The 72,089-nt window shown below is 32.1% G+C and overlaps 3 protein-coding genes across 4 annotated transcripts; 2 read left to right on the plus strand and 1 right to left on the minus strand.

Annotated features, from left to right (window-relative positions):
- Positions 1–300: 300 nt before the first annotated feature.
- LOC109804796 (caffeoylshikimate esterase) lies at positions 301–6,754 on the plus strand. Its single transcript, XM_020366654.3, has 9 exons — positions 301–745; positions 922–1,124; positions 2,769–2,798; positions 2,954–3,077; positions 3,178–3,324; positions 4,473–4,603; positions 4,674–4,811; positions 4,958–5,056; positions 6,204–6,754. The coding sequence occupies exons 1-9, from the start codon at positions 685–687 to the stop codon at positions 6,447–6,449; spliced, it is 1,179 nt and encodes a 392-aa protein (XP_020222243.1). The 5' UTR covers positions 301–684; the 3' UTR covers positions 6,450–6,754.
- Positions 6,755–23,898: 17,144 nt separating this feature from the next.
- LOC109805216 (protein ABA DEFICIENT 4, chloroplastic) lies at positions 23,899–27,855 on the plus strand. Its single transcript, XM_020367231.3, has 6 exons — positions 23,899–24,058; positions 24,725–24,962; positions 26,232–26,332; positions 26,807–26,935; positions 27,020–27,108; positions 27,545–27,855. The coding sequence occupies exons 1-6, from the start codon at positions 24,023–24,025 to the stop codon at positions 27,690–27,692; spliced, it is 741 nt and encodes a 246-aa protein (XP_020222820.2). The 5' UTR covers positions 23,899–24,022; the 3' UTR covers positions 27,693–27,855.
- Positions 27,856–29,375: 1,520 nt separating this feature from the next.
- Positions 29,376–38,256, minus strand: LOC109804730 (zinc transporter). Of its 2 annotated transcripts, none has more exons than XM_083067967.1 (11): positions 38,002–38,256; positions 36,509–36,701; positions 36,276–36,361; positions 35,898–35,982; positions 34,620–34,698; positions 34,331–34,467; positions 34,155–34,241; positions 33,887–34,005; positions 33,337–33,467; positions 31,952–32,065; positions 29,376–29,750 (listed from the first exon to the last, which is right to left on the minus strand). In XM_083067967.1, exons 1-10 carry the CDS (start codon positions 38,055–38,057, stop codon positions 31,953–31,955), a joined length of 1,086 nt encoding a protein of 361 aa, XP_082924093.1. In that variant the 5' UTR covers positions 38,058–38,256; the 3' UTR covers positions 29,376–29,750; position 31,952. The 2 variants fall into 2 exon arrangements, with proteins under 2 accessions (XP_082924093.1, XP_020222152.1); XM_020366563.2 differs by having other exon boundaries at positions 29,376–29,756; positions 38,002–38,253.
- Positions 38,257–72,089: the final 33,833 nt, after the last annotated feature.

Below are 72,089 nucleotides of genomic sequence, written 5' to 3' on the forward strand. Positions count from 1 at the left end.
AAAAATATAAAACTAAAGAAAGTTTATAGAAATCAAAATAAAAAATAATTCATTTTGAAGGATTTTTTTTAGTCTTGAAAAAAGATTAAAACATATTTAAGTTTATTTTAATAAAAAAAAATTATTTAATAATATAAAACATTAAAAAAAAAAAAGTTACAAGTATATTTTAAAATGTTTAATTAAAAAATTCTCTCATAATTTATCTCTCTGCCGACGTAATCTCATACGTCAACCATCATCTTCTTTCTTCGTCCTTTGGAGTTTGGACAGAACCTTCCGCTTTCCACTTCAAACCTCATCCCAACCTTAACATAACGTGTTAAATTCAAAATCATATCATATCATATAAACAAAGGAACCATAATTATTATTTTTTAACTTCACTCAAATCCTAGCTTCCATATACAAAGGGAAACAAATACTTTTCTTCTCTCTCTCTCTTCTTCATTTTTTAAACAAAGAAATTTCCAACTTTAGACAAATTCCACTTTCCATAATCAACTTTTCATATCAGAAAATGAAAAGCCAAAATTAAATACTTTGATTCCCATTTTTTTACTCAATTTTTTTTTTAATTTTTGCTTAGCAATTAATTTCTTCACCACATATCCTCATCCTTTATATCCTGAGTCATATTTTCCTTATTATGCGGATCCTATTCACGTTAGTTTTAATAAAATAATGATTAAATCGATATTTGCTCAGAGACCCACAAAGCTTTATCAGTGCCACCCTTTGAATGGTTGGTATTTGAATAAAAAAAACCAAAAGTGAAAAAAAAAAAGTTTTCATTTTGATTTTAATATTCTATACCCATTACCATTTTCTTTAATGGGTTTGTGTCAGAGTCTGTTTTCTATGATTCTGTTTCTGGCTCTTTAGATCAGACTGAATCCAAGTGTGTTGGGGGTGGTGTAGGATTCAGAGCAGCATTTTGTGTCAAGAGGAAGAGGAGTAAGAGGAGAGAATTGAAAAAGGTGTCATCAAACATGAGGATTCCAGGTGTTAGTGCAGAATTGCAGAAGATTTTGAGTGCTAAGATGGATGAAGTGGATGCTAGAAGGCGTGCACGTGAGGCCTTCAAGGATGTTCAACTTGGGATTGATCATATATTGTTTAAGGTTTGGTTTTGTTCCTTTTCTTTTGGTGGAATTGATGATGTAATGAATCTGATTAATCTACACTTTGTTTTTGTTTTAATTAGTTTGGTTTTGTCTTGTGAGTAAATTTTTATTATTTTTTGATTCTGGGGGAGACTGCAATTGCATCAAGTTGATATGTCGCAAAAGATTTGGTTATGGCCTTTTTTACTATTATGCTCTGAGGATATTAATTGGTAAAGTACATGGTTGGTGAAACTGTTTCAACATGGTTACGTGGATTTGGAACTTTGACTTTGAGATTTCTAGTTGGCAATTACGTTGAAGAGAGGGAGAGAGTCTGTTCTGATTTTCTCTTTGTTAGTAAAGCCAAAGAGGGGGAGAGGGGTTGTTATGTTCTGTTATAGCTATTAAATGTAAGTTGAATTCCTATTCAAAATACTTAGTTTTTCTTTTTTCTTTTTAAAAGATGGGAGAGGGGGTTGTTATGTTCTGTTGTAACTTTGGATTTGGTTTAGGCTGGGTTACCAGGATGAAAATGTCTTGACGCTAATTTTTAAAATCTAAATCCAATAAAATTAAGTGAAATTAATTTCAAATTTCTACTAGAAGTGACTAATTATGCTTTTTCACAAAAATTTGCCATGATAAAGAAAATAAGAACAAGTTGGATTAGTGAGACGGAATAAGTCATGAATACTCTAGTCTAATTTATCTCCTTATTGGTAAAGTTTTGAAGTTGGATCAGTGACATGAGAGTCTTCTTTATCTCCTTATTGGCAAAGTGACAAAGAGGGTTTTTTTTTTCTTTTGTTGGGGGAGGGGGGGTGTTCTTAAATGCAAAGGGGCTAGTCATCAATGCAACTATAGTGTTTATATATATGCAATTCTTTAGAGATTGTTAGGTAATCTTTCAAAAGTCCATTTCTAGAGTAATTGTTGCATAACTGTAGTGGTTATATACACAATGAATCAAAAGTTTAAGATATATTAGAATAATAATTAGGGCAATTCTTACATGACAGTTAAGGTAGTACAACTGCTAAATCTATCGTAATATTTTTCTAGGTTTTTTTGATTGTTTGTGAACGCTGTACTTATGCAAAAATTTGCTCCAATTTCTTGTGAAAATGTGTAACATGACCCGATAAAAAATGTGTTATAGAGAGACGTTCATAAATGCTATTGTAGCATTTCTCTTTTATTTTATTGACTGCTCAAGAACCTGTAGGGACTCACGATATTAAGATAGCTGACTGAATTGTTTGGTGGTTATTATTCCTTCTTATTCATTTTATTATTACTTTTTGGACTCTAGTATTGTGGCTTCCTTATTCCTTCTTATTCAATTTGCTTCACACACCTATCATATGCAACAAGATTTGTACAGTTGTTTTACTTTTCTCAATGCTGTTTCAAATCCATCAATTTTATATAGTCTTAAGTTCAACCTTGTTATCCTCATTGTAATTTTTACTGATAAAAGAAAAAAGATAGACATTTCCATAGTCCTGGCTTTTGGAATTAGCATTTTGGTACAGGGATCATTTTTTGGGTTACATGTTGCAGTGATTGTTTTACCTGATGTGCTATGTCACTCTAATTTAGTAAAATTTTGTTCCCTTTAAATGCTGAAATCAACTCTTATATTTTTCTGTTTTGCAGACTCCATGTGAAGGAATAAAAATGGAAGAGGTAAGTACGAAGTTTAGTCTAAAACAGTTTCATGAAATTCATGTTTCTTCTAAGTAGTTACCTAAAAAGAAGTTGATATCATCAATGCCAACTTGTCATTGTCCTGTTTTTCTGTTAACATGTGATGATCACTTAATTTGTGTGCTATGCAACAGTCATATGAGAAGAACTCAAAGGGCATAGAAATCTTCCACAAAAGTTGGCTTCCATTATCAAGGCCCAAAGCAGCAGTGTTTTTCTGTCATGGTTATGGAGACACATGCACTTTTTTCTTTGAAGGCATGTAGCTGGTATTAAGAAACTAGTAGCAGCTATAAGTAACTAAATTCTGTTACCTTGAGGATCAGCAACTCAATAGTATCATGGATTTTTTATGCAGGAATTGCTAGAATGCTAGCATCACATGGATATGCAGTTTTTGCCATGGATTATCCAGGATTTGGTCTTTCAGAAGGTCTCCATTGTTATATTCCTAGTTTTGATGGACTTGTTGATACTGTCATTGAGCAGTACACAAAAATCAGAGGTACTTGTACATACTCCCATCAACCCCCTGGTCATGAATTTCAGTCATCATGAAAATCAATACTAGGTTGTGTCCTGAGATCTGTGATTAACTGATCATATTTACCTGAGGCAGAGTTAAGATATCTTGAATTCTCACCTAGTTGGATAATTCTTTGTTGTTGTTGTTTGGTTTGTTGAGTACTAGAAAAGTTTTCCTTCTAAAAGTAGTCTATACTATGAAGTAATGCTCCAAATAGACAAGCGCATGGTGAATATCAGAAAAAATGAGAGTCAATTAATGAGTTGTATCTGTCAATAGTATTGAGCAGGAGTGGAAGCTAGAATTAACCATAAGAGGGTCAAAGCAAAAATGTTTTTGAGTGATTTTAGGAAAATAAGACTTGAAAGCTAAGGGGAACATCAAATTCTGTTTATTTTGAGGTTTAGAAAGGGGAATGAGTTTCACACCTGTGGGAAAAGAGAAAATATTAGGCTTTATAAAATGAAATTCATAAGGTTGAACTTTTTCATCTCATTTTTATTCATATATCTTCTAATTTAGGCAGTAGCTAAAGAACATGTTTGGATACAAGTTTGGAAGTGTTTTTAAGAGCTTCTCTACTAAAAAATACTATTTATTTTCAGTAGAAAAGCTCTCAAAACTCAAAAATGCATCTACTCTGTATCCAAATATGCTCAAGGTGCATCTGTCAAATAGATGTTCTACAAATAGAATTAAAGTTTGTTTATATACAAGTTTAGAATCACTTTAGAAAGTTCCTCTATCGAAAATAAAGAGCTTTTTCAAGTAAAAAAATTCTCAAAAACACTTCTAGCTTATTAGAATTATTGGTGAATTCTTCTCTGATGAATTGCAAAGCTTTGAGTTACGTTTCTGGTGAAGGAAATATCTAGATGTCACCTATGAGTGTCATTATGTGTTAAAAAAAAAGGCATGTACCTTAGTTGTTAATGTTTGCCTAATGTTCTTCCTTACCTGGAAAAAAGAAGTGTGGCTTTGACATGGAAACATTGGAAGTACATCCTTTGCATAATTGTGAATGTTACGTCTGTTTTCATTTCACATGGGAAACAAGTTAAAATAACTTAATAGCAAGGAACATTTTTATTATTGTATTCATTCAAAAGGTTTGGTTTATGTGGCAGAAAATCCGCCATTCCATTCTCTTCCCAGTTTTTTATTTGGAGAGTCCATGGGTGGAGCTGTTGCATTAAAGATACACATGAAACAGCCTAAGGCATGGGATGGCGCCATTCTCGTTGCACCCATGTGTAAAGTATTTTTCTTGAAACACAATCATGTTTGGAGTTCTGATGGACTTTGCTTTGACCTGAAAATCTGTGTAGATTGCAGATGACATGGTTCCACCAATGGTGGTCACTCAGATCCTGATTGGTGTAGCCAGTGTTTTCCCAAAGCACAAGTTAGTTCCACAAAAGGATTTAGCAGAGGCTGCATTCAGAGATTTGAAGAAGAGGGAGCAGGTTTGTATTTTGTAATGTGGTCCAACACAATGTTACTTTTGGTCTAATCTAAATCAAAAGATCCATCTTTTCTCCATTGTTTTTATGCATTTCTTTTTGGTAATATGTGTGTTTGTAAGAGATTGACTTTTCTAATGTCTTTGCAGACGGTTTATAATGTTATTTCTTACAAGGATAAACCACGCTTGCGGACTGCTGTAGAAATGCTTAGAACTACTCAAGAAATAGATCGACGAATGAAGGAAGTATGTTCTGATTTTCTGGCTTATCTAAACTAGGTGGTTGTAGTTGGTGTGAAATTTGGTAAATGTAATAGGTTCAAAACGATCATAAGTTTATGGAGGGAAAGATGCTAGCTTAGGAATATATTTCATCTAAAACTAGTTCAATAGTTGAAACTAATGCATGTAAATTTTAAAACGAGCTAAAAAAACCCTGAAAACGTGTCTAGAAAAGATCCGTAGAATTTTTAGGAGTTTTAGAATCAATAATAGGTCATGTCTTGAGGTCACGGTAGAATTAATGTCGGAGATCTTACGTTGACTAATGATATAATAAAAAATAAAGTATACAAGTGATGGATAATCTTTACCTAAAAAACTAACTTTGAAAATTGAGTTAGGCCTAAACTCAAATTTTATGATGAAATTAGAACCTATCCTAGCAATCATGGTTTTAAATTGTGGTGTTTAACTGGAATTACTGTAATGTAAAGGTTTTTTTGACTTGATCGCAATTGCAGCCACATCAACCATGCTAGTGATTGATATTAAACCTTTTGGATTACCCGTTATTGAACTACTCACAAATGTTCAGGACGTGTGTCGAAGATTTTATATCAAATTGTGATGTCACCAAAATAAAGTATATGAGTGGTGGGAAAACCCTTATCTCTCGAATTAACTTTTGGTGTTGAATTAAGTCTAAACCTGAATTTTAAGAAATAATGATCCGTTTAAGACAACCTTTTTTGCACTGTCTTCTTAAGACACCAGTCCACTGCATATATAGGGCATTTCCATTGATCTTTCTCTCTTAATTATAATATGCATAAATTGATCTAAATTCTTAGTTAAGAAGGCAATAAATATATCTGCATGCTTCTTACAACTGACCAATCTACTTTGAATAATTCATCTCACTATACAAGCTAACTGTAGTTCTTTACACGTATCAATATACTACTATCCTCAAGTGTGGAAAACTTATGAAATTACTATACCATGCCCATACCCTATAACTAACAACACTAAAAATGATGTCATTGTCAGCATGGTAGCATATCTTGGACCTTTTGTAGTTGTCACCATAGAAAGAGTGTGCTTTTGGGTTTGAGCATTCATTAGTGTAACAAAATTTATTCATCTCCACATGCAATGGTTGTGATTACAGGTTTCTCTACCCCTATTAATACTTCATGGTGAGGCTGACACTGTGACTGATCCATCAGTGAGCAAAACCTTGTATGAGAATGCAAGCTCTTCAGACAAGAAGCTCAAGCTTTACAAGGAGGCCTACCATGCCCTTCTTGAGGGTGAGCCTGATGAAATAATAACCCAAGTTTTTGGTGACATCATTTCTTGGCTTGATGAACGCAAAATCAAACCTAATCAATCTTCCACCTCCTTCATTTTCTGAAGACAATCACCCTCTCTATGCTGATTACTTTTGCCATCTCTTGATTTAAGTGAAGAATATTCATTCAGATTGTTCTCAGCGTAGGAAAATAGAAAGATGCTGTTGTTTCTGTACAAGTAACTAGAAAGGCTTTGCTACATATTTATTCTGTTACTAGACCATAACCTTGTTTTATGTAAATACCATATAATGTTTATATCTTTACATAATAAAGAGAAGAAAAAAAAAAGTGGAAACACACACTTGATGGCCCTTGTAAAGAAATTTATCCAAATAGTTAAAATATTTAAATATATTTTTAGTCCTACAAAATTAGCATGTTTTGATTTTAGTTCTTGTAATTTTTTTTTTCATCCTTTTTAAATTGAAACCATAGTTTTTAGTTCCTATTTTTTATGTAATTATTTTTAACTATTTTTATTTATGAAAAGATTAAATGACCATTCTAAGTGTTATCTCACAATTAGTTGTGATATTATGTCAGTAATTGACATTTCTAAAAAATTTAATAGATCCTTAAAATAAATGTTATTTATTTATTTTAAAATGATGTTAGTGACTAAAAATACTAACTTTAGATTTTAGATGATGAAAATAATATATATATATATATATATATATATATATATATATGTATATTTTTTTTTTACAAGGATCAAAATAAAGATTTACAAATTTCACAAGAATCATAAAGAATGTTTATAAATTTTTAGAAGAATGAAAAATAAAGAAATTTTTTTACAGGATCAAAATTAAAAATTAATTTTATAGGAATTAAAATTAGATTTAAACCTAGTTAGAATTTCTGAACTAGAATCAGTTTCTGAGCTCGTAAGAAAATCACATTGCAAAGCAACTAAAAATCTTGACCTGTTCTGCCTGCATCAGATTATACAGCAACCAAGATTAAAATTGAAATCCAAATTCCTTATATATTGGAATGTTTGAGATGTCGTTTTAGTTAATTTTTTATTTAGTTAACTAAAAAGTTTCTTAGATTAAAGTAAGAATGTTTGGTGAATAATTTGACCCTCGAGCATTGTAATAAAATTTCTTTCAGTCTACACTGCTAACGTTTATTCGATGTTTTAGTCAATTATTTAATCTTTAAATAAAGTACGATATAATTTTTTTTTTTTACACTAAAAAGGGATACGAATTAAAAAACATTATTATAATTATTTGATATTAAATTTTTATCTACTTAATTATACTTTAGGTGATTACAATTTTTGGATATTATTGGTCAAATCGAAGGAATATTGCATGCTACTGTCGTTGCGGCTATGAATTAGAGCTGTTGTGAAATAAATCACAAAGCACAAATGCAATTCAATCGTGTAAACCTTAAATTGATTTATTAATCTTATCCAAGTTTCTTGTAATATGTACAATAATTAGAATATGTTATCTAATAAAAATCTTCTTTGGAAACAATTTTTGTAATTTCATTAAATTAATATTAAATTAGTAATATTCACAAATTCAATTTAGCATAAAATCTTACATTGATTCATAATCATATCCAAATTTCTTGTAATATGATGTCAAGAATATTCTATCTAATAATAAAGACATTTTGTGTATATTGATAATAAAAGGAATAATTATTTAACTTTTCTTATATTGAAATATAAAAATTTGGAAGATCAATAATTTGGGGAAAATTTGGAAACACTGTTTATACGTAATTTGGTGGCATCGATATAAAATTATAGTAATAATCCTATCTTTTATTATTATAATAATAATAATAATAATAATTTATAGTAATAATAATAATAATACATCATATATATATAACCCTTTCTGCGAGCATATCTCAGAAAAAAAAAAAATTAAGTTCTCCAACCACAGTTATGCCTTTTGACACATATCAGCAGTTTTTAAATTTGAATAATAAATTCAAAATAAGTGTTATCCAGTATAAAAATATACTCTGAAATTACAAATTACAGTCTGTACTAATTTCTGACAACATAAAACTCACATTTCCCATAAATACCACTTTCAAGAAAACAACACATGTTAAACTAATAACAAGAACATTACAATCCAAAACACCAAGTTAGCTATTCAAAAATCTGTTTGGAATCTAAGAAGTGATGATGGCGGTTAGGCATGAAAAACTCTTTCTCTTTATTGTGCATTTTGAGATTGAAGAGAAATATTCTTAAAGAAAGATTCTTCAAATTGACTAGCCCAATCATCTTGTAGATTATAGAACAATCCTCAGGTTCATTGAACCACTTTTCAAAATCAGCAAGTTCATTAGTCCAAATCACAGAATCACCAACTCGATTAGTTGAATCCCTTAACCCATCAACTTGATTACTAAAATCTATTGTAACTCATTAGAAATTAGTCAATACATATGATTTTTTAATTAGGGTAATTTCTTTAATTTAATCGAGATTTTTTCTTGAAACAAATATTTACATTCATTGATATAAAAGTAATTTTAAAAACTTTATGTATATTGATCGATTTCTTATCATCAATGAACTAGTTAATTATTATTGATATATATGATGATGTTCTTTCTATCTATTGTATTTATTATTTTTGTCTCTTTTTACAATATCATATTATTACATCTAATGAATTTTATTTCTTCTATTTCCTATTTTATCAATTTCTTATCTTCTTATCAAATCATGTCATTTAATTAATTTTCTCAATTATATTTTTTACTCTCTCTCCATCTAAACACTTAATCATATCAATATTTTGGAAGCCGTATAAATTTATTTATTTATTTGAGTGTAATAAAATTTAGAATAAATTATTTATTATTTTTTATTGATATACTTCATCCTTCTTGCAATTCACTTTTTAATGTAATGTTATTTTTTTCTTTAAATTGATAATTCACAAATTATTCAACCTTGACAATTAAAATCAATATATTTATTGAAATAGTGAACAATTTTAGAAATATTAAATATATAAAAGTGATAAAAAAAATTATTGTCATCTTTAATTTGTATGTGAAAATTTTAAAATGTAATTATTGTGATTATTAATTTATGCTCTATCAATAGCATTGTTATTTCATGTATGTTTTTATTGTTTATTGAGTGATATCAATTGTTCTGTTACGAAAGTTTAGGTGGATCAAGTTACAGTTGATATGTAGCGCTTAAACTACTACAATTAAGTAAAAAGAGTTGTATCCTAACTAATAACTATAATTTTTAACCTAATGATAAGCATTAAATCCAATAATTGATATCAAAGTCAAGGTTGTATGATCAATTGTTAAGGAGAAAATTGTTTGTCGAGTGACATCAATTGTCTCATGACAAAAGCCTAGGTAAATCAAGTCACAGTCGACATGTGACGCTTAGACTATTACGGTTAAGTAAAAAAAGTTTCATCTTAACTAATAATTATAACTTTTAACCTAGTGATAAACGATCAATTTAGCAATTGGTATCAATGCCAAGATCGTATGATCAATTTTTGAGAGGAAGATTGTTTGTTAAGTGACATCGATTGTCTCGTAACAAAAACTTAGATAGGTCAAACCAAGGTTGACACATGGTGCTTTATATACTCACATCTCAATTTTTTAAAATAATTATATCTTTTTTACATTTTAATATACTAATCAAGGTAAAAATCTCTAAAATTATTTCAATCAAATAATATATATTTGTAAAAAAAAAATTTGAGTAATAGTTTTAATTATTTCTTATTTTGATTAATTCTTTAATTATAAAAATTAAATTGTATTTAAAAATTCAATTGTGAAAAATTTATTTAATTTTTTATGAATTAAAAAAAATATTTGAATAAAAAAGACAAAGTAAAGATAAAAATTATAGACTTATTAATAATTTGTAATTGTAAGCGCATACTAATACTAACTAATAAATGTCATTAAATACGTATTAAATGACATGTTAATTGAATACGAGTCCTATTAGAGCATCTACAATGGGAGTTGCTTATAAGCAACTCCCAACCACTTTAAATGGGTCCCACTGTGCCACGTCACTCATAAGCAACTCATACTACATTTTTACAATTTTTGCTCCAATGGGAATTGCTTATAAACACTCTTACTTTTTACAACTCATACTACACTTTTTTGACACCTCACACTACACTTTATGATAAACTTTTATAAAATTAATTATTATGAATAATATATAAATATGAATAATTAACAAATTAAAAATTATAATAATAAAAATAAATTTATTGATAAAAAGAAATACCAAAAATTACAATAATAAAAAAAATTACATAATAAAGAGAAATTACATAATAAAGAGAAATTACATAATAAAAAGAAATACCAAAAATTACAACAATATTTAATCTCCTAATTTGCGCCTAATAAAATTACAAGCCAATTCATGATCTTTGAGCTGCTTCTCAGTCATTCCAGATGTGTCCTTCATGAGAATTTCATACATTGCACTAAAGTTAGCTGCTTCCTTCGCTTCAGCCAATTTCTTTACTGCAGCACTTCTTTCTAACATTGCTTTTGTCATGTTCTCCAACTCCTCTTTGTTGGAAGATGTTTCGCCAACCTTTCCTTTACTTTTTCTCTTCGCTGCTTTTTGACCTATTGGACGAGACATTGGTGTTGTTGGGTCATATTCTTCACAATCATTAGCTGCATCTGTGTTAGAAGACGTTGAGTATTGCCCAGATTTTGAAATCTTTGATCGTTTGGAAGAGCTCTCCATTGATTCTGATTTCCATTTTGGCTCATCTCTTAATAATAGCCATGCATGCTCAAAATTAAATTTTTCACCTACATCTTGCGAGTAAATTTTATATGCATTTGCCATGATGTTTTTTTCTGAGTTGTCGCTTTTTTTTTTATCACGAGCTTGTTTATAACATCCGACAAATAATTGAACAGCTTTATTCATTCGAAACCAACGACTTTTTAACTGACCTGGATTTCTTACTGGAAATTGATTGCGATTGTTGTTGTAATTCTCCTTGATTCTAATCCAGAAACTATTTCCAGTTTGATCAACTCCAACAATTGGATCCTTCGAAATGTTGAGCCATGATTGAATAAGTAAATTATCCTCTTCAACAGAAAAACTTACACGTGATTTTTTTTGAGTAGATATTTCTTCTCCTTGTTGCCTTCCAACATCAAGTGTGATGTTCTCTAGCCCTACTTGAGACTCGGATACGGAACCAATTGGTGAATCTGTTTCGGAAAAATTTGAAGGCCTAAAAATTATATTGGGATTGGTTGGTATCGGTGGTGGATACATAAAAAAATGAGGATTTGGAAAATTATTATTGGTTGAATGTGGTGGTGGTGGTGGATACATAAAAAAATGGGGATTTGGAGAATTATCATTGGTTGAATGTGGTGGTGGTGGTGGGTATGTAAAAAATTGAGGATTTTGAGAATTTTCATCGGAAGGGATTGGAGGTGGTGGTTGGTTTTGTAAAAAATTAAAATAACTTTGAAAATTAAATTGATTGGGATCCATGTGGTAGAATATAAAAAAAATTACAAATGAAAAAAAATAATAATTTTTTTTGGATGCCAATAGTAAACGTGAATAATAAACGTGAATAGTAATTTTTTGAAATAAATTGTAAACTTGGATAATGAAATGCAAATTAACAGAACAATAACTGCAAATGAACTACACAATGTGAAAAATAGACTGCAAATGAACTACTGAATGTGAAAAATAGAGTGGAAATGAATTGAAAATTAGACATCAATTTATACATAAATGTGCAACGGCTCTTTAACGTCTCTCCAACGGCTCTTTCAACGTCTCCAACGTCTCAATTTTCTTATTTTCGTTTATGAACGTCTCTCCCTCCCTCACTCTCTCGTCACTCACTCCCCCTCCCTCACTCTCTCATGAACGTCTCTCCCTCCCTCACTCTCCCGTCACTCACTCTCTACACTCTCCCGTCACTCACTCTCCCTTCACTCTTTCTTCACGGGTCGCGCATGGGGGACGGTGGCTGCTAGCGGTCGCGCATGGGGGGCGGTGGCTGCTGGCGGTCGCGCACGGGGGGCGGTGGGGTTCTGGCGGTCGCGCACAGGGTCATGGCTTCTTGCGCGCGGGTCGGAGGGGGCGGGGCGGAGGGGGTCGCTCACGGGGACGGTGGCTTCTGGCCCGCGGGGCAAAGGGGTGGTGCACGGGGGCGGTGGCTTTGCCGCGCACGGGGGCTGTGGCTTTTGCCGCGCACGGGGGCTGTGGCTTTTGCCGCGCACGGGGGCTGTGGGGTTTGGCCGGTTGCCGCGCACGGGGGGCGGAGGGGTTTGGCCGGTTGCCGCGCACGGGGGCGGAAGGGTTTGGCCAGTGACTCTCGAACGGCCATTGACGCGGCGTTGCCAAACCTCCCACACGAAGGAACAGCGTGAAGGACGTGAAAATTGTTTTTTCTGTTTTTGTTTCTCAGAATATTTTGGTCCACGTAGATAAATTTGAACCAATCAAATTGCTTTTGTCAGTGATAAGAGCTGTTGCTTGTACAAGCAATTCAGAAAAAAAATTTAAGAAATCTATCTGCCACGTAAGACAGGTCCAATGGGGGTTTGTTATAAGGTACGGTGCTTAACAATAAGAAACCCTTCAAGCACCCTCTGTTGGAGGTGCTCTTAGACAATTGTAGATGACCCTAAAACATGAATCAAAGGAATAGTCTAAATTTTATCTCTTCTTTTTGTTTCTTCCAATTTTTATCTTATCTATCTCTCTTCTTTCTTTTTATCAGACTATATTATACCTAATTAATTTTCCAATTTTATTTCTTTCTCTCTCCATCTAAATCCTTATTAAACTAGACATTACATACTAAATCACCGCTCTAAATTTTTTTTCAATCTATTTTGTAGTGAATGACTAACTTTGTTGCCGAAGAGACAATTTCCTTTAGATTTCCTATTTCAGGATCTGTGCAGTTGATAAAGACACCTATAATTCTTCAAATCATCAAGGAAATGTGTTTTAATTGTGATTATCATAGTTAGTTACTTATACCATATTTAATTTATTACTTTTCTTCTTTATTATAAGAATATAAAAAAAAAATTAATTGTCTGCAATAAATTTTGCTTTTTTAATAATTTTTTTATATATAAATTGTCCTGTTATAAATACAAAAATAAATAGGAAACTAAAAGTTATATATTCAATGAGAGTTATTTTAAAAAGAATATCTTTAAATAAAATAAGGATAAGTGAAATTAACTTACATTTAAAAAAAATGTTCATTTTTATTGCTTATAATCAATAACAGAAAGTAATTTATTACTATTTTTTACAGAAAGATTTGATATTCTTTATTAATGATTTTTACTATAGTGAATTACACTTCCCTTCCTTAAGAGATACAAATATTAATTGTCCTTTCTTTTTATGTTAAAAATTATAATTTCATCATTTGATAAGTTCTAATATAAAACACTTTATCCATTTTTTTAAATTTTTCATTAAAAGTATTGTTAACTTCTATTACAAAAAAAGAATTATTAACAAAACACCTTTTATACTAATATCCACTCAGAGATATAAATATTAGGGGGTGTATTGGATTAGGATTTTAAAGGATTTTTTTAGTGAAAAAAAATCCTGCGAATTTTAAAAGACTTTGCAGGATTTTCATGACTTTTAAGATTTTGCAGGATTCTACAAGATTTAAAATCAGGATTTTAATGGATTCTACAAGACTTTTAAATCAGGATTTTAATGGATTCTATGGAATTTTGTGGAGTTTTGACATTTGATAAGATTTTTAAAAAAAATTCATACATTCAAATTTAAAAAGAGTCAAAGATAAAAATAATAAAAAAATAATAATATCTAGATAAATAATAATAATTCTTCTCCATAATATTCTATCATCTTTTTATAGCATCCACTATCAATTGTAACAATTCATCGGAATCCTCCTTGGTCCAAGCTTCATAGTTTTCTTTCTCTTTTCTTTTTTTTTTATTATTTCCATGTGAATCTCCCATTTGAATTACTAAAACAATATATGTTGAAAACTAGTTATATAAATAATTATGGATAAGAGACAAAATCAATAAAATTATATTATTATTTTTAGAAGCACACCAATTATACAAGATCGAATATATCTTGGCTATCCAAATGGATCAAATATCTCAATCATTATAAAAAAAATGTAAAAACGAAAATATAGAAACAAAAGATAATTTTTTATATAAAAAAATCAGTATATTCGATTTTGAGAAAATATTTAGATATATAATCTTTTTATATAAACGGAAGTATTTAGATATAGAGAATATATATATACACACATATATATATATATATTAGTTATATATTATATGATAATTTTTAACGATATTTATAAATGTAAATTATTCTAACAAATATTTTAACAATATTTCATTTTTTTAAAAATAAGCTAATGAAGGCATAAATCCTAAACTCTAAAAAATTAGATACTGCAATGTCTTATGTTAATTTTCTTTTTTAAAAATATAAAAAAAAATCTTAATTTTACAATATAAAAATAAAAAGAAAAATTCATAGTAAAAAAAATAAAATAATTGTTGAGTCATAAAAGGAGGGATAAGAGTAACAAATTCAAGAGAATGAGAGAGTTCGCAGTTTTTATGCTGAGAGGGTTCTTCCCCCAACTAAGATCCATTTTCATCTCATTCTACTCATAGAAACCCTAACAAATTCATCTTATATATATATATATATATATATATATATATATTTAGAGATTATGATATCAATTTCATCTTTCACCTTTTTTTTTTCTTGACGTGTGTTATAAAAAAAATTACCACTTAAAAATTGAAATTTTAAGCATTTTTTTTGTTATATAAAAGAACAAATTCAACTACATAGAATAAAATAAAGCAAGTCAATTAAAGAGAACGAACAGAAAAATAGAGCAAGTCAATGACACTATCATTTAAATATCAGAGTTTCACAAAATATGAGAATGGGATGAGAACAGTACTACAATATTATATATGAGCAATGAACAATAATGTAGTATTATTAGTAGAGAAAAAATGGAGAAGACAGAAGTATAGAAAAAAAGAAGATGAAAAACTCACTTGAAAATTATTGAAACACTTGAAAAATCACTTCAAACAATCCTTCAAAATCCGTTGGGTTTGGATGAGATTGTTTTATGAATCTGGTATTTATAGATAACACTAGAAAGTCCTTCAAAATCCCTCTCACACAACAATCCTTTAAAATCCTTATATTTTTGAATACCAATGAATTGTTTTTAAGTTGTAAAAAATCTCAAATGAATACCAGTGGATTTTAATGGACTCTTTAAAAAATCTTGAAAATCCAGATTGAATACCACTGGATTGTTTTTAAGTGACATAAAATCCTGATTGAATACCAATGAACTTTTTTACTCAAAAAAAGTCTTTTAAAATCCTACGAAATCCTAAACCAATACACCCCCTTACACTATCCTCTCTTCTTATAAGTATTTTTATCCTTAAAAAAATTTAAACATGCTACACTTTAACAATATATCTCTTAATTTACCTATTTAATCATCTTTTTAGAAATTATTATAAATTTTACATAAATTAATAATATATATCTTAAAAAAATATTTTCATTATTATCTTTACAAAATATTTTTAGAGTTAGTATCAAAATAAAAACAATATGTATATATAAGTATAATAAAATCAAATACAAGTGTTAAGATATTATTTAATCAATATAGTTAATGTAATATTTTTATAAAATTTAAATAAAATAATATTTCCATTATATAGTATTTATTATATATATATATATTACATTAATATATTATTTAATACTAATAAAATATTTGAATAATATAGAAATAAATTAGTGTTTTACAATAAAGTATTATTTATTATATTTAATTAATGTAATTTTTAAATATATAATTTTTAAATAAATATATTTATATTAAAATTTTATTATTAAATAAAATATAATTATTATAAAATTTAATATATATATATATATATATTGACATATATATAAAAGCATAATATATACTTTAATTTATAATTTTTATTTTATTTATTATTTTAATAACCCAATTTATATTTAATTAAATATTTTATAATTTTTAATTCAATAAATGAATGGCAATGAACAGAAAAATATTTTAAAATATATTTTAATTAAATTTATATATTTTTTTTATAAAAATTAAACTAAAAGTATAATTTTTTTAAATAATTAAATTAAAAATATATTTTTTAACTCTTTTAATGATAATTCTTTAGTGTGTTGAGTTAATATAATAAGACAACGATAATATAATATTTAAAACTTTAATAAATAAAAGTATAATTTATTTTATATTTTTAACATTTTATATAATAGAATACTTACATTTCTTAAGAAATAAAAATATAATTTAAATTAACAATGTTAAGTTAAATAGAAAAAAAGTATACTTTAACATAAAAGAAAAAAAGAAGAATTTAAAAGATAACCTAATTTATTTTTTTTACTATGATACGACAATTGCTATTAATCATGTGAGGAAAAAAAGGTAGCATTGATTTGATACGAAGTTCACATGTCAAATATGGATGATATGAATTTCTTAGAATGTTAGCGAAATAAATATTCCTGATATTAGTATGTGACTAAACTTATTCTATAAATTAATCTTTATAAAAGTTATGATTTTGCTTTATTTATCAAGTGCAATATGTAGTAATGCCTCTTGATGGAGCTACGGTGGTGTGATGAAAGCTATTCCATTCAATCATCTTGAAAGTGTGACAAGTTTGAAGTTTGAACCTTGAGTATCAAACAAATTTTTTTTTAAATGATATTATTTTTTATATAATAAAAAAATATGTTATAGTTTATGGTTAAGGGATCCTAATTCTCTATATTGTTAAAACTACACCAAATGAAATTCTATATTTAACCATTAAAATGTAATAAAATTTATTTATTTTAATATCAACTTGTCATTGAACAAAATGATAAAATTGATGTGTTGCAATTCACTAGAGGATCAAAATCTATCACTAAGTTTTGGCAACATGTATGACTGTGTTAGTTTAGATTATTATGAAAAATTTAGTTAACCAATATTTATATTATATTGCTATATATAGATACCAACATAAATTGATCAAGCCACCTTTACAAAAAGAAGTATTAAATTCTGTCTTACCAATCATGATCACCTTTACAAACATGTTTATTATATATATATAATATAATTAAAATTTATAATAAATTATATAAAAATATTATATTTAAATATATAAATTATATTTAAAATAAGTATATATAAATATTTTTAAATATATAAATTATATTTTAAATTTATGAGAAATAATTTGTATTGTAAAAAAAATTTATTGATAATTTATTTTAAAATATTAATATTTACTTAATAAATAATTATGATAAATAAAAAACTAAAATTAGATAAGATGTTATAAAAATCTCTACAAACCCTTCTTGTAACATACATCATCTTATAATCTTGTTGTTTGATTTGACAATTACTACTGAGAGTTCTAAGATTAGGAGATCCCAAAAGCAAGTTGATTTCTAGAAGGTTGGACCAGAGATAAGTAGAGTTGGCTTAGGAAAGGTATAAAGGGAAACTTAAAAAAAAAAAAGCTCATAACTCAAAATTTTCAAGAACTCTAGAGACTAGAGAGAGGATTACTTCTTCTTTATTTCTTTCTTCGTTTTCAATTGAACCTTCCTTTCCTTTCATTTTCTCAGCCGACTCTAGTTAGAGGAAGTGAAGATTTGAGTTTTCGAGGTTAGAGCTCTAGCGGTCGGAGAACGAAGTCATCTTCTTATTTCTCCTCTTGCGGATTGATTCTCCAAGAAGTAAGGGAAGTTGTGATTTTGAATTGAAAGTGTGAATTCTGTGGATGTGATGGTTAGAATGATTTACGTAAAGGTGTTGAGTGAATGAATGATAAAGTTGAAGGGGTTTCCATGGGGTTTGTTGTTCAAAGGTGTTCATGAAGGTTCATGCTTGAGTTGATTCTTGACTTCTAATTGTTGCATGTTGTTTTTTATGATGAAATTATGTTATATATATTGTATAAATGTTGTTTATTATGTTGTCTGTTGTGGGATTTACTAATTTTTAGGAAATTAGGCGAAATCGGGTTCTACACAAGTGTAGAACTTGATATCACATCGAGCGTGCCTTCAAGGCATTGGGCATAGTTCTAAAAGAGAGGTTTCTATCTCACTTATGTTGGGCACAAGATTGATGGCATCGAACATGACAAAAAGACTCATCTCGAGTTGGAATCACGTTAAGCGTGAGTTGAATGGCGTAGGGCATTAGATGAGAGGCTCGTCTTTGTCTGGGTTCATGTTGGGCACTAAAGTGTGTGGCGTCATGCGTGAGTCAAGTAGAGAGCTCTCTACCTAATTAGGGTTAGGTGTGATGTTACCATGCTAAGCATGAGATTGAGGGGCACTCTCTACCTTAATCATGTCGGGCGTGAATAGTGTGATGTCGGGCATGAATAGTGTGATGTCGGGTATGAGTAAGACAAGGAGATCCCTGCCTCAATGGCATTGGGTGCCCATTGAGTGGTGTCAAACGTGAATTATATGATGGAAAAATGACTCTTAAAGTTGTTTTGCAATTGATGAACGATGAATAAGTTATATAAGTGGTATTGTAAGATGTTATATGTGTTGACATGTAGTAAGTTGAGTATATTGCAAAGTTGTAAGTTATTTTAGTTGCTTAAGTTAATTTCTGATATTGTTTAATCAAAGTTGTCAATATTTCCAGGATGCACAATGTTTACGTTGTTTAAGTTAATATGTTGTAAAGTTAAAAGTTGAATTTTGTATGAAATGTATGTTGTTAAAGCTAATAAGTTGAATGTTGAAAGATGATGAAATTGTTAAGTTGATAAGCTATAGATATGTGGGTTAGATACATATCTTAGCTACAATGCATAGAAACCAGAAAAGAGTTAAAAATGTTTTCAAACTTAATATCTCATTATGTGGATATATGTTGTGGTGCTTTGAGAGTTTGGTTGAAAATCCTTCAATAGGTAAGTTGGTCTTTGAATGGGTAAGTTATTTTTCATTTGTCTCCTCTAAGTTCTATGTGATATCTGTGTGTGGGTAAGGTTGAAGCACATGTGTATAAAGCAACCAACTGAGTAAAGTATCGAATTGAGGACTTAGTCTCTAATGTAATATCAGAGCGATGTGGTATTTAGAGGGTAATCGGTGGACTAATCCCATAGGTGGCTTAGTGTTGTAGACTAATGTTGTGGTATGATCATATCTAAATTATTTTATCCTAACTTAGTATCATATTTCCTTATTTAAGTGGCAAAACCTAAGAAATCAATCTAGCTTATGCTAGTCATTGTTTCTAGCCTTGTGTTAGTCGTTATTTCTAGCCTCAGTGTCTGCCATTGTTATTGGTATTATACTAGTTGTTGTGATTCAGTAGGGTCAAACCACTTAAACTGTTCACCATAAGATATAGGAGATCTTTGTAGTTGACATGCGTGACAACGCATTAGTTGATGTGTGTGTATATACGTTGATGTGATGAACATGCTATGAGATGTTAAGTTGCTATGATGATGATGTTGTCTATTGTCTATTGAATTATTTAATATGATGATATTTTTATCAACTATTATGTTAAAAAAAAATTCACAAGCATATCCTGTATTTTCTATGTGGTTTAAACTATAATGATCATACTTGATATAGAAGCAGGACAAGATTAGGGGATGGCTTGTGCATTGGAGGATAGACATGCTAGAGGTGACTAGTTTTGATTGTTGTAGGCTGCTCTTATGTAGTTGGGTTTTGTATAAATGTCAATCGACAATTAGGTTTATTTTATGCTTAATACTATATTTTGTATATAATTGGTGCATATAGGATATTAGATACTGACTGTATTATAAACTCTAATTCTGATGTATGTTGTCTAGTATTCCACTACGTAGTAGTTATTTAGTAACAAGTGTAGCGACCTGCCGGGACTTTATACTACTGTTAAAGAAAAATCCCTAAAAAATACTCTCACGTAAGATAAAAGTTCATATTTAACTTATAGGAGTTGATAAGTAAAAAGTAAAAATTTTATGTGGGGTAATTACCTCCAAGAAAACATCCATTCGCCCCTATCTTGCTATTTAAAAGTACAAATCATAAAACAATGTTAAAACTTGACTGTCATGTCAAATTGACAATGAAATTAAAATTTCATAATTTTAAAAATTAGAAGACTAAATATGTGTTTAAAATAAAGAATAAAATTACAAATTAACGAAAAGTGGGAGGACCAAAAGTGTAATATTTGTCATTTAGAAAAGAAAAATAGTTGTTAAGCATAAATGTAGAGGGAGAAGAGTAAAATTGAAAATAAATACTTTTTTCTTTGTGTCGTAAAATAATATATTAATCAGTTTGACAAGTAAAGTAATGAGTTAAACTGAGTAGTTAATGTGATTTTGGTTACCCATTAAAAGTGTATATTAGTGCTTAGTCTAAAGATCTTAAACATGTCATTAATTCCCTACTCAGTAGGAGTGTTCATAGATATGATTTTGAAAAATTCAAACTGAACCAAACCATTTTATAAAAGTGGATTAATTAATTGATTCATTTTTTATAAAGTAGATCGATTCAATTCTTTATAAATATAGATTGATTTTTCTGCAACTGGATCAATTCAGTGTGGTATAATTATCTATTTTTATGCTCATATATAGATTGATTTTTTTAAAAATCTAAATTAAATCGAACAAAATAAATCAAATAATTGTACTAGTTTTATAAAATGCATCAATTCATAATTTTTTTTTCAAAATCGATCAGATTTTTTTTTATGAATTGATTTAATTATGAATCGATTTAAATTTTTTACACATCCTTATTATTCGGTTATGGGTATTTCATCCCTTTTTACTATTTTTACTAATAAAAAAACAATATATAAATTACTATAATTACATAACATCATGGACTTGTACGGTGTGGTGCACGGATAAATATGAAGGAAGTATCTTATTGTCATTTTAAAAAATATATTAACAATTTTGTTAATTTTCATCATAAAAAGCTTAATTTACTAATAGAAAAATACATATTAATTAGATGTGTATCATTCTAATTTAATATACAAGTATGAAATATATATTAAGGGGGTGTATTGGATTTGGGGTTTCAAAAGATAATTTTAGCATAAAAAGGTCTTATGAATTTTAATAAATTTTAAAAGATTTTGAAGAAATATTATGACTTATTTTTTTAAAAGGCTTTTAAAACTTAAATTTTAATCAAAACTTTGTATTTAGATTTTAATGAATTTCAATAGATTTTGATAAATTTATATTATAAGATTTTAAAAGATTTTATAAATTTTACAGAAAAACATAAATTTATAATGTTACAAGATTCAATTTAAAAAAATATAACAAATAATAAAGAAAAGTAAAACTAACAATTTTTCTATCTTTTGACAAATAATTATTTCTATCTTTTGATAAATAATTGACTTTAATGTTCTCCTAATTAATATTTCTTCACATATCTAAAGTTATATTAACTCTTCAGGCATTGACATATTCTCTTTCATGCATATGAGTCTGAACAATATGTTTAAAATTATAGTATTCATTAACTAGTAGCATTGAAAATGAAGATTTATTCACTAATTCAATTGAAAATTCATCGTAACGATATTCTTTGTGAAGAAAGTTATATAGTATTATATGCTAATACAAGTTTAGTTTGTGTTTTAAATAGAAATAGAGACCCTTACTTAAAAATTATGAAGTGTGATTTAAAAATATTAAATATCTTCTTAATCACATTCATAAAGGATGCATGACATTAATTGAAAACTTCATTTTTTAAAGTCTTTTTAATATATGTTTCAACATTTTATATTTCAATATTAAATTTTATTAAAAATAAATAGTTAATTTTTAATAATTACAAAATTTTAATGATAGATAATATTTAATTATACAAAAATTATTTTAAATATTTAATAATTAAAAAAACAAAATATTGATGAATTATATATCAATTGATAAATAAAAAAATAGGAGGAGAAGAAAAAGAGATAAATGAGAGAGATGAATAAAAAAAAGGAGAAAACAAATAGAGAAGAAAGAAAGAAAAAGAAAGAAAAGCAAGAAAGGTGAGAGACAATAAGAGAAGAAAAAGAATATGAGACTAAGAAGAAGAGATAAATAAGATAGATAAGAGAGAGAGAGTGAATAAGATAGAGAAAAGAATGAAAGAAAGAAGCAAGAATGATGAAAAAAAGTGAAAAAAAATAGAATGGAAAAAAAATCATGCGAAATCTCAAAGGTATTGGTGAGATTGTTTGATAATTACATGTAAATTATACTAAAAAGTCTCATAAAATTCAGTATTCAAAATAATCAATTAAAATCTATATTTTTTTAATACCAATAAACTTTTTTCAACTAAATTTTTTTTGATAGTATACCACCAAATTTTGACGGACTCCTAAAAAATTTCTGATTGTCTTAATTGAATATCACTAGATTTTGATGAACTATTAAAAAATTATGATTATCTTGATTGAATATCATATAAATTTTTTATATTAAAAAAAAAAAGTCTTGATTGAATACCACAAGATTTTTTTATAATAAAAAAATCTTTTAAAATCTATTAAAATTCTAATCCAATACACTTTCAAGAAACAAAAGGATTACATAATTAAATTACTCTTTTTCTTTTTTTTGGGAAGCATATGTTATTAATACTTTATTTGTTCTTAAGAAAAAGGAAGAAAAAAAAGTAGCTACCGAGCATTGATATAGGGAGAAGAACAAAATTGAAAATGAATAACTTTCTTTCTGTGTTGTAATGTGTTAAAACAGTAGACAATTTTTAAAAATGTTAAAATTATGCATATTTTAGAATGAAATAAAAAGAACAGTAAACTGAATTATAAGACCCACTAAAAGATAACTTTGTTCCATTGGTCAACTCTAGGATACGTAACCATCTAATAAAGAACTGAATTATAAGACCCACAAAGAAGTGTAAGTGTGTAACAGACAAAAGATGATGCAAGTGGAGTGTTGATATTGTCCTTTTATTTAGCAAACCTTTTGGTGCTATGTGCCTTTACCTGTCTCCCATACAACTCTAATTCTTTCCAATTAGTGGACACTAACCCTTTTTTCCTTCTCTTTTTTGGGTCTCTCTATCCTTCTGCTTTTTATTTTTTTCTTTTTTTTTACTATGTTATTCTATCCTTCAGTTTTTTATTTATTTATTTTCTTTTACTATGTTATTGATGTGAAAATATATGATGATTAATCCCTATCAGATAACCAACATAATCACTTTTAGTAGGAATTTTTCTGTCAGTCACATTTTTTACTTCCACAAAACTCAAACTTGTTTAAAGAAACCGACTTCGATTTTTAGTAATTAGTCCTTCTACTTTGTCTCACATCAAGTGGAAAGTGTTGTCACCTTTATGTACTATGCATTATGATATAATATATTATATATGAAGTAGTCATTGTTGCTAAATGTAATATTGGCTTTCCACCAATTGGTTTTGCTTCAATCATGGCTTTCTCTTGCCATTCTCCATTAGCATTGAAGGTACAGTTTCCAGTGTCTGATATGCTCTCATTGCTTCTATTTTCATATCCTTTTTTCGTTTGAATCTTGGAAGTCATAAACTTGAATGAATATGATGATATTATCACTAATGAAAATGGCACTTATGCATCTTTTGATATTGGAGATGGATTTTACCATTCAACGGATCTACATGTTGGTAATAAAAGAGTTATATATGTCAAGAATTTAGTTCTTTGTGTCTCACAATACCTAAAGACTCATGCAATTGTCTTGCACACATAAAACTAAGATTTTTTCTCCATTGCTTGCTATGAAACTTTGTATTTGGTCAGAGATAGCAAAGATGGGTTTGTTCATGTGGTCCTAGCATATTGAACTGGTTTGATATGTTATTCAATAATCATCAGCACAACCTGGTTATTTTTTTTGGGTATCCTTAATATTGATACAAAATATCTATTATCGTAAGCTGGGACTAATCTCTTCTTACAAGGTGAATATTCACCTCATAATGGAGTCTATTCCATATTTAAGGTCAAGATTCGAACCTTAAACAGCAACTTGTTATTTTAAACCAATTAGATGGTTTATGTAGTTTATTTATTATGATGGATATATAACATGTTACATGTGTATTTGTGAGTTCGATTGGTTTGCTCACAATTGAAGTTGTATTTGTTATAGATTGATCACTTGGGGCAGACTATAAAACCTTGTGGTACAGTTAAGGGGCAAAAGTTTCCTTTCCCTATCAGAAGCAATGGTGCTGAGCTTGGACATTGCAACCAGAGTCAACTTAATCAGAGAAGTAGAGTCAACTTTATCAGAGACTGGAGTTTCATTGGAGGATCAAGAGTTGATGTGAAACCAAAACCCATGAGATTGGTTCCTTTTCGAAAAGCCAATCGTGTATATGCTTCATGTAACCCTTTTTGTTTCCAATTTGCTAATTTTGAAAGTCATTTTTACCGTACCAAGATTCGTATGTCAAGTGCTGGTCCAAATTAATTTAAGCAAAATAATAAGGTTATGTTTTTAGCATCTTGGTTTTGCAAAAAAAAATTTATTACATGACATCTAGTCTAGTTTGCTACAGTAGAATCTGGAGGTTCTGTTGTAGGTCTCTATACTTTGAAGTCACTTTCATGTACAAAAAAAACAAGTCCGTTTTAGTGTCAACTGACATTTAACATTATGAAATCCTTGGATTATGAATTTCTATCAATATAATACCATTGGTGCAATTGATTGTTACTTCATTGTTTAATTGACAGAGCAATATAGAAGGCAAAAAAAAAGGTTTAATTATTCTTTTAATCTTTGTAGTTTCATAAATTTTATTTTTTAGTCTATATAATGAAAATGTTTCATTTTAGTCCCTTTACATACTATTTGTTGTTCTTTAATCCTTGAAGTTTATTGTTATAGGGATTGAAATGTAAAATTTATAAATCTATAGAAAATAAAAGGAAACAAAAATAGTATATATAGAAACTAAAATTGAATGTTTTAAATTATAAGGATTTAAAGGCAATTAAACCAAATAAACAATTGCTTGTGAGAAATTTCAGAGATTAGTATTAGATATTTGGATACTTGGATTCTTATGCAAAAATTGTTGGTTCTATCTTACCAGTAAATTGAACTCTATAACTTGAAGAAGTTACTGAATAAAGGAAGTGATATATGATAGGATGCATTTAAACAGTTAGCTTGCCTCTTATGGTAGGATCTCCTTAACCTAAAACTGTTATTGAAGGTGCTTCTGTATGCAGACTCAAAGCAATGACAATCGTGTGGTAATTGAGCTTTTACATTAAATACAGTACATATAGGAAGAGGGTGAATGAAACACCAGATATATCTGCATCATGTTGATTCTGCAAAGATGAAAATCTTCTTTGTTGTCTTGTTTTCATTATCCTCTCATCAAGCACAAGGGAATTGATTTAAGAGTCTAAATTTCCTAAAATCATTCTGGTTGAGAGTACAAAAGTTCGTTTTATGGTTCAATTTTATCTATTTTGATGAAAAATATAATGTAAATGAATGTGTCTATTATCCTATATGGCAAACAGTGCCATTCAATTATCATTAACTATTTTGGTCTCATTGAACATTCCTTGTTTTAGTACAGCTGGTAGTGACTATATAAGTTTCCTATATTCATTTTCCTACCTTCATGTTGTAGGGTTAACAGGATCCCAACTTGCTAGCAGTGCCTTTACATTGGGAACAACAGCGGTGCTCCCATTTTACACACTCATGGTTCTAGCTCCAAATTCTGAGCTAGTATGTTTCTTTATATATTTGAAAAACATCTTCAATATGTCAGTTCTTCACAACATTTCAATACCCTCTTGTTCCCAAATATATATAATATGCATAAAAATATGAGTAACCAGGGGATGCATCGACTGTGACCATGTAAAATAGTTTTACATTATCATGCAATTACAGATTAACATTTATAATAAGTTGTTGATTTTTATAATAAATAAGTAAAAAGTCATACCAACAATTATATCTGATTGGTTGATGGTGTAAAACTATTTTATAGTATCTTTGCATGATCATTAAAGTCTAAAAATATTTGTTATATGTTGATATTCATGTAAAATTTTTCCTCTGTATAAATTTGTTCTACAGTACCAAATTATTTGTTTGGTGAGTTCTGAATCTTGCGATATTCTTCCTGCTCATAGGTTTTGATTTATGTAATCATGTGATGTGCCTAATTCATTTTCCTGAAATTCAAAACTGCAGACTAAAAAGTCCATGGAAAGTAGTGTACCATATGTAGTGCTTGGCGTTCTATATGCATATTTATTGTACCTTTCTTGGACCCCTGAGACAGTTGCACTGATTTTTGCAAGTAAATACTTGCTACCAGAGGTGTGTATTCATCAATAAAGTTCCATCTCCATTTCCAAAACAGTTATTTATTACTGTGCTATTTTCTTTTTATACTTGGTACAGCTGACTAGCATAGGGAAAATGTTCTCCAGTGAGATGACTTTAGCCTCTGCCTGGATTCACCTTTTGGTCATTGATCTCTTTGCTGCAAGGTCATGCAACCTTTATTTTCTTTTTAACTTCAATATATTTTAAATTCTTGCCAATATAATTAAATTTGGTTTTAGTTCTTAAAAAAAATATTAGTTTTGATTCTCTTTTTAATATCTTAAAATGGTTTTTATCGTCATATAATAATGATAAAACATTTATCTAGAGATATATCATGTCAATAAGTACTTTGAGATAACACGTGACATGATAACATATTTATACGTATTTCACGTTATTATCGAGTACTTATACTATTTTCAAAAATTTTGTAAGTTATAATCAAATTTCATCATATATGTGTACACTACAAATTATTTTGCCCTTTTCTTTTCTTCCCACATTATTCATTCCATAATGTTCCTCCTAATTGTTTTCATGTTGTTTTCTCATTTTTTAGTTATTCTTCCAATAACATGTTTGTGTCCATAAATGCAGGCATGTTTTTCTAGATGGACAAGAGAATCAGATTGAGACTAGGCATTCAGTTTCTATGTGCTTGTTCTTTTGCCCTATTGGAGTTCTTACTCATGTTTTCACCAAAGCAATGACTAAAAGTGCCAGAAAAAACAAGCATAGCTTATAGAGGGCAGGCACCAGCTTGCAATCCAAAGAAGCAAAAAAGAATTTTATTTAGTTTAATAATTTCAGAAATACATGTAATTGTCATTTCATATGTTTTCCCCTTAATCAAAATATTTTATTATTAATAGTATTTTGTTCCATCTCAAGTGGATCAATTATCTCGACATTACATTTTTCCTTAAGTGACAGCAAACTTTGGATTTTCTTCCAACCTTCTTGGCAATTAGATATGTTTTGTCAAGTTGCATCACCATAATCCTCAAGGACGTTATTTATGTGACAACTTACAAATTACTTCGCAACTATGTAATCATCACAAATAATCTACGTTTTTCTAAAATTTTTAGAAACTATTTGGATACGAACAGAAAGTGCTTTTAAAAAAATTTCTATTGAAAATAAAAAAATATATATATTATTTTATAAAAAAAAAACTTTCAAAAACGTTTCTAACCATATATTCAAATAAACTCTTAGACTTGCTATTGAAGCACATTAGTTCATGATATTGTGTATTTGAAATAGGAACAAGGTTACTACCAAGTTGAAGCATTCTTTTTTTTATTTTGGTGGACACAAGCAGTGTTTTTGTTTGAAATAAAGAGATGAAAATATGATAATTAAGGCTATCTCAACTAGCAGAGTTGTGTTAGCCTTTGTCTAATCTTTCACCAGTATTCTTACCTTGAAATACGACAAAATCTCACTAAATTTTGTTATATAAATAAGCAAAAATATTTTTGAAAAATGTCATTTTCTTTTCTCATATCTTTTGGTAGTTTGAAATGAAGGAGAAAAGTACCATCAGGTTGAAAATGCAAGAAAAAAGAAAACCCACTAAATGGAGATAAATGCGTTGTGCACATGGAGTCACTTTATACTGTTCATTTAGTTTAACAATTAGAACGTACTAGTTATAATCCCAGCCTGGTCCACCTCTTATAAACATTAATGTACATCCAGATCATTAACTATACTTTACACTATTTTGATTTACAAAAGAAAGTGGAAAGAGAGAAGGCAGAAGGAAAGAAACTAAAAAGAAAGAAAATGAGGTAAATTTATAGTTGTTTAATAGAGAAGAGAAAGCGAAAAAAAATTTTATATTTTTAAAAAAAATAAATTAGAGACTAACTCAACTTTATGAAACCAATTTGTAAGATGAAATTTTTTTCTACTTATATATGCTATTATAACCTTATTTCTAATCAAGGTAGAATCTCCAACAAGTATAAACATTCTCTTTTCTTGTTTGATTGAATAGAAAATGGGGAAAAACAAAAAGATATATTTGTAAAATGACATTAATACCTTAAAACAAAAACAAAGTGAAAAGAAAATTAAAAGGCATAAAATATACTTTAATTATACACACACAAAAAAAAAAGAGTAAAAACAATAGATCAAATAAAAATTTTAAAAAAATATTTTATCACTTATAACAAAATAAAACAAAAATTAGTAATATAAATTAATTTAAGGACATGTTTGTCAATTTACACTTTCTCCCACAAAATTTTATGTGAGACCCACAAAAGTTTTCTTTCCTGCAAACCAAACAATGGAAAATTCATTATTTCCAATTCCTTTCTTTCTTTTCCTTTCTTTTCTTTCTGCTTTCAAGTTTCACCCCAGCCAGACAATAATGGAAACAAAAAAGAGAGGAACAAAGAAGAAAAACAGAGAAAGAGAAAGGGGAAAATAATATACAAAGAATAACCAACAGTTTGGCATATTCAATAATTTCATTACAATGTGTAGTTAGCTCATGTAGGTGATTCAATTATAACAACAAGATTCAAATAACTTCTACCACGACCACGAATAATGCTGCTTCTTTTTTTCATGATAGAGAATTACTCCTAAACTACACAATAAACTACAATACCAGTAATGATCCTGTAGGAAGCAAAATAATGAACTTGATAGGTTAAAAGTGCTTCTCAACCCCCCAAAGATCAGATCAGATCAATCACGAAGAATTTGGTGTATAGCAAAGTAGATGCTGGAGCTTCACAAAAGTGGTGGATAACACATCTTCACAGCGGATACAGCCTGTCTGCAACTAGTGCACAAAATGAAATTATGGGTCAACAGAGTCCATCATAACTTTGTGTAGCCACACTGAAGTCTGAACACAAACTAACTTAAGACTCATTCAGATAAACACAACCAATGTTATTAAGATTATCCATATCAACCAACTCCACATCTCGAGGAAAAGGTGCATAGCAATCGGTCAAATTGAAATTATTTTGGTTTACATAACTTTTTGGTCCAAATAATACATAACTATTATTGAAAAAAAAACCCAAGTCCTACATGGCTACATCAACTAATGATAAGGCTAAAATAGTGTGTATAAATGAGGGACAACTCTCGCCTCACAAGTATGTGTTGTGGAGTAGGATTAGACTCTAACTCATATTCTAATATGGTAGCAAAGTCTATCATATTATTCACACATCTAATCTAATAGTACTAGACATGAGAAAGTGTATTAAAAAAATTTATATCTCACATCGACTAATGATAAGACTAGTGTAATATATATAAATGGGAGGCAATTCTTATTTCACAAGCTGATTTTTGAAGTTGAATTAGGCTAAACCCAAATTCAAAGAGTTGTTTTTTTTTTATATTTTTTATTTAGTCCTCTTAATTTTTATTTTTATTTATGTTAGAGTCCCTAGTATTATTTATTTATTTTTGTTCATTTTAGTCGTTGAAGTCAGGTGTTCCCCAGTTGAGTAATGACTCTAGCAGAAATTGGAAAACAAACCTTATGTTTCTTAAATAACTAAGATTAAAACAAAAAAAACCTTATTACATAAATTATATAAAATTTTTTTACAATTTTATAAAGACAAACAATAAGAGGAGGGACTAAAATGAAAATATATATATATATATATTGACACAAGAAGAAAAAATAATCAAAGGACCACAACAAAAAAATGCATATTTTATAGGTGCTAAAAACTTACATAAGCTGATTATTTATTAACCCAATCAAGTTTTCAATTTCTATACTTCCAACTTCTATCACCAAAACTACACGACTTGTTTTCCAATTCTCACAATATATAGGTTGCACTAACACCCTACCATGACCATTGATAACATTAAAGTTAATTAAGTCATTAGTGTTTGTAATTGAGTTTAACCCAAATGTTTAATAAGGGTACTGGAAATCAAGTGATTGCACCAGCTTTCCCTACAATAATACTAGAGGCAGAAAGATAATGTTGAATGGGTTAGGTGTACAAGGGAACAAACTTAATCTCTTTCCATGACCTTGTATTAAAAAAATTAAAATAAATAAAAATATATTTGTAATCCCAAGTTCCCAACAAATATCATTATAAGGATATGTTTGGTTTATCCAATGTTCCCTAATTTTCATTTTCTTGCAGATAGTTTATCACAATTTTTTTACAAATTAGGAAATATGTTCAGTTTGTATATGATGGAAGAATTCATTTCAAACAGCATTCGTAGCTATATGTTCCTTCAAGAACTCAACATGGCAATTGATTAGCAATAAATAGCAGATTTCAATTCAAGAAAAGCTTTATCTCATTTCAAACAGACTGAAGAGAAGCAAACCAATCAGCAATTAAGTATGTGATTAACTATTATCTTCATTTCACACATTATTTAGCAGTTTAAGAGAAACCCTAAATCTTTCAAACTATCTCCTCATTAACTATACTATTGACAATGAAAAATTACTAAGCATGGAAGAAAGTAATATCCTGTGAAATTGCAATAGATGATGAAGTATAGACAACAGCTGAGATCAGTAAGTTAAAATATAACAATACTATTTGACTAATTAAAAAAAAAAAATAGGGTTTTTCACTTTTTCAGCTGTAATTACATTTTTCTTGATAAATGAATTAAGACGGAGAGAAGAAATTTTCAGGGAAATTGAAGATTAAAGGATCCTCCATCCTTCCAAATAAAAGGGAAAACATCAAGCAAAGGTGCCAAATCCCATCCTAATTTTTTTTAGATGTTTATATGTCTATTGCTTACAAAATATTAAACAAACATTGCACAAACTGGAAATCAGCCTCACCACATATATATTTAAATCAGTGGTACAAATAATGATACTCATCCTAAAAATTGCTATGCTAAGTGTCAATTGAACTGAACAGAATGCATAGATACCCACTTACACAAAAGAACCAAATAAAAAATTGGCAATAAATTCACATTTTATAGTAAGTCTAAGGAATAAAATACACATACTTCAAGTAGGTAGTGGTGACATCTGGATTTGATTATCAAATTCTCCATTTGATAAATCTGAATTTCGGATAGAATCTTTTCTATTGCGCTCCAATGAAGTTGCTTCATGTATTCCTACACAATTCCATTACATTGAGCATTTAAGATTAATTACTAAAAGAAAAACAGAAACAAGAAAGCATTGATTAAGTATCATTGCTCACTCTGAAAATATGTACTCGATTCTAGAAGATAGGAAAATGTAGTTGACCAGTAGTGATTTTAAATTTTTGAGACTCCTTAAAAATCAAGTTATTAATATTATGAAAAGGCAATAAAAAACAGTGAAGTCCAATAAACAGAGTTTAAAAACACATTTAACCTTTTTCAAGAAAATGAATGTCATTTAAAAAAATCCAGGGAATGAAACCAATGTATATAGACTCTGAGAAGCCAAGTATCATTAAAAAAAAGTTTGGGTATGTTTGATTTCCTTTTTACATTTTGGTTTCAATTTTCAAAAACTGTTTTCTAAAATAATTCCATGCTATTCAGCAATCTATTTCTTGTCCAAAATCTATTAAGTTTTGAAAATTGTTTCCAAAAGCTAGGAGATGTTTTCTCATTCTCATTTTCTGTTTTGTAGTCCTGGCTCAAGAATATCAGGAACGGTAATGCATGTGGTGAGGCAGAAGCTGGATATGGGTGATTATTTTCTTTGTTGTTTTTTTTAACTAAAACCAGTTTTTGAACATAGAAATCAAACAAACCCTTAAACGTTGCTTTTATATGACTTCACTCTTTTATTTTTGAATGAACTTTGTAAGAAAAACACCTTGAGAAAGCTAACATTTATTAATTTTGTCATTATGTTTCTTAATAGAAAAATATTTTATTAAATATTTTATTAAAGAGAAGAGAAAGATAGAATAAGTACAATGAGGGAATGGATAATGTTTCCTCTAAAAGACTAAAACTAGGAAAGAACAATAGGAGAAAATAGAAAGATAAAAACAAAGAATGCAGCAGGGCTTATCACCAAGTTAGAGATTGAAACACCCTTGAAACAGTCATAGACAGAACATCAAAAAGTGTGCTAAAAACACAGCTATGCCATATGTGACTTATGAGCATTTTGCATCATCAAATAATTTTACTAAAAGTGAGAGAACTAGAAACCAAAAACTATAAAGTAAAACATAGTATATTAGTATTTAATAACTAGTTACTGTAATTAAGTAGTTGTTTTTAACATATTTCCCTGCAAATTAAATTGCAAACCTAGTGAAAAAACTTCAAAAAGGCATGACAAAGAATTATCAGCTACTAGTTCAGTTCTACAAACAATCCATGAAAAATAAAATGTAAATAGAATATTAATATTCAAAACTAACTGCTAAACATACCAAAACCTAATATTAAACAGCAAATCATGAATCCTGTGAGAGAAAAATCCATCTTGTACACAATCTCCATTGTGATGATGCACGCACCAGCTGCTGCTAAATGCCTTGGTGAGGAGAAAACCATGTGCAATCTGCAAAAAGAAAAGTATGAATTTTAAACTGCTACACAACAACAAATAGTTCCAAATCCCATGCATTATATATCTTAAACCAAACAGAAGTTACCTGATCAATTTGGATTTAAATAATTAAATTTGACCTAATTTTTACCCAATTTCTTTCAAATACATTAGATGAAGTCGGATAGAAGTCAAATAATTAATTTCTAGACAAGGGATAATAATTTCATAATACTGAAAATTGAATAATACTTTCCAATGAGAATCATTAGAATCTTACTGCTGGAATGCCATTAGTTAATAGTTATTTTATAAAACCTTGTACAAAAACCAAAAGAGCATACGAAACCTAATTTCAAAAGGCATAAACACCTTCCTATTTACTCACTTAGCCTTTACTTATGGCAAGACTATCGTCATTCATGGCATACCTCTCCTCCGCAATACTGTCAGCATAGAATATCACAATATTTCCAAACAGAATAGTGCTCAAGAAAGCCCAAGCAGAGAACGGCAACTTCTGATTGCTATCAGATTCAGATGGTGATCCCTGAAGGACCCAAAAGAAGGGGGATAAGAGGGTTATGAAAATTGTCAAATGTCAATCAAGCCAAAACCACAAAACAATATAAGAAGAATTCCACCAAGACATAACCCTATCTAATTTAGATCTAAAAGTGAAAATGACATAGAACTCACTATGATCATGTCCCACATGGCAATGGGAAACATAAAACATGTCGCAGAAGCAATAGTTAAAGCATGGAGCCGCCTTTTAAGTTGATTCTGAAAGCATAAAATGTTCCGGGTTACAGATATACAGAAAGTCTCACCAAAGAGAAAGTAAGAAGTGCAAATTACATAAAGGTTACCACCTTGATTGAAACACGTCTTGCAATCACTCTCCTGAGTGCAGATAGAATACCAGCAATTATAGGGACTAACATTTGCTTCAAGCCCAAACCTGGTTCAGTCTGAATCTGAGCCTCAGAATCATCTCTATCTTCCCATGGTAAATTCCAGTTAAGTTTACAAAAATTATGGAAAAGATAATAAGTAAGAAAAAATTGACAAACAAGAAAAATAATACATTGAGCAAAAGATATTTTAGCAGTAAACTTGGTCAATTTAGGAAAGAAAACAACACGGTCTGAGTGAGGATATAGAATGGAGAATATGTTGCTGTAGCCCATCCTTCTGATAACAAGTATAAGGATGCCAACATGGCAATTAGGCCACCTATCTGATTCAAGATAAGAAAGTATCCATTAGATTAGAAAAGTTCCTAAACTTATCTTTCAAACACATCAATCACAACCAACAATGCAAATTACATTATTTCATACATCATAGCGCAACCTGGGCTTAAACCATAGTAGTTCTTTGTTAATATAGTGGATTAATGGAGCATAGAAACCTAGGCTGCTATGGGATTCAATTCAAATAGTGGAATGGTTTTCACTAGTAGTTATTAGTTAATTCAAACAGCGGTGCAGTCACTAGCAGCATCTCACATGCTATAGCTGCAGTACCATGAATAAGACATCAAAAAATGCTTTTTACCGCTTTTATTTGGAGTATAATTGTGATTTCTTCCCCCATTTTCTAATGCATTTTTTGCTTGAGAAACATAATAGTAGCTGAAACCCCCCTTCTTAGACTATTCCACAAAATGTTACCCCTGTTTTGACCTCTATTTTTTTTTCTCGTGTTCTGTTCTTTCTTCTTCATTTAAACATCCCAATTCACATTCTACTAACTTTTATCTAATATGTTATGTTCTTTTCCTATTAATTTCACCAACAGATTATATTTTTTTACCTCATTACTATGTTCTTATTGCTCCAAGATTGACAGTGATTGTGTGTTTCAACTGTATTTTTATCATGAATTTATTTAAATTTGGTTTTATTTTACGAACCTGCAGTATAAACTATTTAGTTGTGTAATAATATTTAAAATAGCAGTCATCTTGCTTTTTGCTATTATTCTATAGCATTTACAAAGTTGGTCACTACACATTGCTATCCAAGATTGATAACTTAGACTTAATTTTTTATTTTATCAAAGAAGGCTTAACAACTTTATATAGTTTTTTTAATACAAAGTAATGTTGTTTTCTATTAGAGACAAAGACAGAAAGTACAACTAGTGGAGGTTAGGCAATTCTCCAAAACAGCTACGACCAGATACAGAGTAAAGAATGGGCTTAAGAAAAGGGGAAAGAAAATTTGATCTTGATTGGACAAGGTAAAACTATGCAGGAAATAGTTACAACTTCAGAAGAGAGTAGAGACTTATCAATAAAGATAAATACAAAAGGAGAAATATTGCAAAAATGTTATTTCTCGTAGAATAGGTATTTAAATTGATTTGAGCACATGGTTTCATGGTGTAACTTGTATAGTATACCTAACAATGTGAGTATCTGAAAAGGGTTACCTTTTTCCACATATGGCTTCTTCTACCATATAATACTGCAGACAGTACTCCAAGGACAGCACCAGAATACTCGGCCAATATTGCTCTAAATTAATAAGAAAAACAATCACTGCATTGAGTTCATATAGCAATGAAAATAAAGTTCTCATTAAAATCAAAGCACCATTCAACACATTAATACAAACATGATCAAGAAATAGTAAAGGTAGGATGGCACATCGATGATTCAAGGACTACTACAAATTGGAAATTGGGGATTTATGCAACTGAGCATCAGCAATGATGCCACATAACTAAAAACTATAATATAATTAAGACTGGGAACTTGACACATCAAAGCTATCAACTGAAAATTTCTGTGACAATATAAAAACCAACCTAACTGGTCCACATGATTTCAGTCCCTTTCCCCACAAGACCAGATACAGTGCTGTTATACCACCATTTATTATAGAAGGGACAACCTGAAAAGACAAATGGTACTATTAAGGAATGTGTATTATTGATAACATTTATGGTACTACTAAGGAATGTCTATTCATGATAACATTTACATCAAAGTTATTGCTTTCTTCTTAGTACTCTCTGCAGAAAGTAGAAATTAAATTCACCTGCGTATTTGAAAGAGGTCTGCCCTTCCAAGGCTTTTGCAAAATCAAAAATAGGACGGATGCTGGGGCCAGGCAGGCAAACAGGAAAAGAACAACAGAAGCACCGGTCTGCAAGAAGTAGCGGTACATGGAATATATTGACCATATTCTCATGAAATTTGCAACAATATGAATTATCTGCAAGGGTGTGTGTCTACAAATTGAAACATAAAATCAGCACAATAAGGATGAATGAAGTTAAAACTTTGAATACACAACCCTTTATATAAATATCTAATAGAGGAAGCAATCACTAATCATTACAATATAGTATGATGTAACTGAGAAATTCTTAGGTATAAAAAGCAGAATGCCACAACATGGGAACAGCAATATATGATAACCACATACATGCTATCATGAACCAACTATCCCAAAAATTTGAGTTGTATGGTAGATACGTGAATGGTCTCTATCATGACCACTCATGCAAGAGCCCTTTGTGCTCTTGTGCAGTAGTGCTCAAAGCTTGAATAATGCCCACAGGAAACCTTAAGGATTGTGCTGAAATTCAAATTTTTATTAGAAGAATAGAGACAACAAGGATCAAACACTAGACCACTTGATCCTAAAGGCTCCAACACCATATCATAACTATCTCAAAAGCTTAAACAAAAAGGTAAACACAAAAACAAGTTATATATTGGTTCTTTTATCACGTGACAATGGATTAAATTTAAAATACTATCTAGGCTCTATTTGGATAAGCTTTTCAATAATAACTTATAGAAAAAAAATAAGAAGGTAAAATGAATTAAGCCTCTTCCATAAGTTTAAATCAGCTTTTGGAGAAGCCAAATCAGAGCGCTTCAATAAATTAGCTTATTAGTTTATGTATAAACTAATTTTAACTCATGAGAAAAAGTTCAATTCATTTTACCTTCTTATTTTCTTCTCCTATAAATACTTATTAAGTTTTTCCAAACAGAGTCTCAATGCATGCTTAGTAAGAGATTGTTTTCAAAATGTTCTCCTAGAAAGCTAATGAATATAAACTATTATTTCTTCAAAATAAGCTGTACCAACACACACTTAACAAGCTATAGATTAATTATCCTAGAAAGCTACTGAAAATAAACCGATAATTTCTTCAAAATAAGCTTAACCAACACACACTTAACAAGCTATAGATTAAATAGCAACCTTTAAGAGCATTGCATTTGCACTCACATTAACTTCAAAGTTTCCCTCCACACAAATAAACACTTCAAAACAGAGTAAACATTGCTTGCAAAAACTATCCAAAATATGAGACCCAGTTCCTAAAACAACTAAAACATTAGGAAACACCAAAAGCATTGCCACAACTCAATGCACCTAACCACAGTCCCAATTGAACAGCGAACAGATAGCCTCAGAAATTAACCGTTCAAAGATATTAAAAAAAAACAAAAGAAATGGGCCATACCCAGAATCGATTATCACTGTATTTTTGGAAAAGGTGGAAAATTTACCTGAAATTATGAGGTGGGGAGCCCCGATCCTCTGAGACGCGGTTCGGGGACATCATTGTGGGGAACCCTTAGGGAGAAAAGTGAGAGGCGAAGAGTGTGATGATTGAAATCAAAGTAAGCGTGGCGTGGCTCAAATCACGAACACGAATCCATTGCTGGTTTCTTCGATCAGACACAAGAAGAAGGTCTTCTTCCTCCTCAAGTTTCAGTTCGTCGTCCTTTGGGTTCGTAGATATGGGCCCTGGAAAAAAAAAAATTGGGCCCGGTTCCAATTTGCTCATTAAAAAAATTAAAGATAAATAAATTACATGTTTCTGTGTAAGGATTGAGCAGATTATATAAATTATAAAGAGGAGTCTTTTTTTTTTTAATTTACGAAAATTAAACACATGTAAGAAACGGGTTTACAACATTCATGCATAATGGCAAGTTTAATTGAGTTGGTTTCAGTTCTTGATTAAATTATTATATTTAATATATATATATAATGAGATATTGAGGAAAATAATTTTATTAAAAAATATTTTTTAAATAACTTGTATTGTATTTGTGTGGTCTTGTGTGTAAAATTTTTAAATTATTGTTATTCACTTTTTATGATAGAAAGTATAAACATATTATTTACAAGAAAAAATACAAAATATATTTTAAAGTATTTTTATTAATAATATTTTTTTATACACATATTTAAATTACTACTTTGGTCTTTTTAGGTTTTATAAACTCTCCCAGTATTTTATGAAGAACTTTGGTAATTTTTTATGCTATGATCTTAACTTGGTTTAGTGGTTATAAAATCATCATATGTGAATCAAACTCTAAAATTGTCCTCTCTCATTAAGAATAGTGTGTCTCTTAAGTCTGATTAAAAAATTCCGCCTTGTCAGAATTTGAAGTTACTCGCAACCAAAAATGTATGACAAATGGACTTAGTTGGATGTTAAATTTCTTTAACCGTTGATACCCAAACACGACCGACACTTAATTATTAAAAACCCTACATATAAAAGGAATTGTTACTTAGTTTGTACCTAGCATTGCAGAGTTTTAAGTTTTCAAACACACTATTCTCCTTCCCTTTCTCGAAACCTTAGCACAAAGACCAAGTTCCTAAATAAAGTCAACCTGTCTCCTTCCACTGCATAAACCTAGCACAATGGGAGATTATGTTCCCAAATCCAAAACCTCATCTCCTTCTATTTCATAACTGTAGCGACAAGAGATTTGGTTCCTAACACAAAACTCCACTTCTCCAAGGCTGAAGTTCAATGTTGTGATTGATTGATTTGAGCAAAAGGTGTTGGAGGCTATGACTTTTTAGTTCGAGCACAAGGTCAACGTTGCGATTGTTTGGGTCGACCTCGAGGTCGGAGGTGAAAACATGATAAGGTGAAATCATCTTATTTTGTAAACATACATCTAATTATATGAGCCTTCATATCTATTATTGTCTTTTTGAAGTTTGCATGTGGTTGTTTCTCTGTCGTAAGCGCATTATAAAGACTTACAAAGACAATATTTTTTTATTAGAAATATATAGTATGTGATTTTGGACTTTGACAAAGAAATTAGTGGTTAACTACCCACTAATGTTGAGATAACTTGCCTAATATATGTCTCTGTCTTGAGGTTCTTTTCGAGAATAACATATAAACACTAATATTTTTTGACTTTGTCTTATTAGTGAGTATTTTAGTGGTGAACCCCTTCTGTATGTTTGTTTTTTCTTTTTCTTTTTTACATCTTTTAAGAATGATTACAATGTTGCCCATAATAGGATTTATGAGTTTTGAGTCCTAATTTCTATATATAAAATAATTTTTTTTGTTTGCAAATTTGCACTAGATGTGTACTTTGGATGAATGCAGGAGAGGTGGAAGAAAGAATAAAAGGAAGAAAAATATATATAAAAAATGAAGGCAAAAACCTTAAATTTCAAAGGATTTGGGTTCTTATTGTTTAACCTCTTATGATTATTTTTTTATTATTGATTTGTTTTTTGTTTTGCAAATTCTTATACTAGCTATTTGTATTCCACTTATTTAGTTATAAATATGTTTCATTTAGTTAGTTAAAAGTAAATATCTTGTAATTATTTACATTAGTTTATCTCTATATTTTTTGCATTTTTTTTGCTGATTTTCTATGAAACTTTAAATGATGAATTAAAATATATAACTGTTATTAAATAATAAATTAAAATTTGTTAAAATATTATAAACACTTAAAGATTACCTACGATTTCTTCATTATAATAGTAATGGAGCGGTCTAATTAATTTGAAAAGGTTGTAAATTCCACCATGACTGAACTAGCAGCTACAACTAAAGTTGTAGGAACTGACCCTAATGTTTCTTTCTCAATTAATAAAAAAAGAGAAAATCAAATGCAAGTGGTTCACAAAAAACTTATATAGTTTGGGAACATTTCAAAATAGTTCCTAAAGGTGAATCCAAGGAAAAAAAATGGATGAATATCACCTTACATATTGCATTTCATCAACTCTCATCCATTTATTTTGAACTTAAGCAATTAATTATGAACCTCATCACTATTTTGACCATAATGAGTTTAGATATAAAGAAAAAGTATGACAAATGAGGTAATATAAATAACATCAATCAATTACTATATTTTGGAGTTATCTTTTGTAACATCCCAAATTTTTCTACTAATACTACAAATAATTATTATTTATTTTTGTATTTATGAAGATTATTTCCTTATAATTATTTTAATTAATTAAATGAGTTTGATTGAATTTTTAAAGGTTTTTATTAATAATCATTTATGAAAATTATTTTGTATAATATTATTAATTATAATATTTTGTTATAATTATTATTTAAAGAAAATTATGTTTTAAATTGTATTGATATGTTATTTTAATTTGATATATATATATATATAAGTATTTATTTATTTATTATTTAAAAATTCTGGATTTTCATGGTCCCGGAACGGGCCGTTCCACTTTGAGAACGGGCCATTCCAATTCGAGCAAACATAGGCAAAATTGTAACCCAGAACGGGCCGTTCCACTTTGGGAACGGGCCGTTCCGGATGTGTTTTTAAAGGACAAAGTCTTGACTCAGAACAGGTCGTTCTAGTTTGGAACGGGCCGTTCCGAAAACCCCAGAACGGGCCGTTCTGGTTTTGGAACGGGCCGTTCTTGGAGAGGTTTTTAGACATGTTTTATTTGTCCAGAACGGGCCGTTCTAGATTCGGAACAGGTCGTTCTGGCCGCGACCTGATGCTTATAAATAGAACGTTTTTCACTCTCTAAAACTCATTTTTTCATTTTCTAATCTTCTTCCTCCTTTCTCTCTGAAGACGAAGGGGAACCTAGAGGGGGCGACCAACAAGATTCGGCTCCTGCTTATCGAGGTAAGGGGGGGAGTGAGAAACCTCGCTCTGGGTGTGGGATTGGATGCTGGGTAGTGGGATTGGCCCCCAATCCTGTGTTTGTTGCATTTTTTGTATGCTTATGTATGAGGGGTTTTTCCCAATTGTATCTGTTTTGCCTATTGTTTTCTTATATGTAATTAATCGTATGAATTGAGATTTCTATGGTTTCCTATGGGAAACCCTAAGGGAATGCATTGATAATTGTAAGAGGCAAATTTTAAATGTTTTCTGTTTTACCTTCTGAGTTTTCTGTTGTGTTTCTTGATATTTGCTGAGTGTAAATATGTATATATTCTTGAAAATAAACAAGTTTTGATATGAATTAGAGTGCTCTGTGGGTTCCTGTGGGAACCCTATGAGAAACAGGCAAAATATGAATATTTTCTGTTTTGCTTTCTGATTGTTCTGATGTATTCCTTGTTGAATGAGATGTATAAATATGTGTTTATTTTTGAAAATAGATCAGTTTTGATATGATTTTGAGTGCTCTGTAGACACTATGTGAATATGATGAGATGATGTGAAAAATGATGATTATGTGAATATGATGAGATGATGTGAAAAGTGATGACTATGTGAATATGATGAGATGATGTGAAAAGTGATAATGAGACATGATAATGTGATATGGGAATGAGAAATGATAATGTGATATGAGAATGCATAGAGTCTTGATTGACATGCATCATTTGCATAAGTGTTTTAAGGGTACGATATGGAATACACCGCCAGAGAAGGCCCCCTAGTGTAAAAGTTTTGGGGATTAGTCCTTGGGGATAGCTCGGTTTGGAAGTCCCAGTCTCGCCCATTGTGTGCGTGGGATGTATCTTGTGCGGCTTAGCTATCCCGACGAGACTCTGGTAGTATATCCTTCTAGTGAGAGTGCGCAGAGGGTGTGACCCGACATGTACTCCTAGACTACTCTTCGTGTATTGCTAGCGGCAATATGCCATGTGATGTTTTACTGGCGCCACATGCATGATCATATGTAGTCCGTGTCCATACTTATGCATTTTTAATGTTATATGATAAAGTGATGGTTTATGTCTTGGATGAGTGTGATGTTATTATTAACTTATCTATGTTATACTTGTTTTGTTTGTGTTTAGCTATTCGACATACATTTCTACACTGTGAGCTAGAGTGAGATGTTTCTCACTCCCTTTTTTCGTGTTGTTTTGCTTTGACTATTATACAGGTGATCATCAGCGTGAGGCTGAGGATGTTGGTGATGAAGCTTAGGCTTCTATGTTGGGTTTTGCTCTGATAGGACATGTGACATCGGGACATAGATAGGATTAGTTTAAGATGTTCTTATTAAATTATTTTGGAAAATTCAGTTTTATTTCTTTGTAATTTTACCGGCATGTTATTTGGATTAAGTTTATGAATGTGAACTCTTTACCCTTACGTGGCTGGAAATTTGACTTTTAATGATGAAAATTTTTATATTTTTTATAATTACTGTATATGTATGTTGGGGTAGAGGGTGTCACATCTTTGACCTGGTTAAAAATTACAATTTATGGATTGGTCATTTAAAAAAATGTATTTAGTTGATGCAAATTTTGTTGATAATTTGTCCACTTCTTTGAAAGAAAATTTGTTTCAAATGTATAATTGGTTTAAGATAGATTGTGAGAAAGAGAATAAATTTGAACAATCCTCTCATGGTTTAACATTTTGTACTTTTTATAATGAAACATTCATCTTTGTTGAAGATTCATCATATTGGCTAGGAAAGGTGCTTTTAAGAAGCACTTAAGGGGGGAAAATTATATTGTTAAAAATGAACTTGAAAGGTATTTGAACGAAATTTTTATAGATCTTGACAATATATTTTGAAATTATTCTTTGGTGAAAACAAAACTCTTCAATGTTTCCCATACTATTAAAAATGGTTAAAGATGTTCAAGCCACCCCAAATTCCACTATTGCTTTAGAAAGTGTATTATGTACTGAGGTTAGGGTGTTAGATGCTTTTAGAAGCTCTTTAAATGCACAAATGGTAAAGGCACTGATTTTTGCTCAAAACTATATGGGGTCAACTATAACCAATTAAAAGATCTTAATATCAATGAAGAGTTTGAGATTTAAAAAAAGATTTTTATAGCTATCATAATATTTTTTTCTATGAAAATTCTTTAGTATTTGTGTTGTATATGATTCAATTATTTTGTTTTTAAATGTACTATAGAATTTCAGTAGGAGTTGATGAAATAGCACCAAGAGGAATGGGATTGGCTACCACAATTGGTCCATCATCTCAATCACAACCATTGTTGTTATTGGTCATATTGAAGATGGTTGTCACTTGAATGAACTATATTTATATTTTATTTAGTGGTTTATGCTTTTGATGTTTCATATTAGATTTCTTTTACAAATTGACCTTTTTGCCATTTTTAAGCCATTTGTTAGAGACATGGCTATTGCTTACTAAATCTATTTTCTTTTTGAGGAATTTGTCTTAAATGATTCTCATGACATTTGTCTTGCTATATCAATGCTATTGATCACTTGCAACTTGGATCTTTTTGGGTAGCTTTTTAAATAGCTTTAGTTGTGTATTTTAAAATACTGACAAAACTTTTATAAGCATGATTTTTGTTGATGTGTATATAAACATGGTTTTTTTTACTTACAAGTGTTTTGTTATAATATCTTTGTGTATTGGTTTTTTTTATTCCCTTGATAATTGGGAGAGTTTTGTCAATTTTTTGTGGGTTTAGGATGGGTTTTTATAGCTCTAAAGAAGTTGAACAATTTTTGAATTTGTTGAGAAGGCACCTAGGAATCAATTATTATCTTAGAATTCAAAATTGACAGAGTAAGGCACTAGAAATGAGAATGGTAGATGATCTTATGATATTTACCCCTTAATATTATTCAATAGTAGCAAAATTATGACATATATGATGGTTTAGGTTTTGTTTGAATAAATGAAAAATATCTCTTAATATCAATCCTAATATATTTTAGAGTATCTTAAATACTCTCTTAATATTAGTCTCTTTGTTTCCTTATAAAAAAAATATTATTTGTATTTTTTGATTAGATATATTAAAAATAAGGAAATCAAATAAAATAATAATGTTAATATTATTTCATAAAATCCACACTATTTTTAAGGATCATAGTTTATTTAAGAAGTTATTTCTTCCTTTTCTCTCTCTATCTAATCAAACAAACTAAAATTTCACTCATTTTGTTACTACTTTCTTTCTATCCATATTCTTTATTTTTCTCTCTTTCTATTTAATTTCTTAAGTCAATATAGAAAATTTTTGTTTCTTTTTATTCTTTTAGGTCATGGAGGTTCTCAAACTATAGATTTTCTGAAATAAAAAATCTATTTAAGAGTTTGAGTAGCCACCCTAACTTTATCAAAGACATTAAGACTGTTATAAAAATGATTTCATTGTTGGCAAATTATATAATGCAGTAAAATTTTTATATCACATTATAGTTGTGATAGGTAGCAAAATACTACACTATCACTATTCCTATATTTCGACCATTAAAAAGTTAAAAAAAAAAAGTTATAGAGAAGATAAAGATAAATTAAAATATTTCCATTCATCTCCCAAAAGCTAAGAAAATACATTATTTATAACCCTATAGCTACAAAGATAACCCTACAAGTGTCATAATCTTGTATTTAGGGAATTAAAACTATTAACTATATAATATTCTAATATCATTAATCCACTTGATTTAATTTCCTTCTTTTGGGTCTTGTAAGGCCCATCCTATCAATCTTTTTTTGTCTAATTATTTGTCTTATTGCAATTAAAGCATTTAAACATATAGATGCTGACTACCTCTATGAAGAAAAAGGGCATCAAAAGGATGTTAGGTCAACTACATCAACATCATCTATGTTGTTGGGAGACTGATTTGTTTTTGCAAATGTTGATGATTCCAAAGTAGTTGCATGTAGAATTGGTTCAGTTTGATGCCATGATAGTTATGTATAACAAGAATTAAGTTTACATTGGGTAGGGTTTGAGTATTTTTAATGTGTTGATGAATGGAGGGAATATGCAACATATTTCCTTTCATTGTAGTACGTTGTCAAACATTGATTTTTGGTCACTTTAGTTTTACTAAGTTTAGTGTTGTATCTTTTTTTATAAAATTTTATTGTAAATTGTTTATAATAGTTTGATAGGCTAAATAATTTTTAGAAACCATATAAATTTGTATTTTTGTCCTTTTTTCTTCCTCTTATTTTCATTCATGATTCATATGAATTTTTGTTTCAATGTGATTATTCCTTTGTTGATCAATCACAAGCCTGATAAATCCAATGAACGGTGAAAGATTGAACGGGTTGGGGATTCATAATTTGGGCGGGTAAGTTTCTTTCTATATGGGGTGTATGCCATTCTTTTTTTGGGGTGGTTGGGATCATACTTCATAATAAAATGGAAGATAAATAAAGAACTTGCATTGTTGCTAGTTGATCTAATAACATGGAGGGTTGGTGGTGTTCTTGTTGTTTTCCATGCATTTGGGGACAAACTTCTTAAGTCGTACATTGTTTTTAACCCAAAAATTCAGGTTGCCTAAATCATAAGCTTGATCACCCATTTGGTATATCTTTGTTATTATATTTCTTATGCCTAATTTCCCCTTTTCTGGTAACGTTAAGGCTTAGGAGGAAGAAATTAATGGTGTAGATTTTATTATAATTGCTAGTGATGTTCTTTGGAAAAAAAATATCAAACAAGGTGAGATTTATGACACCATGCCTAAGGGTCAAGTCCAAAAGAAACTAAGAGACATGAGCTAGGCTTAAAGGAAAAAGGCCCAAGCTTTTATTAAACTTTGGGCCACTTTTAGTAGCTACATTTTATTCTTTATAAATATTTTTCTTCATAAATATTTTCTTAATTTTGACATTCTATTTTTGGTCAAATAGTGTAGGAATTTATTATCTTGTAATTTTTATTTTTTAGGATGTAAATAGTATTTTAAGGGGGGTGTAACTAGAAAATGATATATGAATTTAATGGTCTTAAATGGCCTATGAGAGTATCTCATGGATGTATGGCCCTTGAGGTGGGACGTCCACTTGAGGGGGACTAGAGGTTGATGTCCACTTGAGGGGGGATAAGGTGTCCCTTTGTCATTCAAACTCCAACAAAGCTACATAGTCTTGTCTAGTCAGACCTTTAACACCTTGTCATATGACAACCCCAATTGCTCTTCTAGATCTTGAATGTTAACATGATTCACACTTCTTATACCTTGACATATGACAAACTTATATTGGCTCTTCTACATCTAGGATAATAACATTTTTAGGAGGGAACTTCAAATTTCAATATGTAACTAGAGTTAGTTGTCTTGAGTACAAGTTAACCTTATAACATCCCGAATTTTTCTATTAATACTGTAACACCCCAGTTTTCAAAAAGGTTATTATTATTATTATTATTATTATTATTATTATTATATGGTATTTGATCATAATTATTTTAATAATTATAGAGAAATATTATTTTGTACGTTTTAAATAATTATTGTTTTGAACAATTATTTTGTACGTATTAAATAAGTATTTTTATTAGCATTTTTAAATAAATATTTATATATTTTAAGAGAAGGTTGATTTTATATGATATTTTGTTATTGAAATTATATTATTATATTTTAGGTCAGAAATATATTATTATTATAGAGAAAAAGTATTTTATAATATACATGTATTTATTTTATTTAATTATTTTGAGGAAAAAGAGAAGTGGGTTAGAAGAGAAGGAAAATGGGTTAGGTTGACCCAGCCCAATGGATTAATTTTAAGAAAGGAGTCAGGTAGCGTTAACCCTATCTGCCTCATTTGCGTTCTGGAAGGTTAGGGGAAAAAAGAAGAGAAACAAAGAACTCTAGGAAGAGTACTCAGGAACAACCTTAGATCACACCAAGACCATTCATCTTCTGCTCATCCAGGTAAGGGGGGACTGAGAAACCTTACTCTGGGTGTGAGAATGTATGTTGGGTAGTGGGATTGGCCCTCAATCCCCTGTTTGTTATTGTTGTTGTTATATGCTCACGTATGGGGGATTTTTCTTAATTATATATGTTTATTATATTATTTTTCCTATATTTAAATATAAATTTGTAATTTGAGATCTTTGTGGGTTCCTGTGAGAAACCCTTAGGGAATGCATTGGTAATTGTAAGAGACAATTTTAAATGTTTTCTGTTTTATCTTCTGAGTTTTCTATTATGTTTCTTGATATTTGCTGAGTGTAAATATGTGTCTAATTTTAAAAATAAACAAGTTTTGATATGAATTAGAGTGCTCTGTGGGTTCCTGTGGGAACCCTATGAGAAACAGGCATATTTCTAATATTTTCTGTTTTATCTTCTGATTGTTCTGTTGTATTCCTTGCTGAATGTAATGTGTAAATATGTGATTAATTTTGAGAATAAACATGTTTTGATATGATTTAAAGTGCTCTATGGGTTCCTGCGGGAGAAATAAGCAAAATATGAATATTTTCTGTTTTGATTTCTGATTGTTCTGTTATATTTCTTGTTTGATGAGATGTAAAAATATGTATTTAATTTTATAAATAAACGAGTTTTGATATAAATTAAAGTGCTCTGTGGAGGCTTTGTGAATATGATGAGATAATGCGGAATGTGATTGAGACATGAGATATGAAATGTGATAATGAAATATGATGATGAAATGTGATGATGTGAAATAACCATGGGAAATGATAATGTGATATGAGAATGCATAGAGTCTTGATTGACATGCATCATTTGCATAAGTGTTTTAAGGGTACGATATGGAATACACCGCCAGAGAAGGCCCCCTAGTGTAAAAGCTTTGGGGATTAGTCCTTGGGGATAGCTCGGTTTGGAAGTCCCAGTCTCGCCCATTGTGTGCATGGGATGTATCTTGCGCGGCTTAGCTATCCCGACGAGACTCTGGTAGTATATCCTTCTAGTGAGAGTGCGCAGAGGGTGTGACCCGGCATGTACTCCTAGACTACTCTTCGTGTATTGCTAGCGGCAATATGCCATGTGATGTTTTACTGGCGCCACATGCATGATAATATGTAGTCCGTGTCAATACTTATGCATTTTTAATGTTATACGATAAAGTGATGGTTTATGTCTTGGATGAATGTGATGTTATTATTAATTTATTTATGTTATACTTGTTTTGTTTGTGTTTGGCTATCCTGCATATATTTCTACACTGTGAGGCAGAGTGAGATGTTTCTCACTCCCTTTTCTCGTGTTGTTTTGCTGTGACTATTATACAGGTGATCATCAGTGTGAGGCTGAGGATGTTGGTGATGAAGCTTAGGCTTCTATGTTGGGTTTTGCTCTGATAGGACATGTGACATCGCGACATATATAGGATTAGTTTAAAATGTTCTTATTAAATTATTTTGGAAAATTCAGTTTTATTTCTTTGTAATTTTACTGGCATGTTATTTGGATTAAGTTTATGAATGTGAACTCTTTACCCTTACGTGGTTGGAAATTTGATTTTTATTGATGTAAAATTATATATATTTATTTATAATTACTGTATATGTATGTTGGGGTAGAGGGTGTCACATTAAGTGGTATCAGAGCCGGTCGATCCAATCGGCCGTGAGTTATGTACTTATCACGACTCTGTTGTGTACTCTGACTGTGTCTTGTTTGTTGTGTACTACGATGATGTTTTGCTTTGATGATGATAATGTTCTTCTTGTGTTGATATTGTTGAGTTTGACTTTGTTAAGCTATTTTGTAATTAGAGGAATGATAGTCATGATAGTGTTAGCTAATACCATTATGATCGCTCTTCTTCATTCTTATGATTGCTTATTTGTTTGATACTTCTTGCTTACGGAAGAAGTAGTGGTTGAGTGATATCGCTTGTGTTGCAAGCATATGTGCGAGTAGTGGTAGACGAGATATTGTGCTAATATTATAGGAACTATTGAGGCCTTAGACTTGGGTAAGACATTGATTGTTTTTAGTGTATTAAGAGTTTATGATTGGTGGAATTTTTTTAAAGCTATAGTTGTAGCGATTGAATCTAAGGATGATGTATGTTGAGAATTGGAGTTTTGGTATTCTTAAGGAGTGATTGAAGTGTGGATGATTTCTAGAGTTTGATGGTTGTATGTTGACCTTTTATAGTTTAGGTAGAATGTGAATTTTATTTTCTAAGCCTTTTGTATTGAATATGTGAGTTATTTTGGTTTAGGAGTGTAGTTGAAAGCTTGAATATGAAGTCGAGGTGTGAGTTTGGAAGGGTTGAGGTATTTTTGTGGGCTTAAATACATTGATATACTATTGCTGTTTGGTGTAGAGGATATTTTGCTGCAGTTTTTTTGTGCCAGGATGAGTACCATATTGACAGATTTAGATTTTATGGTCTTCACAAAAGTTGTAGCCTTGGACGTTATCTTTCCAATGGAACTGGAATCAGGTAAAACGGAGGTCTAGAACTCCAGTTATAGCTACTTTGGTGATCAAAGGTCTAGCTGTAAGTGCTGAATATATCTGCTGCGGTTTTTAAAATTTTTAGCTAAGAAGATGATCTTTTTAGAATCTTATGTCCTCATAGGAGTTGTAGCTTATTCTCTTAGCTTTCTTTTGAGATTGGTTTGAGATCATTTGGATGAGTATAAATCTCTAGGTATCATTTTCTTTGATCGTTGTTGAAGGGATATGTATGGTGTCATGATATTTTTGTATCGTTAGGCAACGCAAGGATAAGAATTGATTTTGTTAAGATGTTTTGGGGGTGTTTTCATGTGGATTGAGAGGTTGTTTAAGGTTGTATGATGCTATGTGGTAATGGTTGTTCATGTACATGCTTATGGATGGTATATTTGAAGGTTTAAAGTAGGTATTCTAATATGATTTAATATGCATGTATGTTGATATGTGGATAGGTGACCTTAGGGATCAATTGGTGAATGTCATGTGGTTAGTGAGATTGATCTTAGGGTGTGATATGATCATATTGTAGTTGAGGGTGGAGATATATCCAAGATGGTTGTATGTTATGTTATCTAAGTATTACTATTTTATTTTATCTTATTTTTTTTATTATTATTTTTATTTGTATGAGATACGTTTTCTAGTTCCTGTAAATTCTAGTTGAGGTAAACATGGATCTGTCTCAGGTAGAAGTTGTGTTTAAGTGGGGAGATATCTAAACCAGTTAGTGAGGGTAAGAGTTTTATGAAGTTAGCTTATTATTAGTGGAGATTTATTGAAGGAATTTCTAAGATAGCATTGCCCTTAACTACGTTCATTAGGAGGAGTATTGTCTTTATGTGGGATAGTAAGTATGAGAGTAGTTCCAACTCTTAAGGCAAGATTGACTAGTGTTAATATTATTGGATTTTAGTAAGCCTTTTGTGGTATATAGTAGTACTTATAAGATGAATTTGGATGCATTGTTGATGCAAGAAGGGAAGGTAGTAGCTTATGTTTCTAGGCAATTGAAAATTCATGAGAGGAACTACCTTATCTATGAGTTAGTGGTTATGATATTACATTAAGATTTGGAGACACTACCTATATGATTCTAAGCTTGAGGTATTTAGCAATTGTTAGAGTCTTAAATATCTTTTGACCAAAGGAGATACTTGGAATTTCTTAAGGACTAGGATTTTAATCTCAATTGTTATCGAGGTAAAGGCAATGTGGTGACAAATGCCTTGAGTAGGATTTTCATCTATCGTTTTGATGATTTAAAGGTTAAATTTGATTGAAGAGTTTAGAGATTTAAGCTTAATTTGTGAGCTTACCCTTAGAAGCATTGAATTGAGTATGTCGAAAGTGACTAGTAAATTAATGGATGACATTAGAGGAGCCTAAGAGTTAGATCCTTTCTTAGTGAACCAAGTGGATAGGGGATTGGTAAGGCTATAGATAACCCTTTTCAAGTGGAAGTTGATGGTGTTTTGTGGTTTGAGGATAGAATCTATGTGCCTAATAATCCCGAATTAAGGAAGATGATCTTTGAAAAAGGCAATAAGAGTACTCTTAGTATTCACTTAGGAGCTATTAAGATGGATTAGGACCTTAGGAGGATGTATGAGAGTGGCGTAGCGGAAGCGTGGTGGTCTAAGGTGAAGAGAGGAGTAGAGGAAGTTGTGGACTCGTGTGTACTATTCCAGAAGTCTAAGGTGGAACATTAGAAAGTCAAATGCAGGAGACATATCCTTTTTTTATTTGCCTCAGGTAATTTCGGGGACGAAATTTTTAAAAGGAGGGGAGAATTATAACATCCCGAATTTTTCTATTAATACTGTAACACCCCAGTTTTCAAAAAGGTTATTATTATTATTATTATTATTATTATTATTATATGGTATTTGATCATAATTATTTTAATAATTATAGAGAAATATTATTTTGTACGTTTTAAATAATTATTGTTTTGAACAATTATTTTGTACGTATTAAATAAGTATTTTTATTAGCATTTTTAAATAAATATTTATATATTTTAAGAGAAGGTTGATTTTATATGATATTTTGTTATTGAAATTATATTATTATATTTTAGGTCAGAAATATATTATTATTATAGAGAAAAAGTATTTTATAATATACATGTATTTATTTTATTTAATTATTTTGAGGAAAAAGAGAAGTGGGTTAGAAGAGAAGGAAAATGGGTTAGGTTGACCCAGCCCAATGGATTAATTTTAAGAAAGTAGTCAGGTAGCGTTAACCCTATCTGCCTCATTTGCGTTCTGGAAGGTTAGGGAAAAAAAGAAGAGAAACAAAGAGCTCTAGGAAGAGTACTCAGGAACAACCTTAGATCACACCAAGACCATTCATCTTCTGCTCATCCAGGTAAGGGGGGACTGAGAAACCTTACTCTGGGTGTGGGAATGTATGTTGGGTAGTGGGATTGGCCCTCAATCCCTTGTTTGTTATTGTTGTTGTTATATGCTCACGTATGGGGGATTTTTCTTAATTATATATGTTTATTATATTATTTTTCCTATATTTAAATATAAATTTGTAATTTGAGATCTCTGTGGGTTCCTGTGAGAAACCCTTAGGGAATGCATTGGTAATTGTAAGAGACAATTTTAAATGTTTTCTGTTTTATCTTCTGAGTTTTCTATTATGTTTCTTGATATTTGCTGAGTGTAAATATGTGTCTAATTTTAAAAATAAACAAGTTTTGATATGAATTAGAGTGCTCTGTGGGTTCCTGTGGGAACCCTATGAGAAACAGGCATATTTCTAATATTTTCTGTTTTACCTTCTGATTGTTCTGTTGTATTCCTTGCTGAATGTAATGTGTAAATATGTGATTAATTTTGAGAATAAACATGTTTTGATATGATTTAAAGTGCTCTATGGGTTCCTGCGGGAGAAATAAGCAAAATATGAATATTTTCTGTTTTGATTCTGATTGTTCTGTTATATTTTTTGTTTGATGAGATGTAAAAATATGTATTTAATTTTATAAATAAACGAGTTTTGATATAAATTAAAGTGCTCTGTGGAGGCTTTGTGAATATGATGAGATAATGCGGAATGTGATTGAGACATGAGATATGAAATGTGATAATGAAATATGATGATGAAATGTGATGACGAAATGTGATGATGTGAAATAACCATGGGAAATGATAATGTGATATGAGAATGCATAGAGTCTTGATTGACATGCATCATTTGCATAAGTGTTTTAAGGGTACGATATGGAATACACCGCCAGAGAAGACCCCCTAGTGTAAAAGCTTTGGGGATTAGTCCTTGGGGATAGCTCGATTTGGAAGTCCCAGTCTCGCCCATTGTGTGCATGGGATGTATCTTGCGCGGCTTAGCTATCCCGACGAGACTCTGGTAGTATATCCTTCTAGTGAGAGTGCGCAGAGGGTGTGACCCGGCATGTACTCCTAGACTACTCTTCGTGTATTGCTAGCGGCAATATGCCATGTGATGTTTTACTGGCGCCACATGCATGATAATATGTAGTCCGTGTCCATACTTATGCATTTTTAATGTTATACGATAAAGTGATGGTTTATGTCTTGGATGAATGTGATGTTATTATTAATTTATTTATGTTATACTTGTTTTGTTTGTGTTTGGCTATCCTGCATATATTTCTACACTGTGAGCCAGAGTGAGATGTTTCTCACTCCCTTTTCTCGTGTTGTTTTGCTGTGACTATTATACAGGTGATCATCAGTGTGAGGCTGAGGATGTTGGTGATGAAGCTTAGGCTTCTATGTTGGGTTTTGCTCTGATAGGACATGTGACATCGCGACATAGATAGGATTAGTTTAAAATGTTCTTATTAAATTATTTTGGAAAATTCAGTTTTATTTCTTTGTAATTTTACTGGCATGTTATTTGGATTAAGTTTATGAATGTGAACTCTTTACCCTTACGTGGTTGGAAATTTGATTTTTATTGATGTAAAATTATATATATTTATTTATAATTACTGTGTATGTATGTTGGGGTAGAGGGTGTCACAAACCTAACCTTGGTTACACATAATCATGGTTATCCTAACTTGCACCACAGACTACTAAACTCTATGTATATGACTCTCCTTGTATCTAGATGTCACTTTTGAGTTGTGAAGAAATAAAGAACAATTTTTTTCTCTCAAAAGCTTGTAGTTCACTCTTTGGAGACACTCACTACAACATTTTTGGATTTAGGCCACAAAAAAGTGTGACTCGATGTGTAAAAATCGTGGGCTAAATTTTAAGCCACAAAATGGCCACGATTTTCCAAATGCGCTCTAAGTGGTCGTCATATTTGCTAATAGGCAACGATTTTTTATTTTCAGCCACGGAAACAAAATAACAGTAGGCTTAAATACTAAGTAGGGGTGGGCATGGATCGGTTTTTTTAAAAAACCGATCCAAACCGATCCGATCCGCTTTTAAATGGATCGGTTTAGTAGATTCTGATCCAATCCGATTTACTGATCCGATTTTGAACCGAACCTAATTAATGGATTAGTTTCGAACCAATTTCGATCCAGATTTATGGATTAATCCATTTCCAAAATGGATCGGATAAAAACCGGTTTAAAACTAGTTTTTTGAATCCAGTTTTTTAAAATAGATTTTTGAACCATATTTTTCTAACCAATTTTTTGAACCAGATTTTAAGAATTACAACTCACACCATGTAAGATTTTATCAAATATTTTGAGGGTTCTGCTAATACAAAACATTATTTGATATCCATCGTAAGCGTGACAAAATTTTACAATTAAATGAAAAAGAAAAACTCAATTAATGCATTTCCTCCAACTGCGTAGTGGCACCAATTACTTTTGTGACGTGCCTAATTTGTTCCGCGTTTGGTTAAAATCAGGGGTTTTGGCCTTTTGGGAATTAGGGATTTGGCACAGTGGTGGTCTGGTGGAGTCGTGGACTCAGGACTATGTTTCGGTGTTTCGGTGTTTCGCAGCAATAGCTCCGCGTAGGCGCGTACTGGGTAGGAGATTCGGATTGTGTAACTTGCGTTCCCTGTTTCGGTGTTTGGTTAAAATGGACTTTTAAAACCGTTTTTGATCCAATCCGTTTTAAATAAAATGGTTCGGTTAATTAGTTTTTTCAAAACCGATTCGGTTCAGATATTTTTTGTTTGGATTGGTTATTTTTTGGATCAGTTCGGTTTAGTTTTAAATGGTTCGGTTTGGTTCGGTTTTTTTGCACACCCCTAATACTAAGATAGACCACAGTTTTTTTTGTGTGGTTATATTTTTATGATCGCGGATATTTTACTGTGGCCAAATATAATAAACAACGACCACAATATTTTATAATACACCTCTTTAAGTGTTGTGTAATTATTTAGGCCATGGTTTTCTAAATTTTGCCATACATGTTATATGCTTAGACCACATTTATAAAAATGTGGACCTATGTAGTTTTTCCAACAAAGAGTTATTGTGCTCTAAACGTTTAAGCCATGATTTTTTAAGTGTTTAGACCACGAGTTTTTAGTAGTTATATATTGTCACATTTAATTATTTCAAAAATAATATATATATATATATATATATATATATATATATATATAGTAAATTATTGTTTGAGCCATAATTATATAATTATTTATCATTTATTAGTGGTAACACTTAATCATTTAAATTTATAATATAAAATGAAACAAGATAGAAATTGTTGCATAATCATTACTACAAAACATACAAGTACAATTGAAACAGGAATAACTACACCTTGGATATCAAGCAACAAAACTAGAAAAGTTTAATTATATGAATAAGCACTTGCAACATCACTTTTATTTCTAAATCCTTAAAGTATAAGAACTACTCATTAAATGGTCTCCAAAGTATGCAACATTAGCAACACAACAAATTTTTAGTTATAAAGTTCTCTCAAAAGTAAGTAACATATGCCCATAAAATTAACTAGCTAAAACTTTCATATATGAACTTCAATATTCTTCCATATCTTGATCATGATCTTCCTCCTCTCCAACCTGCACATAAGGAAACAAGAAATTATAAAGATAATGTTTGATTAAGCAAAATTTTAAAGTTTCATTGTTAAAAATAAGTTCTTACATCATCCAATAAAGTGGTCAAAAGTGTTTTGTATCGTCTAGAATTGTGATAGTTTTGCATTCTATCATATATGCAATTATGCATATTTAGGAATGCGCTATGCCTAGTGTAATTATGCATGTTCATGAATGCAACAAGCCTAGTGCAATTATGTATATTCAGGACCTGCAATCATGGAAAGGACAAAGACAAAATCTATGGTTGTCTAGGTGTAGGAAGTACATGATGTCTTAGCTCTTGTTTAGCCAGTTTTGGAAGGTGAAAAAACATTAAATAAAAATAGTAGCAGATTTTGCTGGCTTTACTGGTTGATTTGGTGTAGTTTAGTTCAAAAAATGAATTTATGCAAACAAAATTTGTGGCTTTCTAGGTGTAGGAAATGTAGGATGTTTTAGCTCCTATTCCGCCAGTTTTAAAAGGTGAAAAAAACCCAAAAATAAAACCAGATTTTGCTGGATGATTTGCTGCAGTCTGGTTTGAAATAAATGTAATTATGCAAACAAATTTTGTGGCTTTCCAATTATAGGAAGTGTAGGATGTTTTAACTTCTGTTCAGCTAGTTTTGGAAGATGAAAAACATAAATATAGTAGTAGATTTCTGGCTGATTTGTTTCAGTCTAGTCCAAAAAAATATACAATCATGTAAACACAAATTTTCTGGTTGTTCAGGTGCACAATATTATAATTTATGCTTTCAAACCAAGTACTCAATCCTTACTAATTTGATAACCATGAACAGATTAAGCTATTCCATTTCATTTTGATGTATCAGATACAAAATTCAAACAGAGGATATTAGCATGATAATAAATCTTATAAAAAGTTTTTAAAACAAAGAGTTTAGGTAGGTTGTCAATAATTTACTAGCTTATAAGGTCTTTTTATTTAGTGTAACACCCTGATTTTCACAAATTATATAAAGGCTCAAAGCCCAATAAGGGTGATTTAGTAGCCCATAACGGGCCGTTCCTAAACTGGAATGAGCCGTTCCAATCTATTTAATTTCATATAAACCCTAGATTGGAACGTGTCATTCCAACACAAGCTGTTATGAGTAAAATTCAAACCTAAAATGGGTCGTTCCACTTTGGAAACGGGCCATTCCAAACATGGCTATTATGAGTTAAAACTCAACTCTAGAATGGGTCGTTCTGGTTTAAGAACGGGCCATTCTAGATGCAAATTTAACACATGATGAATGAATCTAGAACGGGTCGTTCTAGATCCAAAATGGGTCGTTCTGGCCACTTTTGACGTCTATAAATAACATACTCAACCACTGCTCCTTGACACGCTCTTTGAAGACCAAGGAGAATCAAGAGAAGGAGATCAATCAGATTCTACTCTAGCTTCATCTTCTACTTATCCAGGTAAGGGAGGAGTGAGAAACCTCGCTCGGGGGTATGGGAATAATTTTTGGGTAGCAAGATTGGCCCCCAATCCCTTGCCTAATGCATGCTTCTAGGAACAGGCAAAATATGAAAGTTTTCTATTTTGCTTTCTCAATGTTCTGTTGCATTTCTTGTGTGATGTTAAGTGTAAATATGTGTTCATATTCAAGAATAGATAAGTTTTGATATGAATTTGAGCGCTCTATGGGTTCCTACGGGAAACCCTATGAGAAACAAGCAAATTTCAAATGTTTTCTATTTTGACTTCTGAGTTTTCTGTTGTGTTCCTTGATGTTTGTTAAGTGCGAATATGTGTTTGATTTTGAAAACAGATAAGTTCTGATATGAATTAGAGTGCTCTATGGGTTTTTATGAGAAACCCTATGAAATGAAATTAGGGATATGCGAATTGAATGCGTATGATGTTGGATAATTTCTTGGTATGGTTTATGTGCTATTCTGATGTATATGCCTATGAGAAGTTTCTTGTATGAGACTGTGAATATATGAGACAATGTGAAAAGTGAATGTGAGGCATGAGACAAGATGATATATGACAATGAGACATGATATATGAGAAACTATGACAAGTAAAGTGATGAGTCCATGAGTTTGTGAATGTGTGACATGCATCATATGCATTTATGTGATGGGGTACGATATGGAGTACATCGTTAAGGAAGGCCCTCCAAGTGTGAAACATCTTGGAGGAGTCCTAGGAGATAGTGCGATTTGGAAGGCCCAGTTCTACCCGTTTGTGTGCATGGGACGTATCTTGCGCATCTTTGCTATCTTGACGAGACCCTAGCAGCACATCCTTCTAGTTAAGAGTGCACGGTTGAGCTGGCATGTACTCCTAGACTACTCCAGGTATGTTGCTTCGGCAGCATACCACATGATATGTGATTATGAGACACGTGACTGGCACTACATGCATGCATTTATGAATCGAGTCCATGACATCATTGCATGATAAATGAGCGTGCATGTGATACCAATTGTGTATGTGTGTTGTCTATATGTGACTGGTGCTTGTGACTTGTATATTTATTATGTGTGTGTTGTCTAACTATTATTTTTACACCTGAAACTGGGTGAGATGTTTCTCACTCCCCTGTTTGCTCTATGTATTTTTATTGTGTTGCAGGTGATCATCAACATGAGAATGTTGGTGATGAGGCTTAGGCTTCAATTGGGAATGCTTTGATAGGATATGTGACATCGGGACATAGTCAGGACTAGTTTAGGACTTTAGTTTCTTTCTTGTTTAGAAAACCTTTAACTTTATTTCTTTTGTAATTTCCGCAAGTGAACTATGATTATGTATGTGAATGTGAATCCTTTACCTATTTGCTAATTGAGAAAGTTTTTATTCATTCAAATTTTATCTTACAATTATTGTGTATTATGTCGGGGTAGAGAGTGTCACATTTAGCAAATACAAATTATTCTAAACAAGGCTTTACAAATTTGGAATATTGCATAATCATTTTATAACCTTAATTGTACATTAGGCATTCACAAAATAAAAATATAATCACTAGAGGAACTTATTCACATGAATATTTTACAAATGAATTACATTATAAATAATAAGGGGTAAGGTCACTAACCTGGTTTAGAAATTCACAATGTTACTCCCACGCTCAATAGCAAGACATTGTAGTACCCTTCCTACAAGGTGCACATTAGAATCTAAATTAGTTAAAAAAAAAAATAGTAGTCTTAGTTTTAACCATACATTTGTATTACCAAATAGTGAATGTATTACTCATTGATTTAATTTAATTTTTTGCACGTGAACAATGTAAACAATGGAATTATAACTCGTGTAAGCAACCCAAATCTGTAAACCCTTATTTTGAAGAATTTCAACCCCCCTCCTTTACCCTTTCCCCATTTGCCTAAACAATGTTGAATGCCCTCTTTGACATCATTTTCCAAGAAGCCCTCTCCCCCAAACCCCTCCCCTCAAAACCCTTTCCCATTCCTTCCTTAATCTCCCCCGGCCTCTTTTAAGTCACAATTTATCTTTTAATTTTTTAAGCCACAATTAGTAGTGTGGTCTTAGACAACCATGATTTGGTACCCTAGTCTATTAAAAAGCCACGGTTTTTGATGGAAGAGCATGGACCAAGGGTCCAACCACTAGAGCTATGGCTAGAAGACTACTTGAAGATTTGACTGCTTCAGAGCTTAGTGGGCCTAATGGGATTGGTGGGCCTAGGGTACTTTTCACTTGGGTTTTACATGTGTGACCACCTTTTATTGCATATTGAGTAGTGTAGGATTTCATTTGGTTTGGTCTTGTATTCTGGACCTTAGTATAGGACTTTTTGGGATTTAAGCTTATTGGGCCTAGTTTGGGCTCCATGAGCTTTTGGTACCCAATATTGGGATCATTTTACTCCTTGTAATTTTTCCTTTATATTTTATTTGATTGGCCATTGTATTTAGGCCATTAGAATAGGAATTTGAGGGGAACAAGTATTAGGCATGAATCATAGAATTGTGATTACATTTAAGGATAATTTGAGTTTCATTTGAGTCACATGGTTTGTGCCAAGGGTGGCTGCACATGTGACTAATCAAATGAAATCTAAATTAAACTTAAATGTAATTAGGATTCTAGAAAGGTTGGTTGCACATGGGTGTGGGCAAGTGGACGTCCAATTTTGAATTCAAAATTCAAATTTGAATTCAAAATTGGCGCCACTTTGGAGCACATGGATGTGGCGCCAATTCCTTGGATCCGTGGCCTTTAAATGCTTAATCCTTGTAGACCCCTAAAATTGTCCGGGTCGGAAATAAGACTCGAAGACTCTCAAAGATCAAAGGAAAGTCAGCCAGAAGGACTCCCAGAAGACCATAGGATGACTATCTGTAGGTTTAGAGGTCTTAGAGTAGCCAAAAATAAGAAAGTGGGAGGTTTGGAGCTCAATACGGCCTCCTTGGAGTTCAGTACGGCCGTACTGCACATTTTGTACTACAATACGGCCGTACTGAAACCAATACGGCCGTATTGAAGTTTCTGTATTTCAATACGGCCGTACCGAATTCAATACGGCCGTATTGAAGTACAAAAACTCAATACGGGCCGTATTGAACCCAGGGGCCGTACTGCGCCTCATCCCTATAAATAGGACGTCATTTGGACGTCATTCCACACTTTTTCCAGACTTCTGGACCCTCTTGCTGAGTATTCTGGGGTTTTTGAGCAGTGTTCTGCCCTAGAATTCTCTCCGAGAGCCGATCCGACGAAGTTCTTGAGTTCTGAGCATTTAGCTTGAGAATTCGAACTAGTCGAAGGGAAATCTTTTTGATTTCCATAGTAAAGATTAATTTTTAGGAAGGAGCGAGCGAGCTTGTAGAGGGAGGGAGCGCCAAAAAGCCTCCTAAACTTCATTGATATATAAAAAGCACGCTTCAAGAGGTTTCTTCTCTAAAAATCCCTTCTTTTACCGCTTTCTGATTGTTGCATATTTAAATTCGTCATCATGTAGATATTTAATATATAATCGTTTATAATAAATAGGGGTAATTTAGTAATTTTACACTGTTATTTATGAAATAATCCGTCATAGGGAACCCGAAAGGGGCGTTGTGGGGTGCTAACACCTTCCCCGCACGTAACCGACTCCCTTACCCAACTCTGGTTGTAATGGCCAAGGTTGATTTGCGAAAATCAATTGCCTTATCCCTTTTTCCAATGTTTTGAGTAAAACATTGGTGGCGACTCCAAGAACCCTTCTTTTTGTGAAAACCACTAATCCATGAAGGGTCCCGCTTGGGATTAATATGGATTGGTGAATCATTTAATAAAATTGTTAGTTCGATAAGGTCTCAGTTTGAGAATAAGTCGTTCTAACAATCCACCACTTTTTCAAACCTTAAAAAGAGTCCGACCATCGTCGCGAATGCCAAGGTCCGTTTCGGCGGGTGGCGACAGATGGCGACTCCACTGGGGAAGCCTCGAGAGTCAATCCCATTTAGTGATGGATTCTTTTCAAAATAATAGTTTAAAATTACTTTATTACCCCTCACTTGTATGATAACATGTTTTATCTATATGGCTTTTAATAACTGTTGTATGTTTAAATTCTCGCAATTGTTTGAAATAAAAACTGCACACAAACCTTTGCACACAACAGTTCCCTCTATACCCGGGGGCATGAGTGGTAATCCATAGGGAGTGGATGTTAGTACGGCCGGTTGTCGAATGGGTCTATAGGTGCCCGCAGACCGTTGTCGGAAAACATCACTCAAGGTGATAACCATGAACTCAAGTCCGACAGTGCGTTGGAACTTTCCATCGACTTACGACGAGAGGAATTGGGTCCCTATAATGGGGGCACCTTGGGGGCCTCAGACCAGTGAGAACAGTTAGAACCTCCTTGAATATGCACTTTTCTGCAGGATACCCCTACCTCGTGATTCGCTCGTGACTGTTCGTGGATGAGTGAATTGTTTGTGCATTGATTATGTGAAATTGTTTGAGCATACATTGCATTTCTTTAAACATACAACATCCCTTTTTTAAAAATAAGAATAAATAGAAATAAGAATCTTCCATTACATGGTGTTAACATCTACCTTCATGACATTCATATAGGTAGTTTCCATTTTCACCCAAAAAAATAAAAAATAAAAATATATACAAAACAAAATACCCGAAAAAAGAAAAAGGATTATTTATCCAAACTAAGCAATATCATGCATCATCTTAAGGACATCCCGAAAACATGATAATGCTTAGTTGAATAAACACAATGCATGCATATTCATCGCCATCACCTCATATCATGCATTCTTATCAAAGATCATGGAGGGATCTAGGTTTGCATTTCATACATCCCTCCTAGTAATTCATTAATAATAGTAATAAAAAGAAAGGATTAAGCGATGTGTATGTTCAGAATGGATCGCACGCCATTTGTTATTAAATGCAAGCCAACAACCGCGCCAAGTGAGCGCACATCAACTCCGTTGTTGGTAATCAAGACGAATAAAGGGGAAGGTCCGACACCATTAAGGATCACTGCTCCAAGGCCTTTCCCTTACAAATCAAATAAGGCTGTGCCATGGATATACGACATCCATTCTTCTGCCGACAGCGATATCTCTAACATCGCTGGACTTGGGGGCATGACTAGGAGTGGCAGGATCTACACTCCCGAAGATCTTCATGATAAAGCTCCCAAGAGTAAAGAAAAAGAAAAAGATAAAACCGAGGAAAATAAAGAATCCGAGGAGGAGACAGACGAGCTGTTAAAGTATATCCGACAGAGCGAGTACTCCATCATGGATCAACTTCATAAGACGCCAGCAAAGATTTCTCTGTTGTCGTTGATCCTATGCTCCGAACCGCATCGGCAAGCTCTGTTGAAAGTCTTGAACGCGGCATACGTGTCGCACACTATCTCCCAAGACAAGTTTGAGGGGATTGTTAGTCACATCACGGCTAATGATCACCTCACTTTCATCGATGAAGAAATCCCCGCTGGGGGACCAAATCATAACAAGCCCTTGCACATCTCTGTAAAGTGCAAGGAGGACCACATCGCTAAAGTCTTGGTGGATAACGGATCTTCCTTGAATGTGATGCCAAAAAGAACGTTCGATCAAATGGCAATCAAGGGAGTCCAAATGCGCCCGAGTAACATGATCGTTCGAGCTTTCGACGGTTCTAAAAGAGAAGTGGTGGGAGAAGTCAATCTTCCAATCCAAATTGGACCCACCATCTTCAACGTCGAATTTCAAGTGATGGACATTACTCCCGCATACAGCTGTCTCCTCGGCCGACCTTGGATTCATGATGCAAAAGCTATTCCTTCTACGCTCCACCAGAAAGTCAAATTCATTGTGGGTGACAAGCTGGTGACTGTACAAGCTGAAGACGATATACTCATCAGCAAGCCATCCACCATACCTTACGTGGATGCAGCGGAGGAAGCTCTAGAAACCGCCTTCCAAGCATTGGAGATTGCCAATGTTGAAACGTTTCCCCGAGAAATGAAGAAGGTAGCCTCCATGCTCACCAAGAATGGATACTTGCCGGGACAAGGACTTGGCAAGGATTCCCAAGGAATTCCCGAGCTACCCATTATCAAGGATAATCCGGGGAAACAAGGGTTAGGATACAACCCTAATAAAGATCAAAGGACGAAGAGGAACCAAGATCCTTCTCGACGTTCTTTAAGCCAGATCTTTAGGAAGGCCGGTTCACAAGTGTTAAGGCCGGTCGTCGTCATCAAGTGTTCTTCTCCTTCCGATAGGGATGTATAGACCTGATGACTATTAGAGATTACTCCTCGGGGACAGCCCGACCCCCGAGCCTCGATAGGGCACATGTTTCCACTATGATTATAATAAAATCATTCTTTATTATTTCTTATTGCTTCTTTTCTTGCTTGCAATAAATCTCTAGACCACATTACTTTAACCCTGTTTGAATAAGCATGAATGAGGTTAAAATTGTCTTAATAACAATAAACCCGCATCATTATGTGGAAGTGTGTGTGACAACTTGGAGCACCTTCCCTTGGCCTCGACAAGTGCCATCATGGATAAAAAGAAATCCTTTAAAATAAAAGAAGCTCGGCAGGAAACCCAAAAAGGGGGCTGCGCAAAAATAAGAGCAAAGAACCCGCTAGGAATCCCACGAAAGGGTGACCTAGGCAAAAGTTAGGGTTGCAAAAATAAACAAAAACAAAGGTCCGCTAAGACACCACAAAAGGGTGTTTTAGGCAAAAATAAGGACAATCAAAAAAGAAAAAGAAATCCATGATGGTACCATGAACCAAATTCAAAAAGAAAGGTTCAAGGAAAGCTATCTAAGTTGTCAAAATCACAACGTCAAAATAACAAGACTTTCTTAACTTCATAAGTGTTTAATCAAACAAGCCTAAACACATGAGCCTACCTTGGCCAACCATTCTTACAAAAACCATTTTTGAAAAATAAATCCCCTCTAAAACACAAACTTCAGAATAAAAATATCTTTCCTTTCTTTTCTCTCTTGTCCCAAACGATTTTAGGATAATCTAGTGGAAACATGGAGATATAGTGGTCAATAGGAGGGTTGACATGTCTTCTAAAGGAAGGGAAGGATCACTTGGTTGATGACGCCCATCTCAATATAACATGCATCATTCCTCGGTTACAGAAATCGGCAACGCACAGCCCGTCTAGAGGAATGGCAAAAATCCAAACAGAGAAACGCATCGGTTAATTCTTTTGAAAAATGAATCAAATAGAATTAGGTGCATCATACCGCATACATGCATACAGATGATAGGTGTACTGGAAGATCACTTATTCTCTGTTTATTGAAAAAACAAACAAAAAAAAACAAAAAAACAAAAAAACAAAAAAACCAAAAAAAAAAAAAACAAAAAATATAAACTTCAGAAAAAACAATGCGCCCGTACCATGTTCAGTACACCCGTACTAAAATCAGGGTTATGAACAAATTTTCAACTCAATACGGGCGTACTGAAATGGATACGGCCGTATTGGCCATAAAGAAATTTTCAAAGACCTCATCATGAGGCAATCGCATGAAATGAAAAATAAAAAATAGGAAAAATTGCTTGTGTATGACAACAGAAAAAACTGAAAAATCGACGAAAAGGCAATCTGTACAGAAAAAGCCAAAATCAACAAAGAAGGCAAAAAAAACAGAAAAAGCCAAAAAACGACAAAAAAGGCAAAAATTCAGAAAATCAACCGCATTGTACAGAATAACTGAGCCTGGAGAGGCTTGCCGAAATAATACTCCCCAAGAGACATCTCAACTTGCACTCTTGGGCTGAACAGAAAATCCAAAAATCATACAGAATAACTGAGCCTGGAGAGGCTTGCCGAAATAATACTCCCACAGAATAATTGAGCCTGGAGAGGCTTGCGGAAATAATACTCCCTCATCACACAGAATAATTGAGCCTGGAGAGGCTTGTCGAAATAATACTCCCCAAGAGACATCTCCGCTTGCACTCTTGGGCTGAACAAAAAATCAATAAAACGTACAAGAATAACTGAGCCTGGAGAGGCTTGCCGAAATAATACTCCCACAGAATAATTGAGTCTGGAGAGGCTTGCCGAAATAATACTCTCTCAGAATAACTGAGCCTGGAGAGGCTTGCCGAAATAATACTCTCTCAGAATAATTGAGCCTGGAGAGGCTTGCTGAAATAATACTCTCTCAGAATAATTGAGCCTGGAGAGGCTTGCCGAAACAATACTCCCTCTTAGAATAATTGAGCCTGGAGAGGCTCGCCGAAATAATACTCTCTCAGAATAACTGAGCCTGGAGAGGCTCGCAGAAATAATACTCCCCAGAGAAACCTCAGCTTAAGCTCATGGAACAAATCCCCAGCGAGAGCTATCAAAGCAAGATCGTCAAAATCCCCAATGGAAGCGCGATCATCCAAGCAAAATATTCAGTCAAAGGACTTGAAACTTCCTCAGTGGAAGATAGCTCTCTGACTCAAGCGCTGAGTGAGGCTAAGCCTGCAGAGGCTTCCTAAATAATACTCTGGGATACATAAGATCCCCAAATCCCCAGTTGCCTACTCAAGAGGCACCCCTACAAAAGGAGAAAAATAAAAAATATATCAATAAATATTCCCCAAGCGGAATTTGGCATCCAGCCAAACACCGAACATCAAGATGATTTGCCTAACAGAAGAGGCCAGTCAAGAATTGAATGACAGAATCCCCCAGCGGATAACAGCCTACACAGAGGCTACAAAAATCAGAAAATCAAAAGAGACACCCGAATAAGGACAACCGGGATACTCCACTTACGTCAAAAGGACGTCAGCCAAACATAAGGCATCGCTCAACTCAGAGAGAGAGCATCTGTGTCTACACCCCAAGGAGTCAGAAATTCCCCATGGGTACCAACTAAGCAATGCAAGTTGGGGCACAAAAACCTATGAATGACTGCACATCCCCTAGACGGATCCCTGCGTTATCCAGCCCTCAGCGGCACAAAATCAGAAAAACAAACCGTCGAAGCAGCATTGTGGACTGTGGAGACAAACTTATCTCAAAACCCTGGAGAGGGCAAACTCAGCTGCCCATGTTGAGAGGTAAAACCCTGGAGAGGGTAAACTCAGCTGCCCATGTTGAGAGGCAAAACCCTGGAGAGGGCAAACTCAACTGCCTCATGTTGAGAGGCAGGGCCTGGAGAGGCGATACTCAACTGCCTCATGTTGAGAGGCAGGGCCTGGAGAGGCGATACTCAACTGCCTCATGTTGAGAGGCAGAGCCTGGAGAGGCGATACTCAACTGCCTCATGTTGAGAGGCAGGGCCTGGAGAGGCGATACTCAACTGCCTCATGTTGAGAGGCAGGGCCTAGAGAGGCGATACTCAACTGACTCATGTTGAGAGGCAGGGCCTGGAGAGGCGGTACTCAGCTACCGAGGTTGTCAGAAACACTGAGGTATGCATGAGCCTGGAGAGGCGACGACTAATACTCAACCTGGAGAGGCTACTCAACAATTTTCCACCGGAAGACGCTACAAGTTAGAAGGATGGCACATCACCCGGACAATTGGGTCAACTCCTTTACTTGTCAGCCGGTACACCAAAAGGCCGTCCGACTAAGTAAAGGGGGGGCAGCTGTAGACCCCTAAAATTGTCCAGGTCGGAAATAAGACTCGAAGACTCTCAAAGATCAAAGGAAAGTCAGCCAGAAGGACTCCCAGAAGACCATAGGATGACTATCTGTAGGTTTAGAGGTCTTAGAGTAGCCAAAAATAAGAAAGTGGGAGGTTTGGAGCTCAATACGGCCTCCTTGGAGTTCAGTACGGCCGTACTGCACATTTTGTACTACAATACGGCCGTACTGAAACCAATACGGCCGTATTGAAGTTTCTGTATTTCAATACGGCCGTACCGAATTCAATACGGCCGTATTGAAGTACAAAAACTCAATACGGGCCGTATTGAACCCAGGGGCCGTATTGCGCCTCATCCCTATAAATAGGACGTCATTTGGACGTCATTCCACACTTTTTCCAGACTTCTGGACCCTCTTGCTGAGTATTCTGGGGTTTTTGAGCAGTGTTCTGCCCTAGAATTCTCTCCGAGAGCCGATCCGACGAAGTTCTTGAGTTCTGAGCATTTAGCTTGAGAATTCGAACTAGTCGAAGGGAAATCTTTTTGATTTCCATAGTAAAGATTAATTTTTAGGAAGGAGCGAGCGAGCTTGTAGAGGGAGGGAGCGCCAAAAAGCCTCCTAAACTTCATTGATATATAAAAAGCACGCTTCAAGAGGTTTCTTCTCTAAAAATCCCTTCTTTTACCGCTTTCTGATTGTTGCATATTTAAATTCGTCATCATGTAGATATTTAATATATAATCGTTTATAATAAATAGGGGTAATTTAGTAATTTTACACTGTTATTTATGAAATAATCCGTCATAGGGAACCCGAAAGGGGCGTTGTGGGGTGCTAACACCTTCCCCGCATGTAACCGACTCCCTTACCCAACTCTGGTTGTAATGGCCAAGGTTGATTTGCGAAAATCAATTGCCTTATCCCTTTTTCCAATGTTTTGAGTAAAACATTGGTGGCGACTCCAAGAACCCTTCTTTTTGTGAAAACCACTAATCCATGAAGGGTCCCGCTTGGGATTAATATGGATTGGTGAATCATTTAATAAAATTGTTAGTTCGATAAGGTCTCAGTTTGAGAATAAGTCGTTCTAACAATCCACCACTTTTTCAAACCTTAAAAAGAGTCCGACCATCGTCGCGAATGCCAAGGTCCGTTTCGGCGGGTGGCGACAATCCTTCACTCATGTAAATCACTTTGAACATTTGAATGAGAATTATGAAAATATTCAACAAACTCTCCCTTCAAAGTCACTTGGCCGAGCAAGTCCTTACCCTTGCTTCTAGGATCTAGGTCAAATTGTGAGTAATCTTTTGCTCCCTTGTCATAGGTGCTTTCGGATCTCCTTCTTCTTTATCTTCCTTCATTCCTTTCCTTCTCCTAATCCGTGATTGGATCATCATCCAAGTGTCTCAAGGAAGTGATCAAGTCTGTGCAATTCAAGGAGTGAAGAATATCCATAATCTTCACTTAGAATTGCCATCAGTTTTACCAATGTTGTATATGTAAATAAACTACAAATCATATTTGCCACACATATGTAAACGTGGTTTGTTTTATCTACGGTCGGAAACCCGTGGTCTATTTTATATCAACAGTTCTAAAAATGTGGTCTAAAACAAATAGCCCACAGTTATGGTCTACAACTAAATATTGTGGCCTATTTTTAGATACAATCATGATTTTTTTACCATGAGTAAAAAAGTGTGGCTTAAGGCCAAAATTGTTGTAGTTCCTTATGAACTTTTATTAAGGATTTCTTCATTGTGACAAGTTTTTCATCTCTTGCTTATCTTCTTCTTGAAGTGGTGCATCATCTTCTTTTCTTCTCCATCATTTTTTTACTTACAAGCCATGAGTCCATGAATGAAGATTGGGAGCTTCAATGGAACTAGTTAAAGAGAAATACCAAGCCTTTTGTCCACTAGTTTCATCAAAGACTATCTTGTTAAAGTATAAAAGTATTATATTTAAAGCACAGGCAACTAGTCATGTATTTATTTTCTTTGAAAGATTAAGTTACTAGTCATGTTTCAAGGCACTAAAAGTAAAGAACTTATTTTAGATTCCAAGGGGTTTTTCAACGGTTATCTTCGTGCCAACTCCCAACCTCCCACCTTCCTTCATTAGTGGCACCTCTTCAGTACCCAATCCGGTGCCTAGGGCATTATCTCACCCAACACTCACATTCTCTATAAAATCCATACACATTCTCTTAACTCTCACACATAAACCCTAATATCCTATTCTTCTTCTTCTTCTTCTTCTTCTCTTCTCTAACCAAGAACCCACCTTTTTCTACAAAATGGCCTCATATTCCAAAAGGATCAAGAAGCTTGAAGTCAGGGGGAGCAAGAGACCTTTGCCCACCAGAGCTGAGCAATTGATTGGTAAGTGGTTTGCTGACAAGGAAGCCCAAGATTACTACTTTAAGTGGTATGTGGGTAGAAGAATCATTCCTGCAAAAACTTTAAAGTTGGAGTGGTTCAAGAATGAGGGTTTCAGTTTTCCTCCTCTCTTGGAATATCAAGAACTTGAGCAGTTCTTAGAGTTGGAAGGTTCCTATTATCCGGACCTCATTAGGCTATTCTTGTGCTTTTCTTTAAGCAATGGTGGAATCATGCAATCCGTAGTGAAAAGGAAGCTTATAAAACTTGATGGACCAACCCTAAAAGGAGCTGCCGGGTTGAGCGAAACCAGGAGCACAAAGCCCCAACCTTTCAACTTTGGTGATTTTGAGGAGCTGACAACCTTTAGGGACTGTCAAAGGAATCTGGAGAACACAAACTATAATAAGTTTTTGGCTGGAGGTATGAAGAAAAATTCTAGGTTAATCTCTTTTATAATTGCTTGGATGCTTAAGCCTAGACTTCATCATCATGCTCAAATGTCTAGAGATGATATTTTTCTGATGCGTGTTATTAAGAAAAAGGAAGAGATTGATAGGGTCTCTGTTATGAATGATTGTATTTGGAAAGCTAGGAGAAAGGAGGATGGTCCTATACCTTATGCTTTGTTATTGTCAAGAGTGTTTGAGAATGCAAGGGTAGAGCTTCAGGGGGAGAAAAAGATTATTCTCCATGCTTCAAATAGGATTGAAAAATCCTCATTGCATCACATGGGAATGTTGAAGAAAGAGGATAAGTAGATATTCAAGGGAGATATTCCTCCAACACCTGAACCTGCAACTGATGAAGATGGTGTTCCATCTCATGATGAGGATCAACCACCTCAAGTAGAGCAAGAACCTGAACAAGAGCACCAATCGGAGCCTAAGGCATTTTCTCCGTTTGAGCAAATAATGATAAACAAGCTTGATGCTGTCATGGAGATGACAAGGAAGCATGAGTACCAATATTCTGGCATTCTTGATCGATTTGATAACCTTGATCATGAGATTGCAAGGATTAAGACTCAGTTGGGAATTCAAGAGGATTCAAAGTAATGTGCTTGGCTGGTGCTATGTTTTTAGGAGTATCATGTTTTGTTCTAGGAGTTTCATTTTCAATTTAGTAGTTTTTAATTCCTAGTTCTAAGTATTTCAATTTGGTTGTAATAGTTTTAAGTCTTGAACAATTTAGTTTGATTTAAATTTGGTTGTAGTTTGAACAAATTTGGTTCTGGTACAATTTTAATTTGGTTGTGTTTTGATATTGGCTGATAATGGTTATTTTGGTTTGAGCATTGATATACATTTGTGAAATGATGCACTTGCTATGTTTCATATTTGTTATATGTGTTGGTACATTTGAAATAATGCTCATGAGAACATGATTGACTCATTCCTTGGAATCAATTGTGTATGTAATGTTAGACACATATGTATTGTTGAATGAATATTGGACAAACAATTTTCTTGTGCATATATACATATGGAATCTGCAATGATATTTCTCTATACTTGGGCATATTACTTTTATAAGTTCTATTGTATGTTTTTTATGTTGTCCAAAGGGGGAGAAAGGTTTTGAATTTGTTTTGCAAGTTTGTCTACTAACAAGGCATGAACAAGCTACTCATATTGTCATTTGACTTGAGCAAAACATATTGGTTAGCAAAACATATTGGCTTGTCATCATCAAAAAGGGGGAGATTGTTGAGATTCATGGATGATGAATCAAACTCAGCTCTGAAGTTCTAAGATTTTTGATGATAACAAAGGACACAAGCTAATAACAAAGGACAAGCTAATCAAGAAAGGAAGTCATGAAGATCATGAAAGAATATAATATGTAATAGGAGTAGCTTATATGTTCTTATATGTTGTGTTGCCTTATTGAGTCTATTTTGCATGTGTATGCTTTCTGCATGAGTTAATCTTAATCTAAATTGACTAAGAGTGAGTATGATGATGATTCAAATAACTTGGAAAGTTTTCTAAAGTGTGAAATCGAGTTTTTGAAATCTAACTCAAAATAATTAATTATTATTAAATATAATCTATTATTACAGCAAGAGGTTCAGGGAGCCTTGCTGTAATAATCGATTATCTGAGAAATAATTGATTATTCCAGGAAGTACTCTCTAGAATAATCAATTATCCTACAAAATAATCAATTATTTTGTTCTTGAGTGATTTCTAGAATTCATGAAGAACAAAATAATCGATTATCCTTATCAATAATCGATTATCTGGGTCTGGAAAATTTTATAAATAGTTTTCACACTTTAAAACAAAAAAAGGAATAGAGAACAGAAGAGAGTATACTACTGATTTTGTGAAGTTTTTGTTACCTTATTGAAGTGTTTTCTTTGTGAAACCAAGAAGAAAAACATTTTGTGAAATGCTTTGAGAGAGATCATCATCATCACTACATTCTTGGAAGAGAAGCATTGATTTTTGTCAAGAATTCACAGTCTAATTTGTTTAGCTTCCAAGTGAATTCGTTCCTTTAATTCTTTGTGTAATGTGTAAAGAAATCTTGAGTAGGTGTCTCAAGTGGTAATGAATTCTTGTAGTGGGTTTCTACAAGAAGTTCTTTCTTGGGTGCAAGAAAGTGTCTATCTTGAGTGTTGAAGTGTGTGCATGTGTGGTATGCTTGTAAAACTTCTTCATTGAGATAGTGGAACAAATCTTGATCAGGTTAT

The sequence above is a fragment of the Cajanus cajan genome, chromosome 2, assembly GCF_000230855.2.
Source record: "Cajanus cajan strain Asha chromosome 2, NIPB_CcT2T_4, whole genome shotgun sequence".
In the NCBI taxonomy this organism is placed as follows: Eukaryota; Viridiplantae; Streptophyta; class Magnoliopsida; order Fabales; family Fabaceae; genus Cajanus; species Cajanus cajan.

Excerpts from the sequence above, each read along its gene's own strand:
- LOC109804796 (XM_020366654.3), top strand. The coding sequence starts at position 685 with ATGATTAAATCGATATTTGCTCAGAGACCCACAAAGCTTTATCAGTGC. Across the intron at positions 746-921 it reads TCAGTGCCACCCTTTGAATG|GATTCAGAGCAGCATTTTGT; the intron begins GTTGGTATTTGA and ends GGGGTGGTGTAG. Across the intron at positions 3,325-4,472 it reads GCAGTACACAAAAATCAGAG|AAAATCCGCCATTCCATTCT; the intron begins GTACTTGTACAT and ends TTTATGTGGCAG.
- LOC109805216 (XM_020367231.3), top strand. The coding sequence starts at position 24,023 with ATGGCTTTCTCTTGCCATTCTCCATTAGCATTGAAG. Across the intron at positions 24,059-24,724 it reads ATTCTCCATTAGCATTGAAG|ATTGATCACTTGGGGCAGAC; the intron begins GTACAGTTTCCA and ends TATTTGTTATAG. Across the intron at positions 24,963-26,231 it reads CAATCGTGTATATGCTTCAT|GGTTAACAGGATCCCAACTT; the intron begins GTAACCCTTTTT and ends TTCATGTTGTAG.
- LOC109804730 (XM_083067967.1), bottom strand. The coding sequence starts at position 38,057 with ATGATGTCCCCGAACCGCGTCTCAGAGGATCGGGGCTCCCCACCTCAT. Across the intron at positions 36,702-38,001 it reads TCCCCACCTCATAATTTCAG|ACACACACCCTTGCAGATAA; the intron begins GTAAATTTTCCA and ends TTCAATTTGTAG. Across the intron at positions 34,006-34,154 it reads CCATGTGGGACATGATCATA|GGATCACCATCTGAATCTGA; the intron begins GTGAGTTCTATG and ends TGGGTCCTTCAG.